Source organism: Hordeum vulgare, chromosome 3H (assembly GCF_904849725.1).
Source record: "Hordeum vulgare subsp. vulgare chromosome 3H, MorexV3_pseudomolecules_assembly, whole genome shotgun sequence".
NCBI classification, from domain to species: domain Eukaryota; kingdom Viridiplantae; phylum Streptophyta; class Magnoliopsida; order Poales; family Poaceae; genus Hordeum; species Hordeum vulgare.
This window is the reverse complement of record NC_058520.1, coordinates 620,751,761-620,823,622: the sequence shown is the minus strand read 5'-3', so window position 1 is coordinate 620,823,622 and position 71,862 is coordinate 620,751,761. Positions and strand designations below refer to the sequence as shown.

Sequence of the window (71,862 nt, the reverse complement as noted above, 5' to 3'; positions counted from 1 at the left end):
GGGCTCAAGGAGCCCCAAGGGGTTCGGCCGAGCCAAGGGGGGGAGTCCTCCCCTTCCAAACCGAATCCAACTAGGTTTGGAAGGAGGAGTCCTTCCCCTTTTTCCCACCTCCTCTTTTTTTTCTCTTTGATTTTCTTCCTATGGCGCATAGGGCCTTCTTGGGCTGTCCCACCAGCCCACTAAGGGCTGGTGTGCCACCCCCAAGGCCTATGGGCTTCCCCGGGGTGGGTTGCCCCCCCGGTGAACACCCGGAACCCATTCGTCATTCCCGGTAACTCCGAAAACCTTCCGGTAAACAAATGAGGTTATCCTATATATCAATCTTCGTTTCCGGACCATTCCAGAAACCCTCATGACGTCCGTGATCTCATCCGGGACTCCGAACAACATTCGGTAACCAACCATATAACTCAAATACGCATAAAACAACGTCGAACCTTAAGTGTGCAGACCCTGCGGGTTCGAGAACTATGTAGACATGACCCGAGTGACTCCTCGGTCAATATCCAACAGCGGGACCTGGATGCCCATATTGGATCCTACATATTCTACGAAGATCTTATCGTTTGAACCTCAGTGCCAAGGATTCATATAATCCCGTATGTCATTCCCTTTGTCCTTCGGTATGTTACTTGCCCGAGATTCGATCGTCAGTATCCGCATACCTATTTCAATCTCGTTTACCGGCAAGTCTCTTTACTCGTTCCGTAATACAAGATCCCGCAACTTACACTAAGTCACATTGCTTGCAAGGCTTGTGTGTTATGTTGTATTACCGAGTGGGCCCCGAGATACCTCTCCGTCACACGTAGTGACAAATCCCAGTCTCGATCCATACTAACTCAACGAACACCTTCGGAGATACCTGTAGAGCATCTTTATAGCCACCCAGTTACGTTGCGACGTTTGGTACACACAAAGCATTCCTCCGGTGTCAGTGAGTTATATGATCTCATGGTCATAGGAACAAATACATGACACGCAGAAAACAGTAGCAACAAAATGACACGATCAATATGCTACGTCTATTAGTTTGGGTCTAGTCCATCACGTGATTCTCCTAATGACGTGATCCAGTTATCAAGCAACAACACCTTGTTCATAATCAGAAGACCGTGACTATCTTTGATCAACTGGCTAGCCAACTAGAGGCTTGCTAGGGATAGTGTTTTGTCTATGTATCCACACATGTATATAAGTCTTCATTCAATACAATTACAGCATGGATAATAAACGATTATCTTGATACAGGAATTATAATAATAACTATATTTATTATTGCCTCTAGGGCATAATTCCAACAAACTCTTTGTCCTAGAACAACACCAACAACATAATCACTAGCGTCCCACATGATTTCAAAGGGCAAGTTCAAGTCAGGTGTTGAACAATAGGTGCGGTTATCAAAGCCTTCTTAAGTATTTCGAAAGCTTCCTCACAATCCTCATCAAAAACAAAAGGAACATCCTTCTGCAAGAGGTTGGTAAGAGGCCTAGAAATCTTAGAGAAGTGTTTAATGAACCTTCTATAGAAACCAGCATGACCTAGGAAACTTCGTATACCTCTAATATCTGTGGGGCAAGGCATTTTCTCAATTGCATCAACCTTAGCCAAATCAACTTCAACTTGAAAGGCGGCAGGTGCATTGCATAAGCCAAAAGACATACGTCTATAAGCAAAGGTACCGAAGGGGCAGGTGAAAGTGGTTTTCTCCTGATCATATTGTGCAACAGGTATTTGCGAGAAACCTGAATAATCGTCTAGAAAGCAAAAGTGCGTGTGTTTATATAGCCTTTCTAGCATTTGGTTGATAAACGACAAAGGATAATGATCTTTCTTGGTTGCCTTGTTCAGTTTCCGGAAGTCTATCACCATCGTATAGCCGGTAATAATCCTTTGTGGAATTAGTTCATCCTTATCATTAGGAACGACGGTGATACCTCCCTTCTTAGGTACGCAATGTACTGGACTTACCCAATCACTATGAGCAACATGATAAATGATTCCTGCTTCCAGAAGCTTTAATATTTCTTTTCTAACGACCTCTTTCATCTTAGGATTTAATCTCCTTTGACGATCAGCAACTGGTTTAAAGTCAGGATCGGTTTTAATCTTGTGCTGACATAGAGTGGGACTAATACCCTTAAGATCATCAAGAGTATATCCAATAGCAGCACGATATTTCCTTAGAGTTCTTAGTAACTTGTTCTCTTCATGCCCTGAGAGGAGAGCACTAATAATAACATGATATATCTCCTTCTCATCAAGATAGGCATACTTAAGAGTATCAGGCAACTGTTTAAGCTCGAACACAGGATCACCCTTTGGTGGGGGAGGATCCCCAAGCAGTTCAACAGGCAGATTATTCTTGAGAATAGGATATTGTTCTAAGACAATTTTATCTATCTCATCTCTCTCCTCCATATGCATATCATTTTCATGCTCAAGCAGATATTGCTCTAAAGGATCCGTAGGAGGTACGACAATGGATATAAGAGCAATGATTTCATCCCTACCAGACGACTCTTTTTCATGGGGTTGTCTTCCAAACTTGGAGAAGTTAAATTCATGAGACACACCCTCGAAACTAACTGTGACAGTCTGCTTAATGCAATCAATGTGAGCATTGACAATGTTGAGAAAGGGTCTACCAAATATGATGGGACAAAAGCTATCTTGTGCAGTACCAAGGACGAGGAAATCAGTAGGATACTTCGTCTTACTACACAGGACTTCTACGTCTCTCACGATTCCCAGAGGGCAGATAATGTCTCTATTAGCTAGCGTAATAGTGACATCAATGGGTTCTAACTCAGCAGGTGCAATCTCATCTTTGATTTCGTCATATAGAGAACGGGGTATTGCACTAACACTAGCTCCCATATCACATAAAACCATGGTAATAGTGATCTCTTATCTTGACAGGAACAACGGGCAGGCCAACTACAGGTCCGTATTTGTCCTTCGCGTGAGGTTTAGCAATTCTAGCGGAGTCCTCATAGAATTTGATAACATGCCTGTCTACGTCTTCAGTTAAGAGATCTTTGATAATAGCAACACTAGGTTCAACTCTAATCTCCTCAGGGGGTGCAAGTGGTCTAATGTAACCCCTACGTATCATAGTTGGAGCTTTAGAATAATCCTTTATCCTAGCAGGGTATGGTGGTTTCTCACTTTAAGCACAAGGAACAACAGGATCACTAAAAGCAATGACTTTCTCCTCAACTAGATTGGTTTTGGCTATGTTGCTTTCTACAGGAGGATGATATTTAAACCACTTCTCTTTGGAAAGATCAACATGAGCAGCAAAAGATTCACATCGAGAAGCTACTATCTTAGAGTCAAGTCCATACTTAGCACTAAAATCTCTAGAAGTGTTTGTCTCAACAAAAGATTTAACGCAATCAAACTCGAAATTCATACCTGACTCCTTACCTTCCTCCAGCTCCCAATCTTGAGAGTTACGTTTGATTCTCTCCAATAAATTCCACTTGTGGTCAATATCCTTCTTCATAAAATAACCGGTACAAGAAGTGTCAAGCATGGTACGATCTTCATGAGAAAGCCTAGCATAAAAGTTTTGAGTGATGATTTCTCTCGAGAGCTCATGATTGGGGCATGAATATAGCATTGATTTAAGCCTCCCCCAAGCTCGAGCTATGCTTTCCATGTCACGAGGCCAAAAATTATAAATAAAGTTCCGATCACGATGTACTAAATGCATAGGATAGAACTTTTGATGAAATTCCAATTTCAACCAATTGTAGTCCCATGATCCAGTATCATCACATAGCCTATACCATGTCAACGCCTTATCCTTCAAAGGTAAAGGAAAGACTTTCTTCTTTACCTCATCCTCGGGCAAACCTGCAAGCTTAAATAAACCACAAACTTCTTCTACATAGATCAGATGCAAGTCTGGATGTGAAGATCCATCTCCTGTGAAAGGATTAGCCAGCAGTTTCTCAAGCATACCCGAAGGAATTTCATAAAAGATATTTTCAGTAGGTACCTCAGGTTGAGGAACAACTCCTCGTGCTTTCGTTCGTGGTGAAGATACCCCGAACAAACTCCTCAAAGGAACAGTTTCCATAGTGACAAGTGACAATAAATTTCAGCACAGTATATAAATGTTTCCTTACCAATTTCCACTTACCAAAGGCGCTTCACTCCCCGGCAACGGCGCCATAAAATAGTCTTGATGACTCACAAGTATAGGGGATCAATCGTAGTCCTTTCGATAAGTAAGAGTGTCAAACCCAACAAGGAGCAGAAGACTGTGATAAACGGTTTTCAGCAAGGTAATAGCTGCAAGCACTGAAAGTAGCGGTAACAAGTGATGGTGTAGTGAGGTGAAACGTAGCAAGAGAAAAGTAACAAGTAACAAGTAGTAGCAATGGTGCAGCAAGTGGCCCAATCCCTTTTGTAGCAAGGGACAAGCCTAAACAAAGTCTTATAGGAGGAAAAACGCTCCCGAGGACACACGGGAATTTCTGTCATGCTAGTTTCATCATGTTCATGTGATTCACGTTCGTTACTTTGATAGTTTGATATGTGGGTGGACCAACGCTTGGGTACTGCCCTTACTTGTACAAGCATCCCACTTATGATTAACCTCTCTCGCAAGCATCCACAACTACAAAAGAAGAATTAAGACAACGTCTAACCATAGCATTAAACTAGTGCATCCAAATCAGCCCCTTACGAAGCAACGCATAGACTCGGATTTAAGCTTCTGTCACTCCAGGAACCCATCATCTACTTACTACTCCCCAATGCCTTCCTCTAGGCCCAAATATGGTGAAGTGTTACGTAGTCGACATTCACATAACACCACTAGAGGAAAAACAACATACATCATATCAAAATACCGATCAGATATCGAATTCACATGACTATTATCAGCATGACTTATCCCATGTCCTCAGGAATAAAAGTAACTACTCACAAAGCATAATCATAATCATGATCAGAGGTGTAATGAATAGCATCAAGGATCTGAACATAAACTCTTCCACCAAGTAATCCAACTAACATCAACTACAAAGAGTAATCAACACTACTAGTAACCTGTCACGCCCAAGATGCGACCCTATCCTCAATTTGGCACGAAGGCCTCATCAGGGATAGAAGCGCATCTCGTCATGTCGCAAGAATGGATATAGTTACAAGTACATGTACTGAAAAGAAGAGATATATAAATAGAGTTGGCTTACACTCGCCACAAGCTACATCAGAGTCATAGCAGTACAATACATATTCATCATGAATAAGAGCAGGGTCCGATTACGGACGAAAACAAACGAGAAAAGAAGAACGACGTCCATCCTTGCTATCCCAGGCTGCCGGCCTGGAACCCACCCTAGATCGATGAAGATGAAGAAGAAGAAGGGGCAACTCCACATGAACAATCAACGCGCTCGCGTCAAGTAACCTTTACATGTACCTGCAACTGGTGTTGTAGTAACCTATGAGCCACAGGGGACTCAACAATCTCATTTCCAAAGGTATCAAGACTAGCAAAGCTTAATTGTGAGGCAAGGTTAAGTGGTGAGGTTGCAGCAACGGCTAAGCATATATTGGTGGCTAAACTTACGAGTACAAGAAATAAGAGGGGGAAGATCTACGCATAGCGGACATGAACTACAAATGATCAAATGAATGATCCTGAACACCTACCTACGTCAGACATAACCCCACCGTGTCCTCGATCGGAGTAAGAACTCACGAAAGAGACAGTCACGGTTACGCACACAGTTGGCATATTTTAATTAAGTTATCTTCAAGTTATCTATAACCAGTGTAAAACAAGGTTTCCACGTTGCCACATAACCGCGGGCACGGCTTTCCGAAAAGATTTAACCCTGCAGGGGTGCTCCAACTAGTCTATCACAAATTACCACAAGCCGCATAGAAATCCTCAATCACGAAGCTCGCGATCTCGTCGGATTCCCTAGTGGAAAACCTCAACTCTGAGATTACCCAAAGCATCACCGGAATCCCGATGCACAAGATATCTCGTCAAAGGTAAAACTAATCCAGCAAGGCCACCCAGTGTGTCGACGAACCCGATAGGAGCCGCGTATCTCGTTCTCAGGACACACCGTCTATGCATAGTGGACGGTAGCCAAACCTCGAGTTGCCCCGAGGTGGCACCGCCGACTGCTAGGTGGGTGGACCAACACTCATGCGGAGCACTGGCCCGGGGGGTTGATTAAATTATCCTCGGGGTCTGGAAAGTCCCTATGCAATTTTATTAGGTTATTAGGCAAATGTAGTACCAATGTTGGGCCTTGCCAAACCAGCTTTAATCTAAAACGAATTATCAAGGGGGTCCCCATGACAACCCCGATCGTGTTAGGAGCGCTCAATTATGGAACATAACACCGGTAGCCGAAACTAGGGGGGCAAAGGTGGAACAAAACACCAGGCTAGAAAGGCTGAGCCTTCCACCTTTTACCAAGTATATAGGTGCATTAAATTAAATAGCATAAATAGGGTGATATAACAAGGAACCCATGTTATCACATGGAAGCAACTGCACCTGCAACTAGCAACGCTATCAACAGGGTTAAGCAAGCAGTAACATAGCCAATCAGTGGTTTGCTAGGTTGAACAGTTGAAGGTTTTCATGGCATTGTTGAGAGGCTGATATTTAACATGTGGTAGGCAACGAGACATAGACGGTAGCAACGGTAAAGCTAGCATGGCAATGATAGTAATGGTATCTGGGGAAATGGTCATCTTGCCTGAGATCCCGATTGGAAGAAGAATGCCTCCGTGAAGCAGGCGAACCGACGTAGTCGAACGAATCCTCACTTTCTGACACGCTTGCGGAACTCTATCGAGACGGAGGAAACCGGAAACAAGCATCAACACAGATATTCACCACACGATGCGCAACACATATGATGCATGAGAAGCTGAACACATGCAAGACACGGCATGACAATTCACACAATCAAACACTACACATTAAGTGAAGTTCAATATGCAACGAGTTGCATATTGACGAAACTCCACGTTCATTTATTTAGTTCTATCCCGATTAGATACACGGCAACATTAAATGTAGTTAAACACGGCAAGAGGTGAATCGCAACTAAACTACCTATCTAGGCATTTTAAATGAGGTCGGAAATGTCATATAGCACCTCCGAAACGACCTCACTTGTTAATTTACAGTTCTGTCCAGATCTGAACTAATGCATTTAATTAGTTGTTAAACGGCAAAACAAAAAGGTTCACGTGATTCTACATGTCATTTCAAGCAATCTACACATAGAGAACATCTCCAACGGAGCTACGGATCAAAAGTTACAAGCACCGCAAGATATGATGGCATGAATGCAATAGTGTGCAACGACGATCACGAGCACTTCAAAACATACAACCGGCAAGAGAAAATGAAACTACACGAGATTCTAAGCAAGTTTCATGTAGGACTTAATCAAACCAGAGCTACGGATCAAAAGCTACGAGCAAAACAAGAAAACACTACAACCTGCCAAAATCAGCCACATAGCATCTTCTACACCCCACAACTACGAGCTACACAACTCCGAAATAATCAACCAAGGCATGACACGAAAGAGGGAAAGAAGCACTACAACAAACAACTAACAACAACTAGCATGGCATCATGGATCACTAGTGAAAGAAGACACAAAATGGCATCTCACACACTATTTCAGACTTAGTGAAAATAACACTTCATGACAGTGCAGTTTTTGATCTGAAGCCATATTGACAGCAGCAAAACCATAAGCTACATGACTCCAAAGGGCATGAAAAGTCACAACAAGCTAGAGAAACACAAGGGCTACAACTAACTCCATTGGACCAACCTCAAAAGAGCTACAGATCAAAAGATAGAAGCAAGACAAGACAACAACAAAATATAACAGATTCCAGACATAGAAATATTTCAGCACCTCCAAATCAGCACTATTTCTAGCAACTTGAGAGCAAGCAAACTACACCTAAACATGCATTTCTATTGCAACCAAAAATACCAGGGGCTAGTCTAAACATCAAAGAACAACTCTTTAGTTGACAACTCCGTCAAATGAAGCACGAAATAAATCCTACGAAATAAACAAAAGGGCATCACGGCAAAATATCGCGCGAACTAACTTACTCAAAAGCTGAAACATATAAAATATGTGGGGTTGCAACATAAAATATTGCCACACATAAATGCGAGAAAATAACCTATACGCGGAAAATAAACTAGCGGCAAATCCCTACGCGCAAAAATAGCAACGTCTACTCTAAAATACATGAAAAATAGTTCCTAAAACATGGGCATTTCTAATACGCTATTCGGGCTATCCGGACACGCGCGAAAAATAATACGGGACGCAAACATAATAGGATAACACGCGTTTCTAGGCATACGACACGCTAAAACACGTCAAACAAAAATACAAGTTGCAAAAACGGATTCTACACGAAAAACTACACCAAAATCATATGCTACATGTCGCGATCCGATTTACGGATTGAAAACTACGGGCGTTTTAATATCGTCAATTTTTCTGGAATTTAAATAATTCCGAAAATAACCTAATATCTAATGGGCCGGATCTACTACTAGGCCCAACACAACTAGCACAACAACAGAAATTAAAAAAATGCACAGGCGCAGGGGGGTGCTCACCCTGGCCACTTGGGCCGAATCGGGAGGAGGGAGCTGTCGGGCCGGGGCGAGGGAGAAGCTGGGCCTCGGGGCGAAGCACAGGGAGGCACGAACCTGGGCCGAGGCTGGGCGCTGGCCTGCCTGGGCGAGGCCCACGAGGCGGTCAACGCGACTCAGGACGGGGAGCGCTGCGCTCGTTCCCTCGTCGTGCACCTCCCGCAGCGAGGCAACAGGCACGGCGGCGGGATTTGCACAGCTCGCACGGGCACCCGGCGGCGGGGCAAGGGAGGCCAAATGCGGCCGGCCTTGAGCGGATCCGGGCACCGGGGACCCGTTCCTGACGGAGGGGACGGCGGGCACAAGGCGTCCGGCGGCGAGCACGCGGCGCAGAGGTTGCAGGAGGCGGGAACTGGGCAAGCGGCGGCGCGCTGGCGGGGCTGTGGCGGCGGGGTGACCTGCTCCGGCAGCGCCAACTCCGACGGGGCGGCCTCGGCGAGGGTGGTGCACGGGCAGGGGAGGCGCTCGGGAGGAGACGTGGGCGAGGAGGCCGGCTGCTCGCCAGATGGGCTCGGCGGGCCCGGCGGCTGGGAGGGAGAGAGGAGAGAGAGTGAGGGGGAAATTAGGGTTTGAGGGACACGGATCCCGAGGTGGAAGGAGGGGGTTGTCTAAAAATGCACTGGAAACTATATATAGACAAATGGGGGGGGGGCTAGGTTTAGCAAAATTTCAACCCGGATCCAACCGCGCGGTCGGATTCGGACGATTCCGCACGCGAGAATGGGTACGTGGCCGTGTAGAGTGGATATCCGGAGACGAGAGGGAGAGCGGGCGGCGCGGCAACAAATTTTTAAACACCGACAAACGTCCGACGGTAGACCGAATATGGTGCCGCTACGGTCGACCGTTCGGGTACCAGACGGACTCCGATCGCGACAAAATTTGACAGGCGGTCTAGCTATATTAAAATAACCCCGCACGTCAAATCTCAACCCGATCAGAGAAAGTTTTATGCACACTTTTAAAACAGAGTTTCGACGATGCCGCGGGCGCGTGCGTGTGCGGTCGGGCTCAGAACGGACAACGACGAAAACCGACAACTACTAACGGATGCAAGTTTGAAAACTGGCGGCAACGGAGATGCCGATGTAATGCTGATGATGCGCATGATGCGATGACGATGCGACAAAAGAAAATAGACACACGACGAAAATGGAATGAAGGGGGAATCTTCTGGAACGTCGGCATCGGGCTGTCACAACTCTCCTACAATACAAGAGGATCTCGCCCCGAGATCCAAGAATGAAAGGGGGAGAGGATGAGAAAGAACAAGAGGTAAAAACTTAGTCACTTCTTTGACAAACGAGTGAAACCAATGATCCTTGAAAGTTGCAAAGAGATGAGGAATGATATGAGAAAGAAGCAAGAATTCACGGAAAATTTCGGCAGCACTTCAGTAGGAAAATGGGGCAAAAAATTCGATAAGATGGGAGAAATAGACAATATTCATAACAAACAAGTAAATAGAACAAGGGAACACCATGATCTTGGTAGAACAAGAAGCTAGACCCAAAAGATTAACATCACAATGCCTCCGGAAGAAGAGAATATGAACTAGCTCATACGGAAGAAGAGAAAGAAGAGAGAATGACAACTACTAACTCAAATGGACTTGGCAAGCATCCTTGCAAGGAGAATTGAACGAAATTGTTGGAAAACAACAACGAAAGGAACAAGATAGTAGTGGGCTTGTGAAAATCATCTCAACAAATATGAGGTGACAACCAACCACTAAAAGAAACAAGGATTGATTGGGAGAAACAAGATATGAATAATTCTTACACCAAGAGGATACATTGAGAACTTGGATTAATGACAAGCACCATGATAGCAACAATCCATAGGAAAAGCTTTAGGTGAAATCCAAACCAAGATAACTCAATGAAGAAATCATGGGTTGAAAATATCTCATGATCATAGAATTGGTGGGTTTAATTATCTCATTCTTGAAAGGAAAACTCTTCGAGGCTCCTAGACTAACAAGAATGCTATAATACCACCTCGAAGGATAAAGGAAGAACAATTGCACATATAAATGCAAGAGAAATGATACTTAAGGTTCTCCAACAAGAATCTTGAAGAACAATTGAGAATGGATTGAAACCTTGATGAACCACCAAGAAGGACCACCGTATACAAATGAATGATGCAAAGATATGAAGGTACAAAATAATAAGATTATGACCTTGCCAAGATTTAGATGAAGCTTCACAAAGAGGTACTTGATAAAACTTGGAACTCCGGAAAAGAAAAGATAAGAACACTTGAGAAAAAGGAATTGATATCAAGAGCCACTCCGGAAGAAGAATTCAGATTACTATGAACAAGAATAAGAATTATGTTATGCTCATCCTTCATCAAATTAAATTGATGATAAGCAACGGATTTAGCATACAACTTATTATTCTTGAAAGAATCTTGAAGAGACAGAGAGATAATCACCACTTGAGGAAAAATTGAAAGACGCACCGGTAAGAATTGAAATGAATGGGGCAACCATGAATGACTGGAGATACATGAGAATGAAGAGATCTTGAGCCACCTAAGAGAAAACTAGAACAAGGCACCGGAATAATTGAGAGATGAACGAAGAGACAACAATTGAGAAGAATCGATGATGAAAGCTGAAAGCTAAGAACGAAGATTCTTCTAAAATGATGGCCTTCGGATGATCGAGAATGAAAACAATTCAGAAATGCACCGGATAGCAAGAAAGGGATTACTCATGATTGACACAAATGAGAGGATAACACGAAGCTGAGATGACAATCTTCACCGGAATGGAACAAGATTTGAGAGAAACACCCCTTCGAATTTGCAAGCTGAGAATGATGACGAGAACAACACCACCAAGAATTAATGAGACACTCCGGAATAAAGAAGAATGCAAGGTTGAGCCAAATATGAGAATGAACTCAAATTGATTTTGAAGAAGGAATAAGACTGATGAAATTCATACTTACGTCATAGTTGAAAAGAATTAAAGATCTCCAGAAAGATTAGAAGAGACAAAGCTTATTCTCCAGAAAGATTAAAGATCTCCAGAAAGATTAGAAGATCTTCCTCATCACAGGTTCGTACAAAGCTTATTTTCCACACACTAATAGATCATACATATTAGAGAGCAATTTTGCTCCTTTTCCAGTCCAGAATTCCAGCTGCCTGAATTCTCCCTCTTCAAATAAACCTTGCAAAATAAGAGAGAAAATGCATAAATATGATACCACAAAGTAATATAACAACCCATAAAGCAATAAATATCAACATGAAAGCATGATGCAAAATGGACGTATCAGAGGGCCACGAGGGAAACACAAGCCATCAGGGCGTCCCCCCTAGGCCGCGCCCTGTTGGCTTGTGGGCCCCTCGTGCGGCCTCCATCCTTCTTCCGATACTCTCTGGTTTTCTTTTGATCCAGAAAAATCACCAACAAGTTTCAGGTCGATTGAGCTTCGTTTGGTATGGGAAATCTAAAAGGTTAAAAATATGCAGAAAACAACAACTGACAGTAGGCAATGCGTCAATCAATTAGTGCTAAAAATAAATATAAATTGGTAAATAAATACTCAAAAGTATTCTAGAATGATAATATATCAGCATGGAACAATAAAAATATTATAGATACATTAAAGACGTATCAGAACACTTCGGGAAGCTCAAGTTCACAATGCCTAAGTTCTACGTTGTCATATACCCCAATGACTACATCTCCCGAGCCCTCAAGGTGGACAAGATCCTGCAAGTGTACAACTTTGACGAGCCAAAGAACATTTTCTTAGTATCGCTTGAGTTTGACGACTACACACTCATACTCGGTAATACAACATCACACATAAGCCTTGCAAGCAATGTAACTTAGTGTAAGTTGCGGGATCTTGTATTACGGAACGAGTAAAGAGACTTGCCGGTAAACGAGATTGAAATAGGTATGCGGATACTAACGATCGAATCTCGGGCAAGTAACATACCGAAGGACAAAGGGAATAACATACGGGATTATACGAATCCTTGGCACTGAGGTTCAAACGATAAGATCTTCGTAGATTATGTAGGATCCAATATGGGCATCCAGGTCCCGCTATTGGATATTGACCGAGGAGTCTCTCGGGTCATGTCTACATAGTTCTCGAACCCGCAGGGTCTGCACACTTAAGGTTCGACGTTGTTTTATGCGTATTTGAGTTATATGGTTGGTTACCGAATGTTGTTCGGAGTCCCGGATGAGATCACGGACGTCACGAGGGTTTCCGGAATGGTCCGGAAACGAAGATTGATATATAGGATGACCTCATTTGATTACCGGAAGGTTTTCGGAGTTACCGGGAATGTACCGGGAATGACGAATGGGTTCCGGGAGTTCACCGGAGGGGGGCAACCCACTCCGGGGAAGCCCATGGGCATTTGGGGGGGTCACACCAGCCCTTAGTGGGCTGGTGGGACAGCCCACCAATCCCCTATGCGCCAAGAAAGAAAAAATCAAAGGAAAAAAAAAGGAAGAAGTGGGAAGTGGGAAGGACTCCCTCCCACCAAACCAAGTAGGACTCGGTTTGGGGGGGGAGAGTCCTCCCCCCTGGCTCGGCCGACCCCTTGGGGATCCCTTGGACCCCAAGGCAAGGTCCCCCTCCCTCCTCCTATATATATGGGGCTTTTAGGGCAGATTTGAGACGACTTTCTCACGGCTGCCCGACCACATACCTCCATAGTTTTTCCTCTAGATCGTGTTTCTGCGGAGCTCGGGCGGAGCCCTGCTGAGACAAGATCATCACCAACCTCCGGAGCGCCGTCACGCTGCCGGAGAACTCTTCTACCTCTCCGTCTCTCTTGCTGGATCAAGAAGGCCGAGATCATCGTCGAGCTGTACGTGTGCTGAACGCGGAGGTGCCGTCCGTTCGGTACTAGATCGTGGGACTGATCGCGGGATTGTTCGCGGGGCGGATCGAGGGACGTGAGGACGTTCCACTACATCAACCGCGTTCTCTAACGCTTCTGCTGTACGATCTACAAGGGTACGTAGATCACTCATCCCCTCTTGTAGATGGACATCACCATGATAGGTCTTCGTGCGCGTAGGAAAATTTCTGTTTCCCATGCGACGTTCCCCAACAGTGGCATCATGAGCTAGGTTCATGCGTAGATGTCTTCTCGAGTAGAACACAAAAGGTTTTGTGGGCGGTGATGTGCGTTTTGCTGCCCTCCTTAGTCTTTTCTTGATTCCGCGGTATTGTTGGATTGAAGCGGCTTGGACCGACATTACTCGTACGCTTACGAGAGACTGGTTTCATCGTTACGAGTAACCCCCTTTGCTCAAAGATGACTGGCAAGTGACGGTTTCTCCAACTTTAGTTGAATCGGATTTGACCGAGGAGGTCCTTGGATGAGGTTAAATAGCAACTCATATATCTCCGTTGTGGTGTTTGCGTAAGTAAGATGCGATCCTACTAGATACCCTTGGTCACCACGTAAAACATGCAACAACAAAATTAGAGGACGTCTAACTTGTTTTTGCAGGGTATGATTGTGATGTGATATGGCCAATGATGTGATGTGATATATTGGATGTATGGGATGATCATGTTGTAATAGAAATATCGACTTGCACGTCGATGGTACGGCAACCGGCAGGAGCCATAGGGTTGTCTTTATACTAACATATGTGCTTGCAGATGCGTTTACTATTTTGCTAGGATGTAGCTTTAGTAGTGATAGCATAAGTAGCATGACAACCCCGATGGCGACACGTTGATGGAGATCATGATGATGGAGATCATGGTGTGGCGCCGGTGACAAGAAGATCGTGCCGGTGCTTTGGTGATGGAGATCAAGAAGCACGTGATGATGGCCATATCATGTCACTTATGAATTGCATGTGATGTTAATCCTTTTATGCACCTTATTTTGCTTAGAACGACGGTAGCATTATGAGGTGATCTCTCACTAAAATTTTAAGACGAAATTGTGTTCTCCCCGACTGTGCACCGTTGCTACAGTTCGTCGTTTCGAGACACCACGTGACGATCGGGTGTGATAGACTCAACGTTCACATACAACGGGTGCAAAACAGTTGCGTACGCGGAACACTCGGGTTAAGCTTGACGAGCCTAGCATGTGCAGACATGGCCTCGGAACACATGAGACCGAAAGGTCGATCATGAATCATATAGATGATATGATTAGCATAGGGATGCTTACCACTGAAACTACTCCCGACTCACGTGATGATCGGACTTGGGATAGTGTAGGTGGATCATGAACCACTCCAATGACTAGAGAGATGTACTTTTTGAGTGGGAGTTTAGCATGTAATTTGATTAAGTTGAACTCTAATTATCTTGAACATAGTCTAAGTCCACTTTGAATATATTTGTGTTGTAGATCATGGCTCACGCAAGTGTCATCCTCAATTTTAATACGTTCCTAGAGAAAGTTAAGTTGAAAGATGATGGAAGCAACTTTGTAGACTGGGCTCGTAATCTTAAGCTAATCTTACAAGCTGGAAAGAAGGATTATGTCCTTAATGCTGCGCTAGGAGATGAACCACCCGCTACGGCTGATCAGGATGTTAAGAACGCTTGGTTAGCGCGTAAGGAGGACTACTCAATAGTTCAATGTGCAGTCTTGTATGGCTTAGAACCGGGACTTCAACGTCGCTTTGAGCGTCATGGAGCATTTGAGATGTTCCAGGAGTTGAAGTTCATCTTTCAGAAGAACGCCCGGATCGAGAGGTATGAGACCTCCGATAAATTCTATGCTTGCAAGATGGAGGAAAACTCGTCTGTCAGTGAACATGTGCTCAAAATGTCTGGGTACTCAAACCGTCTAGCTGAACTGGGGATTGAACTCCCGCAAGAAGCTATCACTGACAGAATCCTCCAATCACTGCCGCCAAGCTATAAAAGCTTTGTGTTGAACTACAACATGCAAGGGATGAACAAGTCTCCCGGCGAGTTGTTTGCGATGCTGAAAGTCGCAGAGTCTGAACTCCGTAAAGAACATCAAGTGTTGATGGTGAGCAAGATCACTAGTTTCAAGAGAAACGGCAAAGGCAAGAAGGGCAATTCGAAGAAGAGCGGCAAGCCTGTTGCCAATCCACCGAAGAAACCCAAGGCTGGACCTAAGCCTGAAACAGAGTGCTTCTATTGCAAGGGTATGGGTCACTGGAAGCGCAATTGCCCCAAGTATCTGGCAGATAAGAAGGCGGGCAAAGAAAAATCAGGTATATTTGATATACATGTTATTGATGTGTACTTAACCAGCTCTCGTAGTAGTGCCTGGGTATTCGATACCGGTTCTGTTGCTCACATTTGCAACTCGAAGCAGGAACTGCGGAATAGACGGAGGCTGGCGAAAGACGAAGTGACGATGCGCGTAGGAAACGGTTCCAAGGTTGATGCAATCGCCGTCGGCACCGTGTCACTTCAACTACCATCGGGATTAGTGATGAACTTAAATCATTGTTATTTAGTGCCTGCGTTGAGCATGAACATTATATCTGGATCTTGTTTATTGCGAGACGGTTACTCTTTTAAGTCTGAGAATAATGGTTGTTCTATTTCTATGAGTAACATCTTTTATGGTCATGCACCGAATGTGAGAGGATTGTTCATATTGAATCTCGATAGCGATACCCATATACATAACATTGAGACCAAAAGAGTTAGAGTAAACAATGATAGCGCCATATTTTTTGTGGCACTGCCGCTTGGGTCATATTGGTGTAAAGCGCATGAAGAAACTCCATGCTAATGGACTTTTGGAGTCACTTGACTTTGATTCACTTGACACGTGCGAACCATGCCTCATGGGCAAGATGACTAAAACTCCGTTCTCCGGAACAATGGAGCGTGCAAGTGACTTATTGGAAATCATACATACCGATGTGTGTGGTCCGATGAGCGTGGAGGCATGCGGCGGATATCGTTATTTTCTCACCTTCACTGACGATTTGAGTAGATATGGTTATGTCTACTTAATGAAGCACAAGTCTGAAACATTTGAAAAGTCCAAGCAATTTCAGAGTGAAGTACAAAATCATCGTAACAAGAAGATCAAGTTCCTACGGTCTGATTGTGGGGGTGAATATCTGAGTTTCGAGTTTGGTACTCACTTAAGACAATGTGGAATTGTTTCGCAGTTAACACCGCCTGGAACACCACAGCGTAATGGTGTGTCCGAACGTCGTAATCGTACTTTGTTAGAGATGGTGCGATCTATGATGTCTCTTACTGATTTGCCGTTATCATTTTGGGGTCATGCATTAGAAACAACTGCATTCACTTTAAATAGGGCACCATCAAAATCCGTTGAGACGACACCATACGAACTGTGGTATGGCAAAAGACCAAAGTTGTCGTTTCTTAAAGTTTGGGGATGTGATGCTTATGTCAAAAAGCTTCAGCCTGAAAAGCTGGAACCCAAAGCGGAAAGGTGCATCTTCATAGGTTACCCAAAGGAGACAGTTGGGTACACCTTCTATCTCAAATCCGAGGGCAAAGTGTTTGTTGCTAAAAACGGAACTTTTCTCGAGAAGGAGTTTCTCTCGAGAGAATTGAGTGGGAGGAAGATAGAACTTGACGAGGTTGTCGAACCTCTCATCCCTCTGGATGGTGGCGCAGGGCAAGGGGAAACCTCTGTCGTTGCGACGCCGGTTGAGGAGGAAGTTAATGATGATGATCATGAAACTCCAGTCAAGTTTCTGTTGAACCACGCAGGTCGACGAGATCACGCGCTGCTCCAGAGTGGTACGGTAATCCCGTCTTGTCAATCATGTTGTTAGACAACAATGAACCTGCAAATTATGAAGAAGCAATGGTGGGCCCAGATTCCAACAAATGGATCTTTAAGAAGAAGACGGACGCTGACGGTAATGTGACCGTTTATAAAGCTCGACTTGTGGCAAAGGGTTTTTCACAAGTTCCAGGAATTGACTACGATGAGACTTTCTCTCCCGTAGCGATGCTTAAGTCCGTCAGAATCATGTTAGCAATAGCTGCATTTTTCGATTATGAAATCTGGCAGATGGATGTCAAGACGGCGTTCCTTAACGGTTTCCTTAAGGAAGAGTTGTATATGATGCAACCCGAAGGTTTTGTCGATCCTAAAAATGCTGAGAAGGTGTGCAAGCTCCAGTGATCCATTTATGGACTGGTGCAAGCATCTCGGAGTTGGAACAAACGCTTTGATGAGGTGATCAAAGCATTTGGGTTTATACAAGTGGTTGGAGAATCTTGTATTTACAAGAAAGTGAGTGGGAGCTCTGTGGCGTTTCTAATATTATATGTGGATGACATATTACTGATTGGAAACAACGTAGAGCTTTTGGAGAGCATAAAAGGTTACTTGAATAAAAGTTTCTCTATGAAGGACCTAGGAGAAGCTGCTTACATTCTAGGCATTAAGATCTATAGGGATAGATCAAAACGCCTGATAGGACTTTCACAAAGCACATACCTTGATAAAGTTTTGAAGAGGTTCAAAATGGAACAGTCCAAGAAAGGGTTCTTGCCAGTGTTACAAGGTACGAGATTGAGTAAGACTCAGTGCCCAGCAACTGATGAAGATAGAGAGCATATGCGCTCCGTTCCCTATGCTTCAGCCATAGGCTCTATCATGTATGCGATGCTGTGCACTAGACCGGATGTTAGCCTGGCCATAAGTATGGCAGGCAGGTTCCAGAGTAATCCAGGAGTGGATCACTGGACAGCGGTCAAGAATATCCTAAAGTACCTGAAAAGGACTAAGGAGATGTTTCTCGTGTATGGAGGTGACGAAGAGCTCGCCGTAAAAGGTTACGTCGATGCAAGCTTTGACACAGATCCGGACGACTCTAAGTCGCAAACCGGATACGTATTTATTCTTAATGGGGGTGCAGTAAGCTGGTGCAGTTCCAAGCAAAGCGTCGTAGCAGATTCTACATGTGAAGCGGAATACATGGCTGCCTCGGAGGCGGCTAAGGAGGGTGTCTGGATGAAGCAGTTCATGACGGATCTTGGAGTGGTGCCAAGTGCACTGGATCCAATAACCTCGTTCTGTGACAACACTGGTGCCATTGCCTTAGCAAAGGAACCAAGGTTTCACAAGAAGACCAGACACATCAAACGACGCTTCAACCTCATCCGCGACTACGTCGAGGAGGAGGACGTAAATATATGCAAAGTGCACACGGATCTGAATGTAGCAGACCCGCTGACTAAGCCTCTTCCACGGCCAAAACATGATCGACACCAGAACTGTATGGGTGTTAGATTTATTACAATGTAATTCACATGGTGATGTGAGGGATAGATTATTGACTCTAGTGCAAGTGGGAGACTGTTGGAATTATGCCCTAGAGGCAATAATAAATGTATAGTTATTATTATAATTCTTGTATCAAGATAATAGTTTATTATCCATGCTACAATTGTATTGAATGAAGACTCATTTACATGTGTGGATACATAGACAAAACACCGTCCCTAGCATGCCTCTAGTTGGCTAGCCAGTTGATCGATGATAGTCAGTGTCTTCTGATTATGAACAAGGTGTTGTTGCTTGATAACTGGATCACGTCATTAGGAGAATCACGTGATGGACTAGACCTAAACTAATAGACGTAGCATGTTGATCGTGTCATTTTGTTGCTACTGTTTTCTGCGTGTCAAGTATTTATTCCTATGACCATGAGATCATATAACTCACTGACACCGGAGGAATGCTTTGTGTGTATCAAACGTCGCAACGTAACTGGGTGACTATAAAGATGCTCTACAGGTATCTCCGAAGGTGTTAGTTGAGTTAGTATGGATCAAGACTGGGATTTGTCACTCCGTGTGACGGAGAGGTATCTCGAGGCCCACTCGGTAATACAACATCACACATAAGCCTTGCAAGCAATGTAACTTAGTGTAAGTTGCGGGATCTTGTATTACGGAACGAGTAAAGAGACTTGCCGGTAAACGAGATTGAAATAGGTATGCGGATACTGACGATCGAATCTCGGGCAAGTAACATACCGAAGGACAAAGGGAATAACATACGGGATTATACGAATCCTTGGCACTGAGGTTCAAACGATAAGATCTTCGTAGAATATGTAGGATCCAATATGGGCATCCAGGTCCCGCTATTGGATATTGACCGAGGAGTCTCTCGGGTCATGTCTACATAGTTCTCGAACCCGCAGGGTCTGCACACTTAAGGTTCGACGTTGTTTTATGCGTATTTGAGTTATATGGTTGGTTACCGAATGTTGTTCGGAGTCCCGGATGAGATCACGGACGTCACGAGGGTTTCCGGAATGGTCCGGAAACGAAGATTGATATATAGGATGACCTCATTTGATTACCGGAAGGTTTTCGGAGTTACCGGGAATGTACCAGGAATGACGAATGGGTTCCGGGAGTTCACCGGAGGGGGGCAACCCACTCCGGGGAAGCCCATGGGCATTTGGGGGGGTCACACCAGCCCTTAGTGGGCTGGTGGGACAGCCCACCAATCCCCTATGCGCCAAGAAAGAAAAAATCAAAGGAAAGAAAAAAAAAGGAAGAAGTGGGAAGTGGGAAGGACTCCCTCCCACCAAACCAAGTAGAACTCGGTTTGGGGGGGGGGGAGAGTCCTCCCCCCTGGCTCGGCCGACCCCTTGGGGATCCCTTGGACCCCAAGGCAAGGTCCCCCTCCCTCCTCCTATATATATGGGGCTTTTAGGGCAGATTTGAGACGACTTTCTCACGGCTGCCCGACCACATACCTCCATAGTTTTTCCTCTAGATCGTGTTTCTGCGGAGCTCGGGCGGAGCCCTGCTGAGACAAGATCATCACCAACCTCCGGAGCGCCGTCACGCTGCCAGAGAACTCTTCTACCTCTCCGTCTCTCTTGCTGGATCAAGAAGGCCGAGATCATCGTCGAGCTGTACGTGTGCTGAACGTGGAGGTGCCGTCCGTTCGGTACTAGATCGTGGGACTGATCGCGGGATTGTTCGCGGGGCGGATCGAGGGACGTGAGGACGTTCCACTACATCAACCGCGTTCTCTAACGCTTCTGCTGTATGATCTATAAGGGTACGTAGATCACTCATCCCCTCTTGTAGATGGACATCACCATGATAGGTCTTCGTGCGCGTAGGAAAATTTTTATTTACCATGCGACGTTTCCCAACAGTTTGTGCCCAAGCACTATGATCGTGATATCTTCAAGAAGCTCGAAGTTTTAAATCAAGGGACCAAAGACCGTTGAAGGGTACCACAAGGAGATGGAAATCGCAATGATCTAAACTAATGTCAAAGAGTCTGATGAACAAACAGTAGCAAAATCAGTAATATATATTTGTGATGAACCAATTTTAGCCATCCAAAATTGATACCCTCAATCTTTCTCGAACCAAGCTTCCCCCGCCGTTAGTTTTTTTTAACAAAAATACCATTTTTTTCATACAATGGACAGTAAAAAAAAGCAAACCCACAAAACACACCGCCAAGAAACCGCCGCCGTATACGCCTGCAGTGGTCGTTCATCCGTGTGAGACAAGTTATTGTTGCTTATGATACTATTGAAATTCATACACACCGTCCGGACAAACAAATTATTTTTGCTACTACCGTTCATCGTATCGAACAAATCATGTTGCATATTTGTTCCAGCTGGAATCCATAAATGCTATACATACATGTGTATCCATATAGTGATATTGCTCCGCGCACACGGATATTTCATTTTATGGAGAATTCATTTACTACATTTCTGTCTTCACTTTATATGAAAGAAAAAGAAAGAAATTCCATCATGAGGCAGGCACCATGTTTTTTGTTTTGAAAAATAGAGGAGAAAGGACGGCGCCAAATTGCAAAATGAAGCTATTTACATTTGGGCCCTTGTCCTAACAAAACAAGAAATCCCGAAATCATCCTCCAACCATTCCTCTTCCTCTTCCCATCCATTCTCTCCCGATTCCCCATTCCAGCCAGCCACCCGCCCCCGCCCCCGCCTCCGGCGAGATCCCCGGCGGACGAGATCTCCCCGACGGTAAGCCCCTTGCCCCCTTCCTTACTCGGAAGTCGGAACGAAAGCGCGGCCAAAAATCGCGCCTTTCCCTCGCAAACCCCGGCGCCGTGCCCTAACCCCTGTCCTTGTTGCTTCTTTTGGCGCAGCGGCGCCGTCGCCATGGCCGCGGGCGCTCCCGCGGGCGAGGGGCCGTCCCCCGCCCGCCCATCGCGCCTCCGCGTCATGCGCCCGGAGGTGGAGGAGGTCCTCAAGAGCCCCCGCCGCGGCCGGCCCAGGCCCAAGGAGGGCGCGGAGCAGGACGACGCCGCCGGCCCGCGCCCGCGGTACGATTGCGCGTTCCAGGACGAGGAGAGGAAGGAGGGGGAGCAGGGGTTCGCGCCGCCCGACGTCGTGTGGTGCAAGGTGCGGAGCCACCCCTGGTGGCCGGCCCAGGTCTTCGACGCCGCCGACGCCTCCGAGCTCGCGCTCCGCCACGCCAGGCCCGGCGCGCCCCTCGTCGCCTACTTCTGGGACCGGACCTTCGCCTGGATGGACCCCTCCGCGCTGCGCCCCTTCCGCACCCACTTCCCCCGCCTCGCCGCCCAGAGCACCGTCTCCAGCTACGTCGCCTCCGTCGACGCCGCGCTGCAGGAGGTCGCCCGCCGCATCGAGGCCGGCCTCTCCTGCGCCTGCTCCCCGCCCGCCCTCGCCAGGAAGCAGCAGATTCACAACTCCGGGATCAGGGAAGGGGCCCACGGCGCCGTGGTGGACGAGGTGTACATGAGGGACACGTTCCGCGCCAAGCCCTTCATCCACTACATTTCGGCGCTGGCGAGGACCCCGCTGGCCGGCGCCGATCGTCTCGACCTTGCCACCGCCGTGGCGCAGCTCAGGTCCTTCAACCGCTTGAGGTGTCCAATGGAGCTCCCTGAGTTTGTCATCTACCAGGGGATTGAGGACGTTGCTGCTGAGGCTGAGGTGGCAGCAGCATCCCCGCACACAAAGAGGAAGAGGACGGAGAGGGATGCCGATGCTCCTGCCAAGGAAAAGAAATCGAGGCATGTCGAGGGCTCATCTCACAAGAGAGATGCTGCTGCCGCAAGGGAACAAGAAGAGGCCATTGAGGATGCTCCGACCAAGGAGGAGAAGAAATCGAGGAGGAGCTCGTCGCGCAAGAGAGATGCTGCAATTGAAGAAGAGGACAGCCCTCCTATCCCCTCAGCCAGGAACTCCTCCAAAGATGCAGCCGATAAGGGAGGAGAAGCCCCTTCAAACAAAGATGCTGCCATGGTTGAGGACAGCCCCATGCCCAGTAGCAAGCAAAGCAAGTCGAAGAGAGCTAGCAAGAGTGCAGCAGAGAAAAAGAAGAAAGAAACCTCCAAAGACGCAGCAGATAAGGGCGAGTCTCCACCAGAGGCAGAGCCTGCGAAAGAAGATGATATGAACGAGGACAGCTCTATGCCAAGTGCGGAGGCGACAGATGATACGTTGAGCAAGCAAAGGAAGTCCAAGTCGAAGAGAGTTAACAAGAGTGCAGCAGAGAAAGAGAAGAAAGACACCTCCAAAGACGCAGCAGATAAGGGCGAGTCACTACCAGAGGCAGAGCCTGCAAAAGAAGATGATATGAACGAGGACAGCTCTATGCCGAGCGTAGAGGCGGCAGATGATACACTGAGCAAGGGAAGGAAGTCAAAAAGAGCTAGCAGGAGCTCAGCAAAGACAAAGAAGAAGGACACCTCCAAGGACGGAGACAAGACAGAGTCTCTAACAGAGGCTGCAAAGGAAGTTGCCGAGAACGAGGACAGCCCTATGCCCAGTGCAGAGGCGACAAATGATACAGTGAGCAAGAAAAAAAAGTCAAAGAACAGTAAGAGTTCGGCAAAGACAAAGAAGAAAGATGCAGATGGTGCATTGAGCAAGGAAAGGAATTCCAAAATCAGTACGAGGTCGGCAAAGAAGAAGAAGAAAGATGCAGATAAGAAGGAGTCTCTGCCAGAGCCTGTACAGGAAGGTGCTGAGAATGATGACAGCTCTATGCCCAGTGGAGGGGCGACAGATGGTGCATTGAGCAAGGAAAGGAATTCCAAGATCAGTACGAGGTCGGCAAAGAGGAAGAAGAAAGACACAGATAAGGCGTCTCTGCCAGAGCCTGCAAAGGAAAAGGCCACTGGTGATGGCAGTTCGACGCCGAGTAGAGGGGCGGCAGATGATACACCGAGCAAGGAAAGGAAGTCCAGTAAGAGTTCAGCCAGGAACAGGATCATAGACACCTCCATAGATGCATATGAAGCTGAAACAGCTGGTGGCAGCAAGACGGCAGACAAGAAGGCTGTGGATGGCAAATCAGGGCGTAGACTAAGGTCCAGCCACAAGATGCGAGAGGCTTTGGAGGTTCTGAAAGGGCCGGGGAAGAAGCATGCTGGGGAAACCACAAAAGCAAAAGATAAAGATGCCGTTTCTCCTCTCCAGAAAAGGTTGCATCTTGATGTACACTCAGCAACCGAGAATGCACCCTTTGCAGTCTCTGAGCTTGGCAGGAAGAAGAAGACGCTTGTTGAACTTCTGTCAGAGACAGCTACTCCTAATCGTTCAGCTGGTGGTAAGAGCAAGGCTCGAGCAAAGCGTCCCTTGCCTTCTTCAACTCTGAAACCTGAGGATCCTAAGGCTACACCAAACACCAGAGGGAAGCATTCTTTGCCTGCTTCTGCTGAGAAACCCGAGGATCCAGGCCGTCATAAGGATACAATGAAGACCAGAGAGAAGCGTTCTGTGGCTGCATCAACCGAGAAACCTAAGCGTGATACAAAAAGTACAGTGAAGACTAGAGGAAAAAGTTCTTTGCCTTCTTCAGCTGAGGAACCTGAGGACCCAGATCGTGATAAGATTGATACAGTGAAGACTAGAGGGAAGCGTTCTTTGCCTGAATCAACTGAGGATCCTGACCGTGACGCAAAGGATGCAGCGAAGACTAGGGGGAAACGTTCTCTGCCTGAATCAACTGAGGAACCTGAGGGTCCTGATGACCGTGATATGAAGGATACAATGTACACCAGGAAACGAAAGAAGCTCGACACATTGGGGGATTTGTCTTCCCAGCCACAGCCTGTTTCTCCCAAGGGTGTTACGAAAGCTCGAGAAGTGAAGCGCAAAGCTGCTGGGCAGAAGTCACAGGCATCTCCTGTTGTCAAATCCAGTGGTGGCATATCAGGCGATTCGTCTTCCCAGCCAGAGCCTCTCTCCTCTAAGAGGTCCGCAAGGCGCAAAGCTGCTGAACTGAAGCCACAGACACCCCCTGTTGTCAAAGCTAACGGCGAAGCTTCTCAGACGAGGTCGCGTAGGGCCAAAAACAGTGAGGTGACTGTTCCAGACAAGCCTCCACGCTCTGTTAAGCTGGATAAGGGCAAGAAAGGTGCCGTGGCAGAAGACTCTCCGTCTTGTGGTGAAATGCTGTCGCAGCTTTGTGTAGGAGCAAGTGATGCTGAGAAGATAGGGAAGATCACCCCTACAAGCGCTAGCTTCTTGACTGATTTTTTGAAGAGTGCTCGTGTCTGTACTTCTGATGTGGAGGAGGCAGCCAACACAGACTGCCGTGCTTCTAGTCCCGGTGCTGACGAGGAGATACCTGAGAAGGCAGCAGCAGACAGAATTTCTAGTACCCATGCGGACTTGGAGGTGCCTGAGGAGGCAGCAAAGAAAGTATCTAGTCCGAGTGCCGATGAGGCGATACCCGAGGAGGCAGCAGAGGAAGTATCTAGTCCCAATGCTGATGAGGTGATACCCGAGAAGGCAGCAGATGAAGTTTCTAGTGCCCCTGCTGATGAGGCGATACCTGAGAAGGAAGCAGAAAAAGTTTCTAGTCCCCATGCTGACGAGGCGATACCTGAGAAGATAGCAGATGAAGTTTCTGGCCCCAATGCTGATCAGGTGATACCTGAGAAAGCAGCAGATGAAGTTTCACTTGCTCCTGCAGACGAAGAGACACTCTTGAAGGTAAAAGAGGAAGTTTCTAGTCCCCACGCTGACGAGGCGATACCTGAGAAGGCAGCAGATGAAGTTTCACTTGAGGAGGCAGCAGAGAAAGTTCCTGGCCCCCATGCTGATGAGCAGATACCTCAGGAGGCAGCAGAGGAAGTTTCTAGCCCCCATGCCGATGAGGCGATACCTGCGAAGGCAACAGAGAAAGTTTCTAGTGCCCTTGCCGATGAAGAGACACATGAGAAGGCAGCAACAGAGAAAGTTTCTAGTGCCCCTGCTGACAAGGAGACACTTGAGGAAGTAAAAGAGGAAGTTTCTAGTCCCCATGCTGATGTGGTGATACCTGAGAAGGCAGCAGATGAAGTCTCTAGCCCCCCTGCCGACGTGGAGACACCTGAGAAGGCAACAGAGGAAGTTTCTTGCCCCCCTGCCACCGAGGATATAGCTGAGAAGGCGGCAAACAGAGTGTCCAGTCCCCCTGCTGCTGAGGAGATGGCTGCTGAGAAGGCAGCAGACAAAGCGCCTAGTCATCATGCTGCTGAGGAGATGGCTGCTGAGAAGGCAGCAGACAAAGCGCCTAGTCCTCATGCTGATGAGGAGATGGCTGCTGAGAAGGCAGCAGACAAAGCGCCTAGTCCTCATGCTGATGAGGAGATGGCTGATAAGCCAACAAAGAGCTCCCCTGCTCCATCAGAGCCGCCCGTGGTGGCTGATCATATGAAGGACGATTACTGGTCTGACATTCTCATAAACGTGGAGGAACCGCTGTCTAGCCTGGTAAAGAAGAAGGACAAGGGCAAGATGAGATCAAGTAAGAAGCAGCGGTGTGACGACGAGATGAAGCAAGATGAAGCAGAGGCCAAAAGCCAGCAAGACAAGGCAGAGGCAGAGAACGGGAAGGCGAACGGCGGCCAGGCAAGCGCGGCCGAGGAGGACGCGTCGCTGACGGGGCTGGTGCTGCACTTCAGCAAGCCGGGCGCGGTGCCCTCGCGCGGCGACCTCATCAAGATCTTCAGCCAGTACGGGCCGGTGAGCGAGGTGAGGACGGAGACTGACAAGCACTCCAGCTCCGCCCAGGTGTTGTTCAGGCGGCGCATGGATGCGGAGGCGGCGTTCGGGGGCGCTGGCAAGATCCCCGCCCTCAGGCCCGGCCTCGCCAGCTTCCGCCTCACCGACTTCCCGTGCGCGGAGGCCGCCGCCGCCGCGTTCTTGGGGGACGACGGGCCGAAGTAGGAGTGAATAGGGGTGCTGGAGGTGAAGGAGAGGTAATTGGATTTTGAATTTCCTTGCTGTTGCTGTTTAAGGATGATGATGCTGCCCTGTATTTTTGTTTCATTGTATCGCATACAGTAACATGGTGTTATTATGCTGTTTGTTTCAGGTGAATGAGTGGAGGAGGTGTTTCTATTTAGGTGGTGGTAGCTTTCTGGTTGTGTTAAAAAGGAGGAGAGGAGTAAGAAAGCAGGCATTGTGGCTTTGTGGTGGTCTCTTTTTGGAGGTGGCATGGGATGCTCCCTGGATGCTGATGCTGAGAGGTGTTTGTTAATTAATTAAGTAAGATGTAAAAAAAGCTAGACATGGATGGATGCATGTTGGTGTAAAACCTGGTAACTTTGTTGGTACCTGACCTGAAGGTTTAATTCTGCCTGGTGAATGTGAGAGAGACTGTTGTTGTTGCTGTTGGTGGTCAGTAGTTAACCACAATACAATACAATAGTTTGTTATTGCTGTGGTTGGTTGGTTGGTCTGTCTGTCTCTATATGGCTGTTATGTTTGTAGCAGTAAGTAAGAGCAGAGCAGAGGAGCATGCATGCATTTGCTGGTTTTATATGATGAGGATTATCTTATTTGGCATGTCTACTACAGTAATTAATCAGCAGCAGCAGGCAGGCTTGGCAGATTTGTAAGTCCTGGGCTGCAGTGGGATGCCTGCATGGTCATGGGCTGGTAAAAGTAAGGGTAACTTTTGATATGCATACATGCTTTATCTATCTATCTGCTTTAGTAAGTATGTATGTATGCATTTTTATTTCCTTTGGAATGGAATGTAAAGGAAAGGGGAAAGGAGGAAGAAAAAAAAGGAGGGAGATAGACAGATGCTTCAGTCCAGTCGAGCTAAATCAATTTGACTGACAATATAACCTAGCTGGCATGATGGTTGATCATGGGTCCCTAGGCTGGAGCTTTGATCTTGATCTTGATCTTGATCTGATGCGACGGATGCTCCAGCTGCAGCTGCAGCTGATGTGAAGTATGAAGAAAAGCTTGCTTCATCTCTCTTTTTTTCATCATGTGAGATGCAGCTGGAGCTTAATCTCATGGATGGATGGATGCTACAGCTGGAGCTTAGGCATGAAAGGTGTAGACAGATGGACTCAAATATGCTGCATTTCCATCTCCCGTGACACACACACACAAGACACCAATCCGGTGGATGTATGTTGCATGTACCTCTCCTCCGTTCCTAAATATAAGTCTTTCTAGAGATTTCTTTAAAAGACTACATACCAAATACTCTGTATGTTAAGTGAATCTATATTCTAAAGTATGTCTACATATATCCTTGTGTAGTCTTTTAATAAAACATCTAAAAAAGACTTATAGTATTTAAGAACGAAGAAAGTATATATGTATGTATGTATGTATGCATGCATGCATGCATGCATGATAAAGAAAAGAAGCAACTTTGCATGTTCATTCTCTCTGCTTTAACTTTGCATGGTTATTTTCCATCCAGTTGGAAAGCAATGCAGAAGAAAGGGAAAGCAAGAAGATAGATGCTTAATTTGACTGACAAATCTCAATCTGCTGGCTGGCTGGCTGGCTGCCATGATGGATCCCTCTAGCTGCAGCTGAGCATGAAGAAAAGCTTGCTTCACTTTTCTATGATGCATGCAGCTGGATCTTAATCTCATCCCATCTCATCTCATCTCATCTCATGGATATGGATGCTCCAATCCAGTATTGTTTTCAAAAGTTTCTCAGCCGCACAAAATTTGTATTTTTTGTCACGAACTTCTTCAATGTCCAAACATCATCAAGTTTTGCACGCACGTTGTGCATACAAGCATCTTCGATGACAAAAAAGTTTAGTTTTTTTTTCTAGTTTTTACCGAGTTTAGTGTTCATCGGCGGTACCAGATGAGATCGGGGGTCAAAATACCTCTCCACTTAAACACTAGCTAGCAGATTACCTAAAACCAACTTTACTTAAAAAAAATTAGTCACATTCCCTATAAACCTCCCGATGGCTATATTTGGAAGTGCGCCAGCATGAACTCGTGTGATAAGTGCGTCAACATAAACCGCGTGGTGTTTTTGGAGGCTGACATGTGTGTCGATCGCTGGCATGGCTGTTGGCATGAACTCTGGCCAATGGCATGCCCGCTGACATGATCTGTGGCCGCTGGTCTTTTTTGAATCGTGTAGGCCGGTTGGGTGCATCAGTCCGACACAAGTGGACGACGACCAGGCAGTCGATCCAAACAGATAAAAAGCGGACAAAGGGCAACCCATTTGGGTCGGCGCGTTGGAGTTGCTCTTAGTCCAACTCCTACGCATGACCCCAAATGGTCCATCCGCGTCCGTTTGGAGCTAAATAGACACAAATCGCGGCTCAACGCACGGGAGCAAATGGAGAAACGTTCGTTTTTGTCCGTCGTCGATCCATTCTAAACCCAAATTTAGGCTGCATTTGTGCCGGAACGGACACAGGTGCGGACGGGCAGGACTAACCCCTTTTTTCTTTCCCCTAGCGGCATGCGCCTCATCCCGCCCACTCCACCCGCCATACCCGCCGCCGCCCGTTTCCCGGCCTCCTCCTCTCTGTCCAGCCCGACTGCCTAAAACCATCGCTGCACCCCTAGCCATCGCCGACCCACGCCCGCTTTTCAGAGGAGTTCTTACCGGTATTTTGTCGCCACATCTGGTGGCACGGAAGGCTACCGATGCCCATCGAGCCCAACATTTTTGGTAGGGGCTGCCAAAGCCGCCGGTCGCAAAATAGTTTTGGTTTTTATGATATGATTAAAGTAGACCAAGACTCACTTGTGACTTTTCTCTTAATAGCATGGCATACAACGGTAGACAAATTTACTGTTGGACAGTTGATAGAAAAGTGCATACTTATGATGTTATTCATAGCATGATCAAACATATATGCATTACATCTGTAACAAGTAGACCGACTTCTGCCTACATCCGGTGGCAGGAAAGGCCACCGATGCCCATCGACCCCAACAATTTTGGTAGGTGTTGCCAAAGCCACAGGTCACAGGTTATCAAGGCCAACCGTGCCAGCTTGCTGTGTAGTGCTCTTCCCGGTCGCGTCAGCACGATGACTGCAAGGTGTTCGAGACTAAGCTCATAAGGTATCATGGACACTGTTGGAAATATGCCCTAGAGGCAATAATAAATTAGTTATTATTATATTTCTGTGTTCATGATAATCGTTTATTATCCATGCTATAATTGTATTGATTGGAAACACAGTGCATGTGTGGATACATAGACAAAACACTGTCCCTACTAAGCCTCTAGTTGACTAGCTCGTTGATCAAAGATGATCAAGGTTTCCTGGCCATAGGCAAGTGTTGTTACTTGATAACGGGATCACATCATTAGGAGAATCATGTGATGGACTAGACCCAAACTAATAGACGTAGCATGTTGATCGTGTCATTTTGTTGCTACTGTTTTCTGCGTGTCAAGTATTTGTTCCTATGACCATGAGATCATATAACTCACTGACACCGGAGGAATGGTTTGTGTGTATCAAACGTCGCAACGTAACTGGGTGACTATAAAGATGCTCTACAGGTATCTCCGAAGGTGTTAGTTGAGTTAGTATGGATCGAGACTGGGATTTGTCACTCCGTGTGACGGAGAGGTATCTCGGGGCCCACCCGGTAATACAACACCACACACAAGCCTTGCAAGCAATGTGACTTAGTGTAAGTTGCGGGATCTTGTATTACGGAACGAGTAAAGAGACTTGCCGGTAAACGAGATTGAAATAGGTATGCGGATACTGACGATCGAATCTCGGGCAAGTAACATACCGAAGGACAAAGGGAATGACATACGGGATTATATGAATCCTTGGTACTAAGGTTCAAACGATAAGATCTTCGTAGAATATGTAGGATCCAATATGGGCATCCAGGTCCCGCCATTGGATATTGACCGAGGAGTCACTCGGGTCATGTCTACATAGTTCTCGAACCCGCAGGGTCTGCACACTTAAGGTTTGACGTTGTTTTATGCGTATTTGAGTTATATGGTTGGTTACCGAATGTTGATCGGAGTCCCGGATGAGATCACGGACGTCACGAGGGTTTCCGGAATGGTCCGGAAACGAAGATTGATATATAGGATGACCTCCTTTGGTTACCGGAAGGTTTTCGTGCATTACCGGAAAAGTTTCGGGCTCATCGGTAGTGTACTGGGAGTGCCGGGAGGGGTGCCGGGGACCATCAGGAGGGGTGTCACGCCCCAAGGGGTCTCATGGGCTATGGGAAGAGATAAACCAGCCCCTAGTGGGCTGGAATAAGTTCCCACTAAGGCCCATAAGGTTTGAGAAGGAAAAAACACAAGGTGGAAAGAGTTTCCAAGTGGGAAGGTGGAATCCTACTCCAAGTAGGATTGGAGTAGGACTCCTCCACCTCCAATTTCGGCCAAACCTTTAGGTTTTGAGGCTGCCTCCTCCCCTCCCTCCCTCCTATATATAGTGGGGTTTTAGGGCTGATTTGAGACAACTTTTGCCACGGCAGCCCGACCACATACCTCCACAGTTTTACCTCTAGATCGCGTTTCTGTGGAGCTCGGGCGGAGCCCTGCTGAGATTAGATCACCACCAACCTCCGGAGCGCCGTCACGCTACCGGAGAACTCATCTACCTCTCCGTCTCTCTTGCTGGATCAAGAAGGCCGAGATCATCGTCGAGCTGTACGTGTGCTGAACGCGGAGGTGCCGTCCGTTCGGCACTAGATCGGAGCGGATCGTGGGACGGATCGCGAGACGGTTCGTGGGACGGTTCGCGGGGCAGATCGAGGGACGTGAGGATGTTCCACTACATCAACCGCGTTTCTTAACGCTTCTGCTGTGCGATCTACAAGGGTACGTAGATCAAAAATCCCCTCTCGTAGATGGACATCACCATGATAGGACTTCGTGCGCGTAGGAAATTTTTTGTTTCCCATGCGACGTTCCCCAACAGTGGCATCATGAGCTAGGTTCATGCGTAGATTTCTTCTCGAGTAGAACACAAAAGTTTTTGTGGGCGGTGATGTGCGTTTTGCTGCCCTCCTTAGTCTTTTCTTGATTCCGCGGTATTGTTGGATCGAAGCGGCTCGGACCGACATTACTCGTACGCTTACGAGAGACTGGTTTCATCGCGACGAGTAACTCCGTTGCTCAAAGATGATCGGCGAGTGTCGGTTTCTCCAACTTTAGTTGAATCGGATTTGATCGAGGAGGTCCTTGGATGAGGTTAAATAGTAATTCATATATCTCCGTTGTGGTGTTTGCGTAAGTAAGATGCGATCCTACTAGATACCCATGGTCACCACGTAAAACATGCAACAACAATTAGAGGACGTCTAACTTGTTTTTGCAGGGTATGCTTGTGATGTGATATGGCCAACGATGTGATGTGATATATTGGATGTATGAGATGATCATGTTGTAATAGTTAATATCGACTTGCACGTCGATGGTACGGCAACCGACAGGAGCCATAGGGTCGTCTTTAAACTAACATTTGTGCTTGCAGATGCGTTTACTATATTGCTAGGACGTAGCTTTAGTAGTAATAGCATGAGTAGCACGACAACCCCGATGGCGACACGTTGATGGAGATCATGATGATGGAGATCATGGTGTGACGCCGGTGACAAGAAGATCGTGCCGGTGCTTTGGTGATGGAGATCAAGAAGCACATGATGATGGCCATATCATGTCACTTATGAATTGCATGTGATGTTAATCCTTTATGCACCTTATCTTGCTTAGAACGACGGTAGCATTATGAGGTGATCTCTCACTAAAATTTCAAGACGAAATTGTGTTCTCCCCGACTGTGCACCGTTGCGACAGTTCTTTGTTTCGAGACACCACGTGATGATCGGGTGTGATAGACTCAACGTTCACATACAACGGGTGCAAAACAGTTGCACATGCGGAACACTCGGGTTAAGCTTGACGAGCCTAGCATGTGCAGACATGGCCTCGGAACACATGAGACCGAAAGGTCGAGCATGAATCGTATAGTTGATATGATTAGCATAGAGATGCTTACCACTGAAATTATTCTCGACTCACGTGATGATCGGACTTGAGATAGTGGATTTGGATCATGTACCAATCAAATGACTAGAGAGATGTACTTTTTGAGTGGGAGTTCTTAAGTAATATGATTAATTGAACTAATTGTCGTGAACATAGTCTAATGGTCTTTGCGAATTACTATGTAGCTTGCGCTATAGCTCTACTGTTTCTTATATGTTCCTAGAGAAAATTTAGTTGAAAGTTGATAGTAGCAAACTTTGCAGACTGAGTCTATAAAACCGAGGATTGTCCTCGTTGCTGCGCAAAAGGCTTATGTCCTTAATGCACCACTCGGTGTGCTGCACCTCGAGCGTCGTCTGTAGATGTTGTGAACATCCGACATACACAACTTAGTGTAAGTTGCGGGATCTTGTATTACGGAACGAGTAAAGAGACTTGCCGGTAAACGAGGTTGAAATAGGTATACGGATACTGACGATCGAATCTCGGGCAAGTAACATACCGAAGGACAAAGGGAATGACATACGGGATTATACGAATCCTTGGCACTGAGGTTCAAACGATAAGATCTTCGTAGAATATGTAGGATCCAATATGGGCATCCAGGTCCCGCTATTGGATATTGACCGAGGAGTCTCTCGGGTCATGTCTGCATAGTTCTCGAACCCGCAGGGTCTGCACACTTAAGGTTCGACGTTGTTTTATGTGTATTTGAGTTATATGGTTGGTTACCGAATGTTGTTCGGAGTCCCGGATGAGATCACGGACGTCACGAGGGTTTCCGGAATGGTCCGGAAACAAAGATTGATATATAGGATGACCTCATTTGATTACCGGAAGGTTTTCGGAGTTACCGGGAATGTACCGGGAATGACGAATGGGTTCCGGGAGTTCACCGGAGGGGGGCAACCCACTCCGGGGAAGCCCATAGGTATTTGTGGGGGTCACACCAGCCCTTAGTGGGCTGGTGGGACAGCCCACCAAATCCTATGCGCCAAGGAAGAAAAATCAAAGGAAGAAAAAAAGAAAAGAGAGGAAGAAGTGGGAAGGGGGAAGGACTCCCTCCCACCAAACCAAGTAGGACTCGGTTTGGGGGGGGGGAGAGTTCTCCCCCCTGGCTCGGCCGACCCCTTGGGGTTCCCTTGGACCCCAAGGAAAGGTCCCCCTCCCTCCTCCTATATATATGGGGCTTTTAGGGCAGATTTGAGACGACTTTCTCACGGCTGCCCGACCACATACCTCCATAGTTTTTCCTCTAGATCGTGTTTCTGCGGAGCTCGGGCGGAGCCCTGCTGAGACAAGATCATCACCAACCTCCGGAGCGCCGTCACGCTGCCGGAGAACTCTTCTACCTCTCCGTCTCTCTTGCTGGATCAAGAAGGCCGAGATCATCGTCGAGCTGTACGTGTGCTGAACGCGGAGGTGCCGTCCGTTCGGTACTATATCGTGGGACTGATCGCGGGATTGTTCGCGGGGCGGATCGAGGAACGTGAGGACGTTCCACTACATCAACCGCGATCTCTAATCGCTTCTGCTGTACGATCTACAAGGGTACGTAGATCACTCATCCCCTCTCGTAGATGGACATCACCATGATAGGTCTTCGTGCGCGTAGGAAAATTTTTGTTTCCCATGCGACGTTCCCCAGCAGTGGTATCAGAGCTAGGTTCATGCGTAGATGTCTTCTCGAGTAGAACACAAAAGGTTTTGTGGGCGGTGATGTGCGTTTTGCTGCCCTCCTTAGTCTTTTCTTGATTCCGCGGTATTGTTGGATTGAAGCGGCTTGGACCGACATTACTCGTACGCTTACGAGAGACTGGTTTCATCGTTACGAGTAACCCCCTTTGCTCAAAGATGACTGGCAAGTGACGGTTTCTCCAACTTTAGTTGAATCAGATTTGACCGAGGAGGTCCTTGGATGAGGTTAAATAGCAACTCATATATCTCCGTTGTGGTGTTTGCGTAAGTAAGATGCGATCCTACTAGATACCCTTGGTCACCACGTAAAACATGCAACAACAAAATTAGAGGACGTCTAACTTGTTTTTGCAGGGTATGATTGTGATGTGATATGGCCAATGATGTGATGTGATATATTGGATGTATGAGATGATCATGTTGTAATAGAAATATCGACTTGCACGTCGATGGTACGGCAACCGGCAGGAGCCATAGGGTTGTCTTTATACTAACATATGTGCTTGCAGATGCGTTTACTATTTTGCTAGGATGTAGCTTTAGTAGTGATAGCATAAGTAGCACGACAACCCCGATGGCGACACGTTGATGGAGATCATGATGATGGAGATCATGGTGTGGCGCCGGTGACAAGAAGATCGTGCCGGTGCTTTGGTGATGGAGATCAAGAAGCACGTGATAAATGGCCATATCATGTCACTTATGAATTGCATGTGATGTTAATCCTTTTATGCACCTTATTTTGCTTAGAACGACGGTAGCATTATGAGGTGATCTCTCACTAAAATTTCAAGACGAAATTGTGTTCTCCCCGACTGTGCACCGTTGCTACAGTTCGTCGTTTCGAGACACCACGTGATGATCGGGTGTGATAGACTCAACGTTCACATACAACGGGTGCAAAACAGTTGCGCACGCGGAACACTCGGGTTAAGCTTGACGAGCCTAGCATGTGCAGACATGGCCTCGGAACACATGAGACCGAAAGGTCGATCATGAATCATATAGTTGATATGATTAGCATAGGGATGCTTACCACTGAAACTACTCTCGACTCACGTGATGATCGGACTTGGGATAGTGTAAGTGGATCATGAACCACTCAAATGACTAGAGAGATGTACTTTTTGAGTGGGAGTTTAGCATATAATTTGATTAAGTTGAACTATAATTATCTTGAACATAGTCTAAGTCCACTTTGAATATATTTGTGTTGTAGATCATGGCTCACGCAAGTGTCATCCTCAATTTTAATACGTTCCTAGAGAAAGCTAAGTTGAAAGATGATGGAAGCAACTTTGTAGACTGGGCTCGTAATCTTAAGCTAATCTTACAAGCTGGAAAGAAGGATTATGTCCTTAATGCTGCGCTAGGAGATGAACCACCCGCTACGGCTGATCAGGATGTTAAGAACGCTTGGTTAGCGCGTAAGGAGGACTACTCAATAGTTCAATGTGCAGTCTTGTATGGCTTAGAACCGGGACTTCAACGTCGATTTGAGCGTCATGGAGCATTTGAGATGTTCCAGGAGTTGAAGTTCATCTTTCAGAAGAACGCCCGGATCGAGAGGTATGAGACCTCCGATAAATTCTATGCTTGCAAGATGGAGGAAAACTCGTCTGTCAGTGAACATGTGCTCAAAATGTCTGGGTACTCAAACCGTCTAGCTGAACTGGGGATTGAACTCCCGCAAGAAGCTATCACTGACAGAATCCTCCAATCACTGCCGCCAAGCTATAAAATCTTCGTGTTGAACTACAACATGCAAGGGATGAACAAGTCTCCCGGCGAGTTGTTTGCGATGCTGAAAGTCGCAGAGTCTGAACTCCGTAAAGAACATCAAGTGTTGATGGTGAGCAAGACCACTAGTTTCAAGAGAAACGGAAAAGGTAAGAAGGGCAATTCGAAGAAGAGCGGCAAGCCTGTTGCCAATCCGCCGAAGAAACCCAAGGCTGGACCTAAGCCTGAAACAGAGTGCTTCTATTGCAAGGGTATGGGTCACTGGAAGCGCAATTGCCCCAAGTATCTGGCAGATAAGAAGGCGGGCAAAGAAAAATCAGGTATATTTGATATACATGTTATTGATGTGTACTTAACCAGCTCTCGTAGTAGTGCCTGGGTATTCGATACCGGTTCTGTTGCTCACATTTGCAACTCGAAGCAGGAACTGCGGAATAGACGGAGGCTGGCGAAAGACGAAGTGACGATGCGCGTAGGAAACGGTTCCAAGGTTGATGCAATCGCCGTCGGCACCATGTCACTTCAACTACCATCGGGATTAGTGATGAACTTAAATCATTGTTATTTAGTGCCTGCGTTGAGCATGAACATTATATCTGGATCTTGTTTATTGCGAGACGGTTACTCTTTTAAGTCTGAGAATAATGGTTGTTCTATTTCTATGAGTAACATCTTTTATGGTCATGCACCGAATGTGAGAGGATTGTTCATATTGAATCTCGATAGCGATACGCATATACATAACATTGAGACCAAAAGAGTTAGAGTAAACAATGATAGCGCCATATTTTTGTGGCACTGCTGCTTGGGTCATATTGGTGTAAAGCGCATGAAGAAACTCCATGCTAATGGACTTTTGGAGTCACTTGACTTTGATTCACTTGACACTTGCGAACCATGCCTCATGGGCAAGATGACTAAAACTCCGTTCTCCGGAACAATGGAGCGTGCAAGTGACTTATTGGAAATCATACATACCGATGTGTGTGGTCCGATGAGCGTGGAGGCACGCGGCGGATATCGTTATTTTCTCACCTTCACTGACGATTTGAGTAGATATGGTTATGTCTACTTAATAAAGCACAAGTCTGAAACATTTGAAAAGTTCAAGCAATTTCAGAGTGAAGTAGAAAATCATCGTAACAAGAAGATCAAGTTCCTACGGTCTGATCGTGGGGGTGAATATTTGAGTTTCGAGTTTGGTACTCACTTAAGACAATGTGGAATTGTTTCGCAGTTAACACCGCCTGGAACACCACAGCGTAATGGTGTGTCCGAACGTCGTAATCGTACTTTATTAGAAATGGTGCGATCTATGATGTCTCTTACTGATTTGCCGTTATCGTTTTGGGGTTATGCATTAGAAACAGCTGCATTCACTTTAAATAGGGCACCATCGAAATCCGTTGAGACGACACCATACGAACTGTGGTATGGCAAAAGGCCAAAGTTGTCGTTTCTTGAAGTTTGGGGATGTGATGCTTATGTCAAAAAGCTTCAGCCTGAAAAGCTGGAACCCAAAGCGGAAAAGTGCGTCTTCATAGGCTACCCAAAAGAGACAGTTGGGTACACCTTCTATCTCAAATCCGAGGGCAAAGTGTTTGTTGCTAAGAACGGAACTTTTCTCGAGAAGGAGTTTCTCTCGAGAGAATTGAGTGGGAGGAAGATAGAACTTGACGAGGTTGTCGAACCTATCATCCCTCTGGATGGTGGCGCAGGGCAAGGGGAAACCTCTGTCATTGCGACGCCGGTTGAGGAGGAAGTTAATGATGATGATCATGAAACTCCAGTTCAAGTTTCTGTTGAACCACGCAGGTCGACGAGATCACGCGCTGCTCCAGAGTGGTACGGTAATCCCGTCTTGACAATCATGTTGTTAGACAACAATGAACCTGCAAATTATGAAGAAGCAATGGTGGGCCCAGATTCCAACAAATGGCTAGAAGCCATGAAATCCGAGATAGGATCCATGTATGAGAACAAAGTATGGACTTTGGAGATACTACCTGAGGGCCGCAAGGCTATTCAGAACAAATGGATCTTTAAGAAGAAGACGGACGCTGACGGTAATGTGACCGTTTATAAAGCTCGACTTGTGGCAAAGGGTTTTTCACAAGTTCCAGGAATTGACTACGATGAGACTTTCTCTCCCGTAGCGATGCTCAAGTCCGTCAGAATCATGTTAGCAATAGCTGCATTTTTCGATTATGAAATTTGGCAGATGGATGTCAAAACGGCGTTCCTTAACGGTTTCCTTAAGGAAGAGTTGTATATGATGCAACCCGAAGGTTTTTTCGATCCTAAAAATGCTGACAAGGTGTGCAAGCTCTAGCGATCCATTTATGGACTGGTGCAAGCATCTCGGAGTTGGAACAAACGCTTTGATGAGGTGATCAAAGCATTTGGGTTTATACAAGTGGTTGGAGAATCTTGTATTTACAAGAAAGTGAGTGGGAGCTCTGTGGCGTTTCTAATATTATATGTGGATGACATATTACTGATTGGAAACAACGTAGAGCTTTTGGAGAGCATAAAAGGTTACTTGAATAAAAGTTTCTCTATGAAGGACCTAGGAGAAGCTGCTTACATTCTAGGCATTAAGATCTATAGGGATAGATCAAAACGCCTGATAGGACTTTCACAAAGCACATACCTTGATAAAGTTTTGAAGAGGTTCAAAATGGAACAGTCCAAGAAAGGGTTCTTGCCAGTGTTACAAGGTACGAGATTGAGTAAGACTCAGTGCCCAGCAACTGATGAAGATAGAGAGCATATGCGCTCCGTCCCCTATGCTTCAGCCATAGGCTCTATCATGTATGCGATGCTGTGCACTAGACCGGATGTTAGCCTGGCCATAAGTATGGCAGGTAGGTTCCAGAGTAATCCAGGAGTGGATCACTGGACGGCGGTCAAGAATATCCTGAAGTACCTGAAAAGGACTAAGGAGATGTTTCTCGTGTATGGAGGTGACGAAGAGCTCGCCGTAAAAGGTTACGTCGATGCAAGCTTTGACACAGATCCGGACGACTCTAAGTCGCAAACCGGATACGTATTTATTCTTAATGGGGGTGCAGTAAGCTGGTGCAGTTCCAAGCAAAGCGTCGTAGCAGATTCTACATGTGAAGCGGAGTACATGGCTGCCTCGGAGGCGGCTAAGGAGGGTGTCTGGATGAAGCAGTTCATGACGGATCTTGGAGTGGTGCCAAGTGCACTGGATCCAATAACCTTGTTCTGTGACAACACTGGTGCCATTGCCTTAGCAAAGGAACCAAGGTTTCACAAGAAGACCAGACACATCAAACGACGCTTCAACCTCATCCGCGACTACGTCGAGGAGGAGGACGTAAATATATGCAAAGTGCACACGGATCTGAATGTAGCAGACCTGCTGACTAAACCTCTTCCACGGCCAAAACATGATCGACACCAGAACTGTATGGGTGTTAGATTTATTACAATGTAATTCACATGGTGATGTGAGGGCTAGATTATTGACTCTAGTGCAAGTGGGAGACTGTTGGAATTATGCCCTAGAGGCAATAATAAATGTATAGTTATTATTATAATTCCTGTATCAAGATAATAGTTTATTATCCATGCTATAATTGTATTGAATGAAGACTCATTTACATGTGTGGATACATAGACAAAACACCGTCCCTAGCATGCCTCTAGTTGGCTAGCCAGTTGATCGATGATGGTCAGTGTCTTCTGATTATGAACAAGGTGTTGTTGCTTGATAACTGGATCACGTCATTGGGAGAATCACGTGATGGACTAGACCCAAACTAATAGACGTAGCATGTTGATCGTGTCATTTTGTTGCTACTGTTTTCTGCGTGTCAAGTATTTATTCCTATGACCATGAGATCATATAACTCACTGACACCGGAGGAATGCTTTGTGTGTATCAAACGTCGCAACGTAACTGGGTGACTATAAAGATGCTCTACAGGTATCTCCGAAGGTGTTAGTTGAGTTGATATGGATCAAGACTGGGATTTGCCACTCCGTGTGACGGAGAGGTATCTCGGGGCCCACTCGGTAATACAACATCACACACAAGCCTTGCAAGCAATGTAACTTAGTGTAAGTTGCGGGATCTTGTATTACGGAACGAGTAAAGAGACTTGCCGGTAAACGAGGTTGAAATAGGTATATGGATACTGACGATCGAATCTCGGGCAAGTAACATACCGAAGGACAAAGGGAATGACATACGGGATTATACGAATCCTTGGCACTGAGGTTCAAACGATAAGATCTTCATAGAATATGTAGGATCCAATATGGGCATCCAGGTCCCGCTATTGGATATTGACCGAGGAGTCTCTCGGGTCATGTCTGCATAGTTCTCGAACCCGCAGGGTCTGCACACTTAAGGTTCGACGTTGTTTTATGTGTATTTGAGTTATATGGTTGGTTACCGAATGTTGTTCGGAGTCCCGGATGAGATCACGGACGTCACGAGGGTTTCCGGAATGGTCCGGAAACGAAGATTGATATATAGGATGACCTCATTTGATTACCGGAAGGTTTTCGGAGTTACCGGGAATGTACCGGGAATGACGAATGGGTTCCGGGAGTTCATCGGAGGGGGGCAACCCACTCCGGGGAAGCCCATAGGTATTTGTGGGGGTCACACCAGCCCTTAGTGGGCTGGTGGGACAGCCCACCAAATCCTATGCGCCAAGGAAGAAAAATCAAAGGAAGAAAAAAAAAAGAGAGGAAGAAGTGGGAAGGGGGAAGGACTCCCTCCCACCAAACCAAGTAGGACTCGGTTTGGGGGGGGAGAGTCCTCCCCCCTGGCTCGGCCGACCCCTTGGGGTTCCCTTGGACCCCAAGGCAAGGTCCCCCTCCCTCCTCCTATATATATGGGGCTTTTAGGGCAGATTTGAGACGACTTTCTCACGGCTGCCCGACCACATACCTCCATAGTTTTTCCTCTAGATCGTGTTTCTGCGGAGCTCGGGCGGAGCCCTGCTGAGACAAGATCATCACCAACCTCCGGAGCGCCGTCACGCTGCCGGAGAACTCTTCTACCTCTCCGTCTCTCTTGCTGGATCAAGAAGGCTGAGATCATCGTCGAGCCGTACGTGTGCTGAACGCGGAGGTGCCGTCCGTTCGGTACTAGATCGTGGGACTGATCGCGGGATTTTTCGCGGGGCGGATCGAGGGACGTGAGCACGTTCCACTACAGCAACCGCGATCTCTAATCGCTTCTGCTGTACGATCTACAAGGGTACGTAGATCACTCATCCCCTCTCGTAGATGGACATCACCATGATAGGTCTTCGTGCGCGTAGGAAAATTTTTGTTTCCCATGCGACGTTCCCCAACAGTATGAGATGATCATGTTGTAATAGTTAATATCGACTTGCACGTCGATGGTACGGCAACCGACAGGAGCCATAGGGTTGTCTTTAAACTAACATTTGTGCTTGCAGATGCGTTTACTATATTGCTAGGACGTAGCTTTAGTAGTAATAGCATGAGTAGCACGACAACCCCGATGGCGACACGTTGATGGAGATCATGATGATGGAGATCATGGTGTGACGCCGGTGACAAGAAGATCGTGCCGGTGCTTTGGTGATGGAGATCAAGAAGCACATGATGATGGCCATATCATGTCACTTATGAATTGCATGTGATGTTAATCCTTTATGCACCTTATCTTGCTTAGAACGACGGTAGCATTATGAGGTGATCTCTCACTAAAATTTCAAGACGAAATTGTGTTCTCCCCGACTGTGCACCGTTGCGACAGTTCTTTGTTTCGAGACACCACGTGATGATCGGGTGTGATAGACTCAACGTTCACATACAACGGGTGCAAAACAGTTGCACATGCGGAACACTCGGGTTAAGCTTGACGAGCCTAGCATGTGCAGACATGGCCTCGGAACACATGAGACCGAAAGGTCGAGCATGAATCGTATAGTTGATATGATTAGCATAGAGATGCTTACCACTGAAATTATTCTCGACTCACGTGATGATCGGACTTGAGATAGTGGATTTGGATCATGTACCAATCAAATGACTAGAGAGATGTACTTTTTGAGTGGGAGTTCTTAAGTAATATGATTAATTGAACTAATTGTCGTGAACATAGTCTAATGGTCTTTGCGAATTACTATGTAGCTTGCGCTATAGCTCTACTGTTTCTTATATGTTCCTAGAGAAAATTTAGTTGAAAGTTGATAGTAGCAAACTTTGCAGACTGAGTCTATAAAACCGAGGATTGTCCTCGTTGCTGCGCAAAAGGCTTATGTCCTTAATGCACCACTCGGTGTGCTGCACCTCGAGCGTCGTCTGTAGATGTTGTGAACATCCGACATACACATTTCTGATGACTACACGATAGTTCAGTACAAAATACTTAATGGCTTAGAAGCAAGGCGTCGAAGATGTTTTGAAACGTCACGGAACATAAGAGATGTTCTAAAGAGATGAAATTGTGATTTCATGCTTGTGCCCTTGTTAAGAGGTATGAGACCTCCGACAAGATTCTTTGTCCACGAAGTAAAGGAGAAAAGCTCAATCGTTGAGCGTGTGCTCGGATTATCTGAGTACGACAATCGCTTGAATCAATTGGGAGTTGATCTTCCAGATAAGATAGTGATGGTTCTCCAAAGTTACTGCCACCAAGCTGTGAGAGCTTCGTGATGAACTGTAACATATCAAGGATAGATACAATGATCCTTGAGCGATTCGCGATGTTTGACACTGCGAGAGTAGAAATCAAGAAGGAGCATCAATAGTTGATGGTTAGTAAAACCACTAAGTTTTGAGAAAGGCAAGGGCTAGAAGGGATACTTCGTGAAACGGCAAAGCAGTTGCTGCATTAATGAAGAGACCCCAGATTAAACCCAAGCCCGGGACTAAGTGCTTCTTTTATGAGGGGAACGGTCACTGAGGCGGAGCAACTCTAGATACTTGGTAGATAAGAAGGTTGGCAAAAGTCGAAAGAAGTATATTTGATATACATGATGTTGATGTGTACTTTACTAGTACTCCTAGTAGCACGAGGGTATTGGATACCGGTTCGGTTGCTAAGTGATTAGTAACACGAAATGAAAGCTATGGCATAAACGGAGACTAGCTAAAGGCGAGGTGATGATACGTGTTGGAAGTGTTTCCAAGGTTGATATGATCAAACGTCGCACGCTCCCTCTACCATCGGGATTGGTGTTAAACCTAAATAATTGTTATTTGGTGCTTGCGTTAAGCATGAACATGATTGGATCGTGTTTATTGCAATACGATTATTCATTTAAAGAGAATAATGGTTACTCTATTTTCTTGAATAATCACCTTCAATGGTTTATTGAATCTCGATCGTTGTGTCACACATGTTCATGATATTGGTGCCAAAAGATACGAGGTAATGATGATAGTACCACTTACTTGTGGCACTGCCGCTTGAGTCATGTTGGTATAAATTGCATGAAGAGGCTCCATGCTGATGGATCTTTATACTCACTTGATTTTAAATCACTAGTGACATGCAAATCATACCACATGAGCAAGGCCTTGTTTTCATTGAGATGAAAAAGATAGTAACTTGTTGGAAGTGATGCATTTTGATGTATGCAGTCCAATGGGTGCTGAGGCACGTAGTGGATATCATTATGTTCTTACTTCAATGACGATTTGAGTAGATACAAGAGTATTTACTTAATGAATCACAAGTCTGAAATACTGAAAAGTTCAATTCTGTTTCGGAGTGAAGTTCGTCGTAACAAAAGGATAAACTATCTACGATATGATCATAGAAATGAATATCTAAGTTACGAGCTTTGGTACGCAGTTAAGACAATGTGAAAATTGTTTCGCAGTTCATGCCACCTGGAACATCATAGTGTGATGATGGGTCTGAACGTCATAGCCACGCACTATTTGGTATGGTGCATGCTATGATGTCTCTTATCGAATTACCACTATCGTTTATGGGTTATGCATTAGAGACAACCGCATTCACTTTAAATAGGGCACCGCGTATTTCCGTTGAGATTACACAATATAGACTGAGGTTTAGAGAAATCTAAACTGTCGTTTCTTGAAAGTTTGGGGCTTCGACACTTATGTGAAAAAGTTTCAGTCTGATAAGCTCGAACCCAAAGCGGATAAATGCATCTTCATAGGATATCCAAAACAGTTGGGTACATCTCCTATCTCAGATCCGAAAGCAAAGTGTTTGTTTCTAGAAACGGATCCTTTCTCGAGGAAAGGTTTCTCTCGAAAGAATTGAGTGGGAGGGTGGTAGAACTTGATGAGGTTATTGAACCATCACTTCAACGAGTGTGTAGCAGGGCGCAGGAAGTTGTTCCTGTGGCGCCTACACCAATTGAAGTGAAAGCTGATGATGGTGATCATCGAGCATCGAATCAAGTTACTACAAATCTCGTAGGTTGACAAGGTCGCGTACTACTGCAGAGTGGTACGGTAACCCTGTCTTGGAGGTCATGTTGTTGAGCAACAATGAACCTACGAGTTATGGAGAAAGCAATGGTGGGCCCGGATTCCGACAAATGGCTGGAGGCCATGAAATCCGAGAGAGGATCCATGTATCAAAACAAAGTGTAGACTTTGAAAGAACTACTTGATGGTCATAGGACTATTGAGTAAAGATGGATCTTTAAAAGGAAGATAGACGATGATGGTGATAAGTCACTATGAAGAAAAGCTCTCGACTTGTCGCAAAGATGTTTCCGACAAGATCAAACAGTTGACTATGATGAGACTTTCTCACTCGTAGCGATGCTAAAAGTCTGTTAGAATTATGTTAGTAGTTGCTGCATTATTTATGAAATATTTCACATAGGATGTCAAAACATTGTTTCCTCGACGGATTCCTTGAGCAAACATTGTATGTGATACAACCAGGAGGTTTTTTCGATCCTAAAGATACTAGCAAGTATGCAAGCTCCAGCGATCCTTCAATGGACTGGTGCAAGCATCTCGGAGTTGGAATATACACTTTGATGAGATGATCAAAGATTTTCGGTTTGTACAAGGTTTATGAGAAACTTGTATTTCCAAAAAAGTGAGTGGGAGCACTATAGAATTTCTGATAAGTATATGTGGTTGACATATTGTGGATCAGAAGTAATATAGAATTTCTGTAAAGCATACAAGGTTGTTTGAAAGGAGTTTTCAAAGGAGTACCTGGATTGCGCTACTTGAACGTTGAGCATCAAAGATCTATGGAGATAGATCGAAAGCGCTTAATGGAAGTTTCAACAAGATCCATGCCTTGACAAGTTTTTGAAGGAGTTCAAAATAGATCAGCAAAGAAGGAGTTCTTGGTTGCGTTGTGAGGTGTGAATTTGAGTAAGACACAAAACCCGACCCCGACAGAATAAAGAGAATAGACGAAGGTCGTCTTCTATGCCTTGGCCGTAGAATCTGAAGTATGCCATGCTGAGTACCGCACCTGATGTGTGCCTTGACTCAAAGTCTGTTGAGAGGTACAGAGAGTGATCCATGATTGAATCACTAGCAGCGGTCAAAATTTATCCTTAGTAACTGATGGACTAAGGAATTTTTCTCGATTATGGAGGTGGTTAAAGAGTTCGTCGTAAAGGGTTACGTCGATGCAAGCTTTGACACTAATCCGAATAACTATGAGTAGTGAAACGGATTCGTATAGTAGAGTAGATATTTGGAGTATTTCCGAATAGCACATAGTAGCAGCATTTATAAGATGACATAAAGATTTGTAAACAACACACGTGTCCTAAAGTTTCAGAACCGTTGACTAAAACCGCTCTCACGAGCAAGACGTGATCAAACCCCATGACTATATGGGTGTTGGATTCGTTGGAATCACATGGTGATGTGAACTAGATTATTGACTCTAGTGCAAGTGGTAGACTGTTGGAAATATGCCCTAGAGGCAATAATAAATTAGTTATTATTATATTTCTGTGTTCATGATAATCGTTTATTATCCATGCTATAATTGTATTGATTTGAAACACAGTGCATGTGTGGATACATAGACAAAACACTGTCCCTAGTAAGCCTCTAGTTGACTAGCTCGTTGATCAAAGATGGTCAAGGTTTCCTGGCCATAGGCAAGTGTTGTTACTTGATAACGGGATCACATCATTAGGAGAATCATGTGATGGACTAGACCCAAACTAATAGACTTAGCATGTTGATCGTGTCATTTTGTTGCTACTGTTTTCTGCGTGTCAAGTATTTGTTCCTATGACCATGAGATCATATAACTCACTGACACCGGAGGAATGGTTTGTGTGTATCAAACGTCGCAACGTAACTAGGTGACTATAAAGATGCTCTACAGGTATCTCCGAAGGTGTTCGTTGAGTTAGTATGGATCGAGACTGGGATTTGTCACTCCGTGTGACGGAGAGGTATCTCGGGGCCCACTCGGTAATACAACATCACACACAAGCCTTGCAAGCAATGTGACTTAGTGTAAGTTGCGGGATCTTGTATTACGGAACGAGTAAACAGACTTGCCGGTAAACGAGATTGAAATAGGTATGCGGATACTGACGATCGAATCTCGGGCAAGTAACATACCGAAGGACAAAGGGAATGACATACGGGATTATATGAATCCTTGGCACTGAGGTTCAAACGATAAGATCTTCGTAGAATATGTAGGATCCAATATGGGCATCCAGGTCCCGCTATTGGATATTGACCGAGGAGTCACTCGGGTCATGTCTACATAGTTCTCGAACCCGCAGGGTCTGCACACTTAAGGTTCGACGTTGTTTTATGCGTATTTGAGTTATATGGTTGGTTACCGAATGTTGATCGGAGTCCCGGATGAGATCACGGACGTCACGAGGGTTTCCGGAATGGTCCGGAAACGAAGATTGATATATAGGATGACCTCATTTGGTTACCGGAAGGTTTTCGTGCATTACCGGAAAAGTTTCGGGCTCATCGGTAGTGTACTGGGAGTGCCGGGGACCATAAGGAGGGGTGTCACGCCCCAAGGGGTCTCATGGGCTATGGGAAGAGATAAACCAGCCCCTAGTGGGCTGGAATAAGTTCCCACTAAGGCCCATAAGGTTTGAGAAGGAAAAAACACAAGGTGGAAAGAGTTTCCAAGTGGGAAGGTGGAATCCTACTCCAAGTAGGATTGGAGTAGGACTCCTCCACCTCCAATTTCGGCCAAACCTTTAGGTTTTGAGGCTGCCTCCTCCCCTCCCTCCCTCCTATATATAGTGGGGTTTTAGGGCTGATTTGAGACAACTTTTGCCACGGCAGCCCGACCACATACCTCCACGGTTTTACCTCTAGATTGCGTTTCTGTGGAGCTCGGGCGGAGCCCTGCTGAGATTAGATCACCACCAACCTCCGGAGCGCCGTCACGCTGCCGGAGAACTCATCTACCTCTCCGTCTCTCTTGCTGGATCAAGAAGGCCGAGATCATCGTCGAGCTGTACGTGTGCTGAACGCGGAGGTGCCGTCCGTTCGGCACTAGATCGGAGCGGATCGTGGGACGGATCGCGGGACGGTTCGTGGGACGGTTCGCGGGGCGGATCGAGGGATGTGAGGACGTTCCACTACATCAACCGCGTTTCTTAACGCTTCTGCTGTGCGATCTAGAAGGGTACGTAGATCGGAAATCCCCTCTCGTAGATGGACATCACCATGATAGGACTTCGTGCGCGTAGGAATTTTTTTGTTTCCCATGCGACGTTCCCCAACAGTGGGGACGGGTTTTTTTTTCACAAGTTCATTTGTTCGTCGGATGATTCGTCTTCAAATGATGAAGTGCTTGTGGTTGCTGCATTGGTCGTCAATGACCACATTGCTAGGTAGCGGCCCCGGAAGAGGGGATCAATCCCGAGCAATGCTCCGGCCTTGAACCGCAATAGGGATAAAGTCCATGCACTGCTCTGTGTTGATTACTTTGAGAATAACCCGCTTTTGAAACCACATAAATTCCATTGCCGCTTTCGGATGGCAAGACATGTGTTCAATCATATTTGGGAGGGGAGTGATAGCGTATGCCGCGTACTTTGAGTGCAACGAGGATGCTCTTGGGAAGCTTGGCTTCTCCTCTTACCATAAATACAATGCGGATATTCGCATGCTTACGTATGAAATTTCGGGCGATCTTGAGGGTGAGCACTGCTACTTGTGATGGTGTTGGGATTTCCCGGAAGAGGAAGGGTAATGTAGTAAAGTAGCAAAAAGTAGAACTAAGGTTTATCGAACCAATAGAAGAACCAAGCAAATTACCGTCAGCAACACCAACACCTACACACAAACGAGCAAATACTTGCACTTAACCCGAGCAAGAGGGTTGCCAATCCCCTTGTAGTCGTTAGCGGCAAGGATTAAATCTGATAGTGATAGATTGATAAACTGCAACAAGATAATTTTGGTTTTTATAATATGATTAAAGTAGACCAAGTTTTCACTTGAGACTTGTCTCTTAATAGCATGGGATACGACGGTAGATAATTTCAAGGTGCAACATGAAGGCAAGTCATTCAACTAAGAGGAGAAGTTCAAGGCGCAATATGCTGCCCTCATGGGGAACGATTAGAAGAAAGACGAGGAAGAGGTTGTGGATGGCAAGAAGACACGACCGCAGGGGAAGACCAACTCCAAGAAGGAGGACAAGTGGGACGCGCCGTCCAACGCCTTGATCACTACCGTGGAGGGCATGACGACCAAGAAAGACTCAAGGTAGAAGAAGCGTCAGGAAGATCATGTGAACGCCTTCATGGAGATTCAAAGGAGGAGCCTCATATGGAGGTGGAGAAGCAAGCGAAGATGTTAGAAATGGAGGTGGAGAAGCAAGCGAGGATGTTCGAGATCGAGGCTACCAATGCCAAGACCAAGGCGAAAGAAGTTGCCCTCGCTAGCATGATGACGGGGGTGGCGATCATGAAGGTGGACCTCAACATCATATCACCGAGGAAGAGGCCATGGTTCAAGAAGATGCAAGCCAACATGCTCAAGTTTGTCGAAGACTGATCAATGGCCGCAGGCGCCATCCTTTTTTGTATACCTACAAGCGTGCTGGCATGACCACCGGCCGAGACGGCGTGGTCGCACTACGAACCTTTTTTGAATGCTGGCATGTGTGTCGGCCGCTGACAAATGCGCCAACAAGGCTGTGTGATGAACTTTCGTGGGCGGCATGTGTTGGAAATATGCCCTAGAGGCAATAATAAATTAGTTATTATTATATTTCTTTGTTCATGATAATCGTTTATTATCCATGCTATAATTGTATTGATTGGAAACACAATATTTGTGTGGATACATAGACAAAACACTGTCCCTAGTAAGCCTCTAGTTGACTAGCTCGTTGATCAAAGATGGTCAAGGTTTCCTGACCATAGGCAAGTGTTGTCATTTGATAACGGGATCACATCATTAGGAGAATCATGTGATGGACTAGACCCAAACTAATGAACGTAGCATGTTGATCGTGTCATTTTGTTGCTACTGTTTTTCTGCGTGTCAAGTATTTATTCCTATGACCATGAGATCATATAACTCACTGGCACCGGAGCAATGCCTTGTGTGTACCAAACGTCACAACGTAACTGGGTGACTATAAATGTGCTCTATAGGTATCTTCGAAGGTGTCCGTTGAGTTAGTATGGATCAAGACTGGAATTTGTCACTCCGTGTGACGGAGAGGTATCTCGGGGCCCACTCGGTAATACAACATCACACACAAGCCTTGCAAGTAATGTGACTTAGTGTATGTCATGGAATCTTGTATTACGGAATGAGTAAAGAGACTTGCTGGTAAACGAGATTGAAATAGGTATGCGGATACTGACGATCGAATCTCGGACAAGTAACATACCGAAGGACAAATGGAATGACATACGGGATTATATGAATCTTTGGCACTGAGGTTCAACCGATAAGATCTTCGGAGAATGTGTAGGATCCAATATAGGCATCCAGGTCCCGCTATTGGATATTGACCGAGGAGTCCCTCGGGTCATGTCTACATAGTTCTCGAACCCGCAGGGTCTGCAAACTTAAGGTTCGACGATGTTTTATGCGTATTTGAGTTATATGGTTGGTTACCGAATGTTGTTCGGAGTCCCGGATGAGGTCACGTACATCACGAGGGTTTCCGGAATGGTTCGGAGACGAAGATTGATATATAGGATGACTTCATTTGATTACCGGAAAGTTTTCGACATTACCGGAAATGTACCGGGAGTGACGAATGGGTTCGGGATGTTCGCCGGGGGGGGGGGGGGGGGGGCAGCCTACCCGGGAGAAGCCCATAGGCCTTAGGGGTGCCGCACCAGCCCTTAGTGGGCTGGTGGGACAACCCAAGAGGCCCTATGCGCAGGTATCAAAGGAAAAAAAGGGGGGGAAGTGGGAAAGTGGAGAAGGACTCCACCTTCCAATCCTAGTTGGACTAGGATTGGAAGGGGAGGACTTCCCCCCTTGCTTCGGCCGACCCCTTGGGGCTCTCTTGAGCCTCAAGGCAGGTCCCTCCCCCTCCCTCCTATATATACTGAGGTATTAGGGCTGATTTGAGACAACTTTGCCACGGCAGCCCGACCACATACCTCCACGTTTTTTTCCTCTAGATCGTATTTCTGCGGAGCTCGGGCGGAGCCCTGCTGGGATAGATCACCACCAACCTCCGGAGCACCATCATGCTGCCGGAGAACTCATCTACCTCTCCGTCTCTCTTGCTGGATCAAGAAGGACGAGATCATCGTCGAGCTGTACGTGTGCTGAACGCGGTGGTGCCGTCCGATCGGCACTAGATCGGAGCGGATCGTGGGACGAATCGCGAGACGGTTCGAGGGACATGAGGACGTTCCACCACGTCAACCGCGTTTCTTAACGCTTCCTGCTGTGCGATCTACAAGGGTACGTAGATCGGAAATCCCCTCTCGTAGATGGACATCACCATGATAGGTCTTCGTGCGCGTAGGAAATTTTTTGTTTCCCTTACGATGTTCCCCAACAACATGACCGTTACCCTTTTAAATTTGCACGCGGACATGAAATGGATCACGTGCGTAGGGCGCACGGCCGATCCAAAATGAAAACTAGGCTGACGCCGAGCTGGCGACCGACCCAAACGGATAAAAGGCGGACAAAACCGCCGTTCGTTTTGGTCGGGCGGTTGTAGTTGCTGTTATTACTCGACAATCGATAGAAAACACATAGCTATAATGTTATTCATAGCATGATCAAATATATAACCATTACGTCCGTAACAAATAGACCGACTGTTGAGTGTATCTATTATTATTATTATTTCATCAATCAATCGACCATGCATTTATGCATAGCGTTGGAATTGGGCTTACCATATATTTTGGGTGCTATTTGGTGCAGACCATGGTGGTAGTGTAAAAAGAAAAAGGAAGGTGAGAGTGGGCTCCCTCCAAGAAAACAAAAGGACAGAGGGATTCAGCATCTCAGAGGAAAAAGGCAGCAAGCGACGATTACATGACCTACAACTTTACAGACCTCCTCTCCTCTCCTATCATCTAGCTTAGCTTATTAGCTTCACTGAGTGAGTGAGTGCGCTTTGCTACTTTGCTTTGCTTTGCTTTACTTAACAGTGGAGTGGAGTGGTGCTGCTCCTCTTCACACTGCTCTCTCTGCTTTCAGCTTTCAGCTTTCTTCCCTCCCTCCTCTTCACACTGATTTGCTTCACTTTCCCCATCTTCTTTGCTCTGTTTTACTACTCGAGTCTAGTGGCCAGGGCATAATCAATCAATCAATCAATCGCCCAGATAGATGAGATGAGATGATATAGGAGGCCATCATCTCCATCGAGGATCCACCGTATATAGATATAGATATATGCTTGCTTGCTTGCTTGCTTGCTTAGCAACCAAGTAACCATTCAGACAGGGCGACTACTGGACTGCTCCGGCATTCCATGGAGATGGAGCAGAGCAGCCGGCCGGCTTCCACTCCCCCAACGCAACACCGATCCTCTTGCTCTGCTTATTTACGTCTTGCTGTGCTTTACGCCTTCTTCTTCTTGTGCTCCTCCTTGAACGCCGTCTCCCGAGCTCAGATGCCTACTGCTACTGCTACTGGTATGTCACCTCCTTCATTTCTTTCTTATTTTTCACCTTGTTCTTGTTCATGTCTCTCTCTCTCTCTCTCTCTCTCTCTGTGTGTGTGTATGTGTGCATGTTCTTGTTCATTCCCCCTCATTAATAAGCAAGCATCTAGTATAAGCTATAAGCTCAACCAAACATTTCATTAGTGGTTGTCTAGGGGTACATACATTTCAGCAGGACTGTCTGTCTGTCTAGTGGTAGTGGTAGTGGTAGTGCTGCTCCTCCTTCAATTCTGCAGCTAAGCTACTATCTACTACACCAAGTAGTCCTACTCACATCACATCACATCACAGCTGATTTAATTTGCCTCTAACCAAATTCATTCTTCAAGGACTAATCGCTAATTAATTGGAGTAGTTTATTTATCATCATCTTATTACGTGTGCACTAGTGTAGTTCTAGTCTAGATCCATCACTAACCAGCATTCACTGGTTTTAATTTATTTATTTATCCTCCACTAGCTGCAGCTGCAGGTTTCCTGAGCATCGACTGCGGCGGAAGCGGCAACTACACGGACGCACGGGGCCTGCGCTGGACCTCCGACGCCGGCATCATCGCCACCGGCACACCAGTCTCAACCCCTTCCTCTTCCTCTTCTCCTATACAAAAGGAAGACACGCAGTACACCACCCTGCGCGCCTTCCCGGCGGACGGCGCCAAGCACTGCTACGCGCTCCCCGTCGCCACCCGCGCGCGCTACCTCGTGCGTGCCACATTCCTCTACGCCGGATTCGACGGCGACGACGCCTTCCCGGAGTTCGACCTCTACCTCGGCGCCACCCGATGGTCCCCCATCGTCGTCTACGACGGCGCAAGGCTCGTCACCAGGGAGGCCGTCGTCCTGGCCCAGTCCTCCACCGTCTCCGTCTGCCTCTCCAACGCCACCACCGGCAGGCCATTCATATCCACGCTCGAGCTCAGGCCGCTCAACGGCTCGCTCTACCGCACCGACGGCGAGGCCAGCGCATTCCTCGCCCTCGCCGCCCGCATCAACTTCGGCGCCCCCTCGCCAGATCCCCTCAGGTCTTCTTTTTCTTTTCTTTTCCCCTTTTTTCTGGCAATTTCATTCATTACAGACAGCAAAAAAAGACCTTTCATGGAGGAATTTGTTTTCCATGTAAAAAGCCACAAGATTTTCTGTTCGTCATTATATATGTTTATCCAGTTTTTCATGGAGGATTTCATTAGCGAAACAACCAATTCCCTAAGCTAAATCTTGTGCAACAAAATCTCTTTCTTCTTCTTCTTCTTCTTCTTCTTCTTTTATGCTACAAAAATACGATTTCTTTTTCTTCTGTTGCTTTGATCATAATGAATTACACTTGTTAAAAATTACTGAGTTGATGAACACAATGAATGCAGGTATCCTGATGATCCATACGACCGGATATGGGAGTCGGACATGGTCCGGCGGGCCAACTACCTGGTCGACGCGGCGCCCGGCACGGTCAACGTGTCCACCGACAAGCCAGTGTTCGTCGCCACGAGTGAGAGGCCGCCGGAGAAGGTGATGCAGACCGCTGTCGTAGGCACCCTCGGCGAGCTCACCTACCGGCTCAACCTCAACGGCTTCCCGGGTGATGGCTGGGCTTTCTCCTATTTCGCTGAGATCGAGGAGTCCATCGTCCCCGAGACGCGCAAGTTCAAGCTATTCATCCCAGGCCTACCTGACGTTAGCAAGGCCACCGTCGACGTCGGTGAGAATGCTCCTGGGAAGTTACGGCTATACCAGCCAGGCTACTATAACGTGTCACTGCCCTTTGTGTTGTCGTTCGCGTTCAAAAAGACCAACGACTCCTCCAGGGGACCGATTCTCAACGCTTTCGAGATCTACAAGTATGTGGAGATTGAGCCCGGGTCCCCGGACGAGCTGGCGATGGCGAGCCTCGCGTCGCGGTACACGTCCTTTGGTGACTGGGCCAACGAAGGCGGTGATCCCTGCTGGCCCTCGCCATGGTCCTGGGTCAGATGCTCCTCACAACCACAACTAAGAGTGGTTTCAATGTATGTAATCTTTTCACTTAACTCTCCATTCTATTGTTCCCTCATCTTGTGCTGAATGTTTAGTGTATATCTGCATGCGCTTTAACAACCTTTAGTTGTGAAACAGAAATCTTTCAGGGAAGAACTTGACAGGGAACGTACCGCCGGAACTAGTGGCTTTGACATTCTTAGCAGAAATGTAACAGCTTTCACCACTGCCTTATTTAGAAAAGGAGGCCTCTGCATCGAGGGATGCATACAGCCACCACTGCCTTATTTATCACAGAATGTTCTTCTGATTAAACCATGAATTAATACCTCTATTCCTTCTACACATGTCCTGATTGATCATGAATTTCTCTCCAGCCGACTTGATGATAACATGCTGACGGGTCCGATTCCAGACCTTGCCGCCTCTTCGAACCTCTCAATCATGTGAGTGACCTGCCTGATTTCAGATTTTTTTTTCACCTCCCGTTACCGTTGATTGCGTCGTCTTTCTCATGAATGGATGCTTGATTAATTCTCTGACTGAATAAGAATGCAGTCACTTTGAGAACAACCAGCTTACTGGCAGTGTGCCTTCATATTTGAGCAGCTTGCCCAAGCTCACCGAGCTGTGAGTCTTTCATCAAACCCATGCTTACTGTGTCAAATTAATTGCAGTTGTGGTGCAAATTTCTTGGTCATAACAGGCCCTTGTGAACTGACTGTCCGATATTACCCTACATATAATGCAGCTATGTTCAGAATAACAAGCTGTCTGGATATATCCCCAAGGCTCTGAAAAGCAGAGGCATTATTTTCAAGTTGGTATTCTTTCCTTCATACACTACATTAGTTAGCATATATTATTCCAGCAACAGTTATTCAAATAGCTTGCTATCAGCTACTAATATTTAAGCTTTCCTCACTTTAATTTTTTTCCAGCTATGCTGGAAATATGGACCTGAAGGCAGGGAGCCAAGAGAAGCACCACATAATAATCATCATATCTGCGCTGCTTGGAGTATCCTTGTTGCTTGCAGTTTCCCTCTGTTGCTACGTGCTGACGCGCAAAACCAACAAGAAGAACCAACCACCAGAAGGTCGCCTCCTCACACCTTCGTTATATTTTTCTTGTAGCGTTCCCTTGTGTCTGTTGTCAACTCTTCTATAACCTTGAATCATTATTGTTCAGATGACCTTACAAAGGCGGCCCCGCCCGCGCACAAACTGCAGAAGTCAAACGCGCCGTCGTGCGAAATCGCCACCGAGACTTGCCATCCCTTCAGACTATGCGACCTCGAAGAAGCGACCAAGAACTTTGAGAACAGGATCGGTTCGGGAGGTTTCGGGATAGTGTACTACGGGAAGCTGCCGGATGGAAGGGAGATTGCGGTGAAGGTGCCGACGAACGACTCGTACCAGGGGAAGAAGCAGTTCACAAACGAGGTAGGCTGGTTCAGTTGCCAACATAATGGAAATGGCACACGTGTTAACTTGTAGTCATTCTCTACACCAACTGATGCTATTTGTTTGTTCAGGTGTCCTTGCTGTCAAGGATACACCACAGGAACCTGGTGGCATTCCTAGGATACTGCCATGAAGATGGGAGGAACATCCTGGTGTATGAGTTCATGATGAACGGGACTCTGAAAGAGCACCTTCATGGTAATTTTATCTGGTGGATCGCATGTAAAAAAGAAGCCAGAATATATATATGACCAAAGCATATGTTTGTTTGCAGGGCGTGACAAGCACATAAGCTGGATCCAGCGTCTTGAGATTGCAGAGGACTCAGCAAAGGGTATGTAACTGTTGAGTAAATTCAAATCAAAGAGTATAATAAGCATATATATATATATATATTCAGGCACTAGTAAGTTTTGTGAACCTGTGGAAACATTGGTGAATTTGGATGCAGGGATCGAGTACCTGCACAGCGGATGCACGCCGTCCATCATCCACCGGGACATCAAGACGAGCAACATCCTGCTGGACAAGCAGATGCGTGCCAAGGTGTCGGACTTTGGTCTGTCGAAGCTGGTCGCGGAGGAGTCCCACGCGTCCACCAACGTCCGCGGCACGCTGGGCTACCTGGATCCACAGTCAGCATTCGAACCCAAAATTATGAAACCGCAGCTTCAGTTTTGAGAGAGTAATGAACACATGCATTTGTGCAAAAATGCAGGTACTACATCTCTCAGCAGCTGACGGAGAAGAGCGACGTTTACAGCTTCGGGATCATCCTGCTGGAGCTCATCTCGGGGCGGCCGCCCATCTCCGCCATGACCTTCGGCGACCACTTCCGCAACATCGGCCCATGGGTCAGTCATCATCCTTGTAATCTATGCATTCATGAATGCATATACAGTACACCTGAAAACAAGGAAATAAAAACGCTGCAGGCCAAGTTCTACTACGAGAGCGGTGACATCGAGGCGGTGGTGGACCCTGCCATCTCCGGCGAGTACCGGGACGTGCACTCGGTGTGGAAGGTGGCGGAGACGGCGGTGCGTTGCATCGACGCGGACGCCAGGCGGCGGCCCTGCATGGCGGAGGTGGTGAAAGAGGTGCAGGAGGCCATCGCGCTGGAGCGTCCCCCAAGCGAGGCGTCGGAGCGGCGGGCGTCGTTCCCGTTCTCGCCGGCGGGGGCGCGGTCGGGGACGGTGCGGTCCCACGACATGATAATGGACAACCTGATGCGGGAGGAGGAGGAGTCGAGCTCCTTCCCCAACACCCTCCGACACCCCGAGCTGCGGTGATCATTCCATGGTGGACTCGTTTCGTTTCGTTTCAGAAAAAAAATTATCTAGTTTTGTTCATGTGGGTTCCCATTTTTGGAATTGTAAAGTACGAGGTAGTAAGTGATGTAGGAGTAGCACTTGATTACGTCTTTTTTTTACTGTACTAGACTAGAAGGAAAGAAAAAGGTGTTGAATTTGTATTGGCACGGCACGGCACGGGGAGTGAGGTAGTAGGCAGTATACAAAAAGATTGGTTTTTTCTGGTCCTGGTCCTAAAAAGAAACTGTTTTTGTTTTTTCTGGTGGGCTGAATCGTATCACTGGGCTTCGGGGTGGGCCGAGCGAGGGCAGCGTTGTCAATTCACAGCGAGGGCAGTAGGGGGTCGTGATTAGGGTTTCCACGGACCGCCGCCGCCGCCGCCGCCGCTAAACCCAAACAAACCCTCACTCGCTCACACCACACCTTTCTTTCTTAGCAGAGGATAAACCCAGAGCCTCTCTCCACATTCGAACCCAAACCCGAGCCGCCGCCCGCGGAATCGAATCTTTTTCCACCTTCTTTCCCTCCATCCCGCCTTCTTCTTCTTCTTCTTCTTCTTCTTCCCTTCGCTTCCTTCCTTCCCCGCGCGATCGGTCGATCGATCAATCGCTTGATCGAGTAGGCGATCGGAGCACAAGTAGCCGATCGGGGAGCGATACAAGATGTCGCCGGCGGAGATGGGGTCCGACAAGATGAAGATGAAGATGAAGATGATTGAGGTGGAGGTCCAGGCGGCGGCGGCGGATCCTGATGACTGCACGGCTTCCGGCGCCGGCGACCCCAAGTCCTGCGCCGACTGCAACACCACCAAGACGCCGCTCTGGCGCGGAGGACCCAACGGACCAAAGGTACAATCTTTGATGATTTACCTCCTTCTTCTTTCCCCCTTCCTCCGATCTGCTCTCTTCATCTTGATCCTTGCTCCGATCAATGCTCGATTGTTGATCCGATCCGATCCCGATCGATTGATTGAATTTGATTTCATTGCAGTCGCTGTGCAACGCGTGCGGGATCCGCTACCGGAAGAGGCGGCGGGTGGCCATGGGGCTCGACCCGGAGGCCAAGAGGAAGCCCAAGAGGGACGACGCCATCAATTCAGCCGCAGCCGCAGCCGAGGCCTCTACCCAGCAGCAGGAGGAGGTCACCAAGCCCACCGACGACGACAAGGCGGTCAGCACCAACAAGACTACAAAGACGCACACCGTTGAGCTCCACATGGTGGGGTTCGGCAAGGACGCCGTGCTCAAGCAGCGGCGCCGGATGCGCCGGAGGAAGCCGTCGTGCCTGGGAGAGGAGGAGCGCGCCGCCATGCTCCTCATGGCGCTCTCCTCGGGCGTAATATACGCCTGATCCATCCTTGATTACTTGGATGGATGGATGGATTCTGATCGATCGATCGTGTCAGTCAGTTTGGATCGATCCATTCCATCCAGGATGAATATGATGAAGAGGTTGTTGTTGGCATCATCAAATCAATAATCATCTATGCCATGCTATATGGTGAAGCTGATGATGATGTAGTCCCTAGATGATTAGCAGCACCCTGCCTGCCTAGCTGTAGCTGTAGCTGTGTTGGTTGCTGCTTACCGTTCTTTCGTTCCTCCTATATAAGTAAGTAAGTACTCTAGTAGCTAGCTGTGGTAGTGATGGTCGTCCTCAGTCATGTTACTGTTAATGTTTGTCCTAAGTATGTACCGTCTGACTTTCTTAATTCGCAATGCAATGCAGTGTGACAAGAACAAAGAGCTCTCAAGTCAAGTCAAGTCAAGTCAATCTTGTGTTGCTGTCATCTTACTTAATCTTCTGTTGTTTTTTTTTTTTGTACTTTCCTGATGAAGCAAGCAAGCAGAGAGTGGGGCACTCCAGGATGATGAGGTGATGATCATCTTCTTCATATTCCATTCCTGTGATTGTGATTGATCAAGAGGTGGTGATTGGGCACTCGAGGCAGTAGAGTGTAGTATGAATGTTTGATGATTCTCTCTTGTACAGTACAAGTACAAGTACAAGTCCAAGTCCTTCAGGTAGCAATGAGCTTGCTTGGTCGCTTCAGGTAAACTTTGAAATTGAATGAATGAATGATGGGTCAGCAGAGCAGAGCACAGCACAAAGTAGGTTGTTTCCCAAGCTGGAAAGGGAAAGAAGCAGAGCAGTAAAGTCATTCAGTCATCCAAAACAAGGACGGAGCAGGAGCAGGACCAGCAGCAACGATGAATCTAATCTATTTGAGCATACGGTGGCAGCGTTTCCTCCCTAGAAATAGAAATGGATTCCTGGTATGCATCGCTCGACAGACAGAAAGACAGGCAGACAGATGCAGCCTGCAGGCAGCAAAAGTCGACAAGAAAGAATGTTCCTTCAATCCTTCTTCTAGATGGATTGATTGTGTGCATACCATACCATACCATACCATACATCAAGGCTTTTGTCGCAACAGTACCAACACTCTTTCTGCAATGTTCCATCATCTTTTTTTTTTTTACATATATATCTCTTTATTTAAGACAGAGAGGTGAGGTGTTCAATCATCATCATCTTGTTATCCATGCCATGCAGATGCAGTCAGTCATCTTGCTACTGCTGCATTACTACCACTAGTCCATACATTGCTACTCACCTCTGGTGGTCAAATTTCGTGTTTTGATCTTTTCGATAAAGTTTTTCGAGATTTGACCCCGGTTTGATTTTTTTTTTTTGGAATTTAACCCTTTTTCCTACCGCCAGAGTCAATGGCAGTAGGGTTGTTGAAATATATTGCTTGCCTTCCTTCATCAGTTCGGACTTTCGGATGAGTTGGTTGGAGCATGAATTCGATATGGTAATTAGAGTAACTTTTTCCTAGATCGAAAGACATGAAAGATATCGCATGTATCTACCTCCAACCCTCGTCATGACCACTTCCTCCACTCACGAAAGCGCCATGAGCGCACTCGCCACCTCCCTAGTCTCGTCATCCAACTTTGCCCCGTCATCGTCCAACGCTTCCCCATCCATGTCGCCCGGACCACCTACCCAGGAGAAGCTCATGAGGAATAACTTCCTCATGTGAAAAAGCTATCGTGTTGCCGCAAATCAGTGGCACACAGATGGCTCACCACCTCGATTTGGCGAGTCCAACATCGCCAGAGACCCTCACCATCACTAAGGATGGGTAGGAAGAACAAATCGCCAATTTCTCACGTGTTCTCTGGTACGCACAACAACAACAAGTTCAAGGTTTTTTTATGGGCTCTTTATCTCGCGAGATCCTTGCACAGGTGGTCACCCTCCAGACGCCGGCGAAGGTATGGGCAGCGGTCCATGCCTCGTTTGCTGCCCAAACCCAGGCCCAAGCCATCAACACGAGAATTGAGCTGACAAATCTCAAGAAAGGCAACCTAAGCATGACCGAGTATCTTGCAAAGATCAAGTTACTTTCGCATGAAATTGCTTGCACATGAGCAACGCTAAGTAGCGTCCAGATCGTCTCCCACGTTCTTGCCGACCTTGACCTCAACTACAACCCGGTCGTGTCGGCTCTTGAAGCACGGGTAGAACCCACTACCGGTGCCAAAACCGACAGATCTCGGGTAGGGGGTCCCGAACTGTGGACCTTGGATCGATGGGTTGCAGGAAGAGGGGGGAGACAGTTGTTTACCCAGGTTTGGGCTCTCCTATGGAGGTAAGACCCTACGTCCTGCTTGATTGTATTGATGGAGATGGTTACAAAGTTGATCTACCTCGAGATCGTATATGCTAAACCTTAGATGATTCAACCTCCTCTATGCGGATAGGGGACCCTGGTTTATATAGACACTAGGGTCCCTAGGGTTTACAAGTTACCGACTACAATCGGGAGTACATGAGCCGACCTAGTCCTTCTAAGCTTGGAGTACACGCCAATTTTCGGGATATTCCTTTCAGAGCAGAGGTCGTCATCAAGTCCGGTCCGGTCTTCTCCAGTGCGGCCCAATGGGCTCATCCAATATTGACTAACCGACCACCCGAGGACCCCAGAATTCCGGACTCCCTCACCCGTGACTGCCTAGGAGCTCTTCAACCAGCTCCTCAGCTTTGACGCTCGCCTCAACCTCCTCCATGGTATGAACGTCCGCCAGTCCTCCGTCAACGCCGTGTCTCGGGGTCGCGGTGCAGGTCGTGGGCACGGTCACCAAGGAAGGAACCGCAACAGCAGTGGTGGCAACGGGCGTGGACGCAACAACACACAAGCTGCGCGATCTGGTGGTGGCGGCCTCCCCAACAACCACAACGCCGCCCCTGGACCTTCCTCCTCCAACTGGGTTCGATGCCAGCTTTGCAAGAAATCTGGCCACGAGGTTCTAGATTGTTGGCATCACTACGTCAGGGACTACGTCCCTAATGCACATCATGTTGTAGCAGCAATTGTAGGATCGAAAGTATATCTAGAGGGGGGGGGGGTGATTAGACTACTTGACAAGATACAAACTTAGCATTTTCCCAATTTTAGTTATGGGCGAGTTTTAGCAATTATGACTGGTAAAGTTCACCCTACACATGCACATCTAAGAGTATAGCAGTGGAAAGTAACGATATGCAAATGTAAAGTAGAGGGTAAGGTAGGGAGATCAAACACAAAGGTTGACGCGACAATTTTTGACATGGTTCCGATAGGTGGCGTTATCGTACGTCCATGTCAGTGGAGATTTCAACCCATGGAGGGTAACGACTGCGAGAGTCCATGGAGGGCTCCATCCACAAGGGGTCCACGAAGAAGCGGCCTTGTCTATTCCACCACGGCTTCCGTCCATACAAGACTAGCCTATGTAAGTGCATCTAGTGCCCCTTAGTGGTTTTGGTGGACTAATATGTTTGTGAGTGTACACAGGCTCTATAAGTCGCTGAGGAGTGTGAGTTATTCGATGAATATCGACCCCTAAAAAATTTATGTCTTCGGGTGAAGACTTTGGTCATTCCATGAAGACTTTGATAGCGAAGAAATTGCTATTCCTCATGAAGACTTTGAAAATAAGGAATTTGTGTATCCCGAAGAAAATGCTCTGAAGGTTTTGAAGCTTGAAGATTAACTCCTTCTATTTCATTTTCCTAGCAATTGGTACTGTAGCATTCTCTTTATACAGTAAACAATACAATGGTCACTTCCTGTGTGAATAAGCAAATGAGAAAAGAGACCAATATTATTTTATTTGGGTCGAGTGATACATACTTTACATCAATACCATGTTATCATTTGGTATTGTAGCATAATATGTAGCAACATTATAATGGACATTTCCTCAAAAGAAAGCAATGCTATTTATTTTATTTTATTTCAGTTGAGTGATATATAATTTATTTGAGCAAACACTGCATCCGTCTGTGTTTGTAAGGGAGCACTCGACTCTTGCAACTTCACTTGTCACCTTGCTAGAGGTCTCCATTAGCTTCCTCCATTGTTTTGTCCTTCCCTTGGTCTTTCTTTGCCTCTCCCTCCTTTTTATCCTTGGCATTCTTCGCTTCAGCCTCTTTGGCCTCCTCTTCCTCCTTCTCCTTTGCCGCTGCCGCGTCTTCCTTGGCCTGCTTGAGCACCTCGATGAGGCCTGCCAAGCACACGTCGGGATCCCTCTTCTTCTTCTTGGACATGGGCATCAGGTTCTCTGCCACATCAGCAGTCGGTCTCTTCAAGAAGTTTCTGGATCTCGCTGAAGAGCCCATGCCCCACAATATCCAGATGGTTCTTGGCGAGCACCTTGAAGCTCTCAAAGCGGCAGTAGGACATCTCGATGTGCTTGTCCATCCTACCTCGCCGGATCAACGCCGGGTCCAGCTTCTCCTTGTGGTTGGTCGTGAAGATGATAATCCTCTCACCTCCGCACGCAGACCACAGCCCGTCGATGAAGTTAAGAAGGCCCGAGAGCGTTACCTTTACCTTGGTTTCATCGTCCTTCTCTGGCTCCATTGGTAGCTTGGCTTTGTCGTTGTCATCTGAGTCTTTGTCGCCTGCGGCCTTCTTCTCCTTGCGGCGTTTTCAGGTGAGGTCAAGGGAGCAGTCAATGTCTTCTATGACGATGATGGACTTGCCCGTTGTCTCGATGAAGAGCTTCCGCAGCTCGGTGTTGTTCTTGATGGCCGTGAGCTCAAGGTCGTAAACGTCGTAGTCGAGGAAGTTGGCCATGGCGGCTATCATGGTGGACTTGCCAGTGCGGGGCGGACCATAAAGGAGGTACCCGCGCTTCCACGCCTTGCCGACCTTAGCATAGTACTCCTTGCTCTTTTGGAACGCCATGAGGTCATCGATGATGGCCTCCAGACGCTCTTTTTGGCCCGGTAAGGGCTCCAGCTGTTGTTGGTGAAGAGGCAGTGCTAGCTGGCGGTTCTTAACGGTAACGTTGCGGCCCTCACCAAGGATGAAAGGCAGGTAAGAATAAGAATGGATGACAAGGTCGTGGTGTCGCTTATGAAAGACGACGCGGTAGAAGCGCCTCTCCTCCTCGCCGGGGTAGATACTGATGACATTGGCCTTGGATTGCTGCTTGGCACCGGAAAAGTCATCGGTGACCCCCTCCCCTCGTGGTCGTCGACAGAGACCTGGATGTTCTTGCTATCCTTGCCTAGCTCGGCCTTGAGCCTGCGCGCGCCACGGGTACATGCGTCGCTCAGGTAGGCCTCGACAGCAATGAATAGTGAAGCGCTCGGCGCGGTTCTCAGAGATGGTGATCTCAAGGTAATTAAGGGTTGATGTACGTAGGCGGTGATCTTGGCGGAGGGTGTCCGGCACGTGCTTCTGCACCATGGACCATAAGAAGATGGCGCTCGCTACCGCCGATCCAAACGTACCATGGCAACCACTCCACCATCGCCGCCATGGCTGGACCTGGACCTCTTGATGTTGTGTATTGAGGCTTTCTTGTTGGTATATATGCTATAGCTGGATCTGCACTGGAAGCGCCTGCATATATAATGCTGGATAGTGGTGTGGTGATTTACTGAGTCTGAGTCTTTGTTTTTGTCGTCGTCGTCGGGGCATGTTCGACTTTGTCTTTGTCGTCATCGGGACATATTTGTGTTCTTCTTTGCCGTCATCGGAGCTGCTGGAGCTGAGAATGCACGCATGGAAAAAACCTGTGGATTCCCTTTCCCCAGTACGTTTGAGACAGGGGAGTGAGAGGTTGGGTTTAGCCAAAGGAATATTATTATTCCTGTTGAGAGATACATATTTTGTTTTGTCCCGCTGTCTTTTTCCTTGGCTTGGCACTCTCCTTCATGATCATGGCATGTATACCGCTAGCTCATATTGTTCGTTGGAACGAGCAAGTTTTATAGGCGGGTTATATACGCCAGATTGCTGTCTTTTGTAGAGAAATGAGGAAATGTAAATATATATGCAAACGGAGCTCCGTTTTCATTCTGTTCTTACAAATCATGTTAGTTTTTAGTATTGTAGTATCATCTCTATATGGTGACATTACAATGTGTTGAGTAAATAGGCAATTTTTCGAGTATATTAATCCACGAGACAATAACTAGCATGACATTGACTAGACTAATGATATACTGATCTTGAACTAACCTAGCACATACTACGCATATAGTGGTATATTAATCCACGAGACAATAACTAGCATGGCATTGACTAGACTAATGATATACTGATCTTGAACTAACCTAGCACATACTACGCATATAGTGGATACATCAATGCAGACAAGTAGTACTGCTAGGATAAATACGAACATGAGGATAAACGAGTCATACCCTCCAATCGGCCAGTTGGCCGTAGCAGCGGCGGCGGCGGCGGCAGTATCCTCTGCCGTCTTCTTCTCGGCTTCCTCGCGGAGACGGTCAGCTTCGCTTGGTGAAGACATGGCGATGACGAGGGCGACGCGGACGTAGACGAAGCAGACGGACGGAGGCGAGCAGTCGCGTGATCGCTCCCCAAAAACCGAATCGCCCCTCTCCCATACAGGAACCGGAGAGGCGAGGTTTCGGAGGCCTGCTCTCCCGTCGACCGTGTACGCGGTAAACGGGACGGAGCCGCCGGCGGCAGCAGCAGTCAAGGAACGAACGCGTGAGGCAGATGTGATCTGATTCTCGTGACGGCTAGGGTAGGCGATCGCGTGCTTATAAAGGCGGCTAGGTGGAGAGACGTGACGTGGGCCAAGCCCACGTCCGAGTCGGTAACAGCCACGATCCGACGTCTCGGATCGTGCCTTGTCCGTTACGTATTCTCCGTTCCTGACCGGCAAAAATAAGAGCGTAGGTATGAGCTCGGCTCGTTCCCGCAACCCGCGTCGTGACGAAGGCGTGGCGAGGCGGGCGGCGGAGGAGGAGTGCGCGAGGGCACCTTCTCTTCTCACTCTCCAATAGCATGTGGAAGAGAGACCCTTATAAAGGGGTCCAAACTCTCCTCCACTAGCGGGGTGGGACTAAACTCCCACCACCTTGTCATGCCACCACCTACATGGGCCCTTGGAGATTTTTCTGAAATTCTCTAATGGGCCTAAAGCCCACCTCCAAATTTCAACAATCCCCCACCAGATCTCAAGGGCACATCGTGTTCCCTCGTTCCAATCACTGTTTTAATATACCAGCATTTCAGTGAAGACCTGTTAAGGTTGAGCTTCACCTAGAACAAGTAGCTACACCCCTTTACAACTGAACAATGGACCATGCCTTGAATTGTCAGTTTGGCGTAAAGGAGCTTCACCACAAGTCTTACTAGTACTAGACTGCCGAAGGTGACCCCTCGGGTGGAGCATATTAGTCACACTCCTGGCCTATTCATGAGTTTACTAGAGATCACCCAAACCTCATAGACTGTGACCAGCAGTCAAGCTCATATAGGTGTGTTCCTCCAAAGATCGCTCTGTAGGACAGCATCTTGCTTACATATAAGCTTTAGAACACATTAAGACAGTAGTCATCCTACCATACAGTATCCGAGAGTATTGCATCTCCAACGGAGTGGGTTAGTAAAGTTACTCTCCTCAGTTCACCACTGGCTTGTTTTCCTAGGTCCTACTTCACGGGATCTCCGATCATATAGGTTGGGTTACTGCCATGGCAACTCATGTGGGTCTCATACCCATCTCCCTCGATGCACTGTCTATCACAACACGTGATAGCCCTTTAGTAAAGGGATCTGCCAGATTCTTAGCCATTTGGATATAATCCAACGCTATCACTCCGGAGTTTCTCAAACGTCTGACAGACTTCAATCTCATTCTTATATGTTTGTTGGACTTTATATTGTCCTTTGAACTCTTCATTTTAACAATAACCGTTTGATTACCGCAGTTCATAAGGATAGCCGGAACCGGCTTCTCAACCACAGGTAAGTCCATCAAAAGATCTCGAAGAAATTCTGCTTCGACAGCAGATGTGTCTAATGCTGTTAATTCTGCTTCCATTGTCGACCTTGTTAAGATCGTTTGCTTGCAAGACTTCCAGGAAACAGCACCACCCCCAAGAGTAAACATATACCCAGTAGTGGCCTTCATCTCATCAGCATCAGAGATCCAATTCGCATCACTATACCCTTCAAGTACCGATGGGAATCCCGTATAGTGAAGCCCGTGGTTGACAGTACCTTTCAAGTAGCGCATAATTCTTTCAACAGCACGCCAATGAACATCGCCCGGGTTTGCAACAAACCGGCTAAGTTTTCTCACAGCAAACGCGATGTCAGGCCTCGTTGCGCTAGCTAGGTACATAAGTGAACCGATAATTTGAGAGAATCTCAATTGATCTATAGCTGTGCCCTTAAACTTTCTAATAAGCACACTAGGATCATATGGTGTTTGAGAGATCTTGCAGTCTGAATATCCAAAGCGACACAAAATCTTCTCAACATAGTGGGATTGCAGAAGTGTAATCCCACCCTCATCATCTCTCAACAGCTTGATGTTCAAGATAACATCAGCCACCCCAAGGTCCTTCATCTCAAAGTTTTGAGACAGAAAAGACTTAACCTCCTCAATTACTTTGATGTTGGTTCCAAATATCAGTATGTCATCAACATACAAGCATAATATAACTCCTTCGCCCCCACCATGGCGATATTATACACATTTGTCAGCTTCATTAACAACGAAGCCAACATATGTCAGAGTTGTATTAAACTTCTCATGCCATTGCTTAGGTGCTTGTCTCAGACCATATAAAGATTTCAGCAACTTATACACCTTTCTTTCCTGACCTTCTATCACAAAGCCATCTGGCTGTTGCATATAGATTTCCTTTCCTCATTTAGCTCTCCATTCAGGAAAGCCGTCTTAACGTCCATTTGATGAACGAGAAGACCATGAGAGGCCGCCAATGAGAGTAGTACTCTAATGGTGGTCAGTCTAGCCACAGGTGAATAAGTATCGAAGAAATCTTCCTCTTCTTTCTGGGCATAGCCCTTGGCCACAAGCCTAGCCTTGTACTTTTCAATCGTACCATCGGGCCTAAGCTTCTTTTTAAACACCCACTTGCATCCCAATGGTTTGCAACCATAGGGACGATCAGTGATTTCCCATGTCCCGTTAGCCATGATGGAATCCATCTCGCTACGGACCGCAGCTTTCCAATAATCAACATCTGGAGAAGCATACACTTCTGAAATAGAAGTGGGATTATCATCCACGAGGTATACGAAGAAATCATCACCAAAGGTCTTTGCAGTCCTTTGTCTCTTGCCCCTACCACGGGCTTCCTCGTCATCCTCCTCAGGATTTTCATCATGTGTTTGTTCATAATATTCCATAGGAATGGCAGGCTCAGGAGTTATCTCAGATTCCTGTCTAGAAGTGCTTTGCATATCTTTCATGGGAAATATACCCTCAAAGAATGTAGCATCCCTCGACTCCATTATTGTACCGACCTTCACGTCAGGTACCTCAGATTTCACTACCAGAAATCTATAGCCTACGCTATTCTTAGCGTATCCCAAATTAACGCAATCCACAGTCTTTGGTCCAAGCTTACGCTTCTTGGGGATCGGTATATTGACTTTCGCCAAGCAGCCCCAAGTACGTAAGTACGAGAGTGTCGTCCTTCTCTTCAACCACTCCTCGTAGGGAGTGACCTCATTATCTTTTGTAGGAACTTTATTCAGGACATGACACGCGGTCAATATAGCCTCCCCCCACCATGCCTTGGATAAACCCGATGTATCTAACATGGCGTTAACCAAATCAGTTAGAGTACGGTTTTTCCGCTCGGCAACCCCGTTTGACTGGGGTGAATAGGGAGGCGTCATCTCATGAATAATGCTGTGTTCCGCATAAAATGAATCAAATTCGTTTGAGAAGTACTCTCCACCACGATCAGACCGGACTCGTTTAATTTTCTGTCTTTTGTAGAAAAATGAGGAGATTTGTGTCTGTTTATATATAGTTCTTGAGTTCTGGGTGGTGATTTACTTAAGTTGAGTTATATAAGCGCGACTGGTGGTCGTTGTCGGCGTCTGAGCAGGTGAAGATGAGCTATCAAAGCTGGGTAAATTCATGCACGCATGGAAAATATGCAGAACTTGGTTCCTTAATCAATTAATTACTACGTAGATGGAAGGGCAAATTCTGATTTGGGTTTGGGTTTCATATAATTAATTAGTTACTGAAGGAGCATGGTAAGTTTTGATCGCTAATTGCGTTTTCTATCAGTGTCATGCGTAGTGAGGATATTGTGTTGGTGAAATGGTAGGGAAGCTTGTTATGCAATGTTTAGGTTTAATTCCCTATAGAAAAACTTGTTAGCATTTTGGTGTGGGTAAAGTGAATGTGTCTTGGTAGCATTTTGTATCGTTTTACCGGAAATATTGCAAATGAGAGATGAAACAAATATCTATATATAGGTAAGGGGGCACATATATTACAAATGAGAGATGAAACAAATATTGTTTCAGTTTAGAGATGACATATTTTCTTTATACAAACATGTGTTTTTTTTTATATAAGGGGGCACTAGTGAACAAGCTCATGCAGTCTTTTTTCCTTGGCTTCTAGGCTTGATGTCACTTTACTTGTCACATTTCTTGATGTCTCCATTGGCGGTGCTTTGTCCTTCCCTTTGTCTTCCTCCTTGGCTTTCTTTGCCTCCGCCTCCTCTTTCTCCTTGGCTTTCTTTGCCTCCGCAGCCTCCGCTTCCTTCTTGGCCTTGGCCGCTGCCGCATCTTTCTTAGCTTGCTTGAGCGCCTCGATGAGACCTGACAAAGCACAAGTTGGGGTCCCTCTTTTTCTTCTTGGACATCGGCATCTGCCACGTCAGCAGGCGACATGTCGGTTTCCTCAAGCAGCCGCTGAATTTCTCCAAATAGCTTGTGCTCGATGACATCTAGGTAGTTCTTGGCCAGCACATTGAAGCCCTCGAAGCGGCAGTACGTAGGACATCTCGATGTGCTTGTCCATCCTTCCTCGCCGGATCAAGCTTCTCCTTGTGGTTGGTGGTGCTCGATGAAGTTGAGGAGGCCCGAGAGTGTCACCTTGGTGGCGTCGTCCTTCTCTGGGTCCATAGGTAGCTTGGGCTTGTCATCCCCGTCGGAGTCCTTGTCGCCAGAGGCCTTTTTATTCCTTGCGGCGTTTTCCGGTGAGGTCGACCGAGCAGTCGATGTCCTCTATAACGATGATGGACTTGCCCGTGGTCTCGATGAAGAGCTTCCGTAGCTCGGTATTATTCTTGACGGCAGTGAGCTCGAGATCGTAAACGTCGTAGTCCAGGAAGTTGGCCATGGCGGCGATCATGGTGGACTTGCCGGTGCCGGGTGGTCCGTAAAGGAGGTAGCCGCGTTTCCATGCCTTGCCGACCTTGGCATAGTACTCCTTGCTCTCCTGGAACGCCATGAGGTCGTCAACGACGGCCTCCTTCTCATCGGCCGGGGTGCATGGCGAGCGTGTCGAAGGTGGCGGGGTGCTCGAAGGGGACGTGGCTCCAGACGCTGTTGCCGCGGTAGGGGTTCCAGGTGCGGCTGGCGTTGTTGGTGAAGAGACGGCGCTGGCGGTTCTTGACGGTGACGGCGCGGCCCTCGCCGAGCACGAAGGGCAGGTAGGAGCCGACGACGAGGTCGCGCGCGGTGGCGCCTGTGGAAGACGACCCTGTACTGTAGAAGCGCCGCTCGTCCTCGCCGGGGTAGAAGCTGATGACTTGGGCCTTGGACTGCCGCTTGGAGGCATATATACCACCAGATGGTGGTGCCGGAGAAGTCGTCGGTGACCTCCTCGTGGCCGTCTTTGTCGGAGATCGAAGGTGAGGAGGCGAGAAGAAGCGGCGGGCGTCGATGGAACAGTCCAAGGAAATGAGGTTATTACTTGACTCTGAAGGCAGTGGCAAATTGGTTGCATCTCTGAGAGACTGAGACTGACAGCCGATTATAGTAGAACAGAGACGACGTAGGCCGGTCGTCGGCATTTCGAAGCAAGCATGCATGGGTGACGACATGATTAGTTTTCGAGACGGCTGAGGATGCATGACGCCATGTAGTAGTAATACTTATGACATGTAAATTGAGTGAATTTGGTTTATTTGGGGTGGTGGATTTCGTGACAAAGGAAGGAGGAGGCAAGGCACATCACCCATGTCGAGAAGGCATGCAGCAGAGGTGAGGCCGAGGAATTGTAGCCCGTCATCACCCATGTCGCTCTGTCCCAAATTATTTGTCTTCTAGAAAAATCTAATACATGCAGTATTTAATTTCCATAAGCCTTCGGCTGGCAGTTCCCACTTTAAAAAAAAAAAGAAATCGAAGCCCTCGGTCTCTACATCAATTGATGCATGCAACCATATTATTAAAATTGCATAAAGACAAAGTCTTAGAACCACAAGGGGCTCACAATCTGAACAAAACAAATGTAGTACGTGAAAAAAAACAAATGCCCCATCCGATGAGACCAAAAACAGGCTACGATGCATATACACCTATCCTATCATTAGTGCGCCATTCAAATCGGCTGAAGATAGAAGATAGCCCGCACGATCATCTTTCATCGGTTGCAATCAATAATCATAAGTTTCTTGTAGTCCGTATAGGTGAGTAACGACCACGTACGAATCCAGTCGTGGCTCTATAGATAACCTACAAAAAATTATTGAAGATCTTGCCATTAAAAATCATATCATTTCTAGTATTTCATATGGCTTAAAATAATGCATACATTCCAATCCGTATATGATTCGCTAAAGTACGGTCTACTTCATTGGACCATGTCCGAAATAGCGTATTAATACTCGATGTGAATTGATGTTGAAGGCAATATAAACAGTACGTCATAATAATTTTGCTATTGGACAATCAAGAAAGATGTGTCTTATTATTTTGTTTTGATCACAATAGCAACATCTAGAACTACCGAACCATCTTGGTTTTATCAAATTATCCTTAGTCAGTACAACTCTCTTGTGTATAAACCACATGAATATTTTAATTCTAAACGGCATTTTAATCTTCCAAATATGCAAATAATCTTGAAAAAGACCCATAGTCAATTAAATCTATGTATATTGATTTCACTCAAAAAATCTTATTTGTAGTTAATGTCCAGTGAATACTATCAGACGGAGCTGGATTAGGCGGAGCCCTCGTCGGAGGCAATCACTGGAGGAGGAATGGCCGCTGAAGGAAGTGAGGCCATTGAAACTTAATACAACAGCCCAGAAAATCTATTGACCCAATTTTCTTCCAAGCAACCTATTGATAGTCGCTCTGTCCCAAATTATTTGACATGTGTCGCCACTTGGTG

The 71,862-nt window shown here is 46.8% G+C and overlaps 3 protein-coding genes and 2 pseudogenes across 5 annotated transcripts; 3 read left to right on the top strand and 2 right to left on the bottom strand.

Annotated features, from left to right (window-relative positions):
* The first annotated feature begins 21,833 nt into the window (after window positions 1–21,833).
* On the top strand, window positions 21,834–27,352 carry LOC123445757 (treacle protein-like). Its single transcript, XM_045122790.1, has 2 exons — window positions 21,834–26,893; window positions 27,010–27,352. Exon 1 carries the CDS (start codon window positions 21,834–21,836, stop codon window positions 26,859–26,861), a length of 5,028 nt encoding a protein of 1,675 aa, XP_044978725.1. The 3' UTR covers window positions 26,862–26,893; window positions 27,010–27,352.
* Window positions 27,353–51,872: 24,520 nt separating this feature from the next.
* LOC123445758 (probable LRR receptor-like serine/threonine-protein kinase At1g67720) lies at window positions 51,873–57,430 on the top strand. 3 transcript variants are annotated; one of them, XM_045122792.1, is made up of 14 exons: window positions 51,873–52,411; window positions 52,907–53,462; window positions 53,802–54,443; window positions 54,550–54,621; window positions 54,789–54,857; window positions 54,970–55,041; window positions 55,163–55,231; window positions 55,353–55,510; window positions 55,603–55,856; window positions 55,949–56,075; window positions 56,152–56,211; window positions 56,329–56,512; window positions 56,596–56,731; window positions 56,813–57,430. In XM_045122792.1, exons 1-14 carry the CDS (start codon window positions 52,249–52,251, stop codon window positions 57,167–57,169), a joined length of 2,919 nt encoding a protein of 972 aa, XP_044978727.1. In that variant the 5' UTR covers window positions 51,873–52,248; the 3' UTR covers window positions 57,170–57,430. The 3 variants fall into 3 exon arrangements, with proteins under 3 accessions (XP_044978727.1, XP_044978726.1, XP_044978728.1); XM_045122791.1 differs by having other exon boundaries at window positions 52,901–53,462; XM_045122793.1 differs by lacking the exon at window positions 54,550–54,621 and having other exon boundaries at window positions 52,901–53,462.
* A 124-nt stretch (window positions 57,431–57,554) lies between these two features.
* Window positions 57,555–58,933, top strand: LOC123445761 (GATA transcription factor 16-like). Its single transcript, XM_045122794.1, has 2 exons — window positions 57,555–58,038; window positions 58,181–58,933. The coding sequence occupies exons 1-2, from the start codon at window positions 57,853–57,855 to the stop codon at window positions 58,538–58,540; spliced, it is 546 nt and encodes a 181-aa protein (XP_044978729.1). The 5' UTR covers window positions 57,555–57,852; the 3' UTR covers window positions 58,541–58,933.
* A 3,627-nt stretch (window positions 58,934–62,560) lies between these two features.
* LOC123445760 lies at window positions 62,561–64,014 on the bottom strand (annotated as a pseudogene).
* A 5,134-nt stretch (window positions 64,015–69,148) lies between these two features.
* LOC123442319 lies at window positions 69,149–70,418 on the bottom strand (annotated as a pseudogene).
* Window positions 70,419–71,862: the final 1,444 nt, after the last annotated feature.

Excerpts from the sequence above, each read along its gene's own strand:
- LOC123445757 (XM_045122790.1), top strand. The coding sequence starts at position 21,834 with ATGGCCGCGGGCGCTCCCGCGGGCGAGGGGCCGTCCCCCGCCCGCCCA.
- LOC123445758 (XM_045122791.1), top strand. The coding sequence starts at position 52,249 with ATGGAGATGGAGCAGAGCAGCCGGCCGGCTTCCACTCCCCCAACGCAA. Across the intron at positions 54,858-54,969 it reads TCTTCGAACCTCTCAATCAT|TCACTTTGAGAACAACCAGC; the intron begins GTGAGTGACCTG and ends ATAAGAATGCAG. Across the intron at positions 56,513-56,595 it reads CTGGGCTACCTGGATCCACA|GTACTACATCTCTCAGCAGC; the intron begins GTCAGCATTCGA and ends GCAAAAATGCAG.
- LOC123445761 (XM_045122794.1), top strand. The coding sequence starts at position 57,853 with ATGTCGCCGGCGGAGATGGGGTCCGACAAGATGAAGATGAAGATGAAG. Across the intron at positions 58,039-58,180 it reads GAGGACCCAACGGACCAAAG|TCGCTGTGCAACGCGTGCGG; the intron begins GTACAATCTTTG and ends ATTTCATTGCAG.